The sequence below is a fragment of the Oreochromis aureus genome, linkage group 4, assembly GCF_013358895.1.
Source record: "Oreochromis aureus strain Israel breed Guangdong linkage group 4, ZZ_aureus, whole genome shotgun sequence".
In the NCBI taxonomy this organism is placed as follows: Eukaryota; Metazoa; Chordata; class Actinopteri; order Cichliformes; family Cichlidae; genus Oreochromis; species Oreochromis aureus.
The window spans coordinates 32,804,087-32,876,175 of record NC_052945.1 but is presented as its reverse complement, the minus strand read 5'-3'; the positions used below and the strand labels follow the sequence as shown (position 1 = coordinate 32,876,175).

The 72,089-nt window shown below is 39.8% G+C and overlaps 2 protein-coding genes across 2 annotated transcripts in view; both read right to left on the bottom strand.

The window, feature by feature from the left end:
* Nucleotides 1-6,213, bottom strand: part of pyya (peptide YYa) — a 9,435-nt gene extending 3,222 nt beyond the window's left edge. The window contains exons 1-2 of the mRNA XM_031739610.2: nt 5,950-6,213; nt 3,490-3,677 (exon numbers count right to left, since the gene is read on the bottom strand). Coding sequence (XP_031595470.1) covers nt 3,490-3,677 — 188 coding nt within the window. The 5' untranslated portion in view covers nt 5,950-6,213. The remainder of the gene's footprint in view (nt 1-3,489; nt 3,678-5,949) is intronic.
* A 33,153-nt stretch (nt 6,214-39,366) lies between these two features.
* hspb9 (heat shock protein, alpha-crystallin-related, 9) lies at nt 39,367-40,997 on the bottom strand. The gene is made up of 2 exons (XM_031739611.2): nt 40,626-40,997; nt 39,367-40,064 (listed from the first exon to the last, which is right to left on the bottom strand). The coding sequence occupies exons 1-2, from the start codon at nt 40,844-40,846 to the stop codon at nt 39,602-39,604; spliced, it is 684 nt and encodes a 227-aa protein (XP_031595471.1). The 5' UTR covers nt 40,847-40,997; the 3' UTR covers nt 39,367-39,601.
* Between the last annotated feature and the right edge of the window lie 31,092 nt (nt 40,998-72,089).

The window sequence follows — 72,089 nt, the reverse complement described above, 5'->3', positions numbered from 1 at the left end:
TCGACGCCATTGTCTTTATGATAACACGGTTTCAAATGTCTGTCTCTAAATTTTCTCTTCCACGGTGCTTTTGAAAGTTTGCTTTGTGATTTTCTGCACCGCTTACAGTTTAGAGTTTATTCTTGGTCAACCTTACAATTTCCTGTTTTATTTTGAAAGTTAATTCCTTTTTTTCCTGACCCTTGTTAGTGTTTGATTCATTTTGCTGGGGTTTCTTATCCTGTTCCCTGGTGTGTATTAAGTGTCTGTTCCCTAAGACTTTGTTAGGTTGTTTGTATCTTGTTTGCTTTTGTTGGCACTATATTTTATATATTATATTAGTTATGCTGCAATAGGTGTAGGCTGCCAGGAGATTCCCATGATGCATTGAGTTTTTCCTTTCCAGTCACCTTTCTCACTCACTATGTGTTAACAGACCTCTCTGCATTGAATCATATCTGTTATTAACCTCTGTCTCTCTTCCACAGCATGTCTTTATCCTGTCTTCCTTCTCTCACCCCAACCGGTCGCAGCAGATGGCCCCGCCCCTCCCTGAGCCTGGTTCTGCTGGAGGTTTCTTCCTGTTAAAAGGGAGTTTTTCCTTCCCACTGTTGCCAAAGTGCTTGCTCATAGGGGGTCATATGATTGTTGGGTTTTTCTCTGTATGTATTATTGTAGGATCTACTGTACAATATAAAGCGCCTTGAGGCGACTTTTGTTGTGATCTGGCGCTATATAAATAAAATTGAATTGAATTGAATTGAATTGAGATGTGCTTGTCATGCCGTTACTTTAAACACTTTGTGTTAATCAGTTTTTTGTTGTTATTTTTATAGTTTTTGTCTGTGATTATGTCCTTCCTTTCAAAATAATCAGCAGTGTGCAGCATCCTGATTCAAACCAGTGACCACATTTATTCCTCTCACAACAAACACGTCACTTTTGGGGTTTTGGTTCTGGTGCGTCACACTTGTCTGTCAGTCTGTCACCTGTCTTCTCTTACCTCTACCTTTCCAAGCTGTTCCCTTTTGTTTGCTGCTAATGCTTTAATGTCACAGTCAGATTCAAATTCAAGAGTGTGCGTTTGTTTTAATGTGTGTACGAGGCTGTCATTTCCAAGTCTGGCTGGGTTTTTATCATTCCCTTGATGAGAAACCAGGGTTCCAAGAGAGCCTGCAAATGTAAAATCACAGAGCCGTTTAACTGAAAATTTTCTTGGTAATGTGTGTGTGTGTTTTTGTGTGTGAAACAATCATCTCAGGTCCCGCAGAGCGGCCTGCAGTTCTTCTGTTTTCCCATCAAACATCTGTTCCACCTCCCCTATGACCTCAGCACCCAATCTTATGCTCCGTTACTTCCTCAGTGTGTGCTTCGCTGCAGGTAAGCAATCAAGAAGCGCACACATACTGTTTCAGCTGTCACACAGCTGGCGACATATCAGGATATAAAATTTTTCCCCGCTGATAATGGTGTGCCTGTGCACATATCTCTCACAGTCACCCTGGTTGATACCTCAATCTTCCTACCAATCTACCAATATTTTTTTCTTTAGCCTTATTGTGTCCTTTTGTGTCTTCTTCTCCCCAGTGGTGAAAGAAATGCTCGGATTTCTTACTTAAGAAAATGTAACAATATTATACTTTCAACACTTTCCGTTAGTGCTGCACTGAAATGATTAAGCGGGCTCACAGGGGACCGCCTGATCATTGATGTTCTATTCCTACAATTGTGGGACCTTAATTTAAATCTAAAGCACCTTTAGACAACTGCTGTTGTGAACTGATACTAGCCATATAAAGCTGAACTGAATTCAGATATGTTAAAATCAGAAACAGATGCTGAGAACTGGGCAATACAGAAACTGTTTTTGCATGACTGTCTCTTTATTTTACCGTTAGATTATTTGGAGGTTTGTTGAACTGCTCTGCATTGGCTATAATTTCTAATTGTCTAATGCTGTTTTTAAGGATTGAGTGTTCTTTTGAATTAATTTTTAATTGATCAGTTGTATGGATATTTGTAAAAAAAAAAGAAAAAAAAAGGAGAAAAAGACAAAAAAAGAAAAGACAACTGGGAGAAATTAAAAGTCATCAGAATTAAAATCCATCTTCTTTAACATCTTCACAGTCCTTCATGTGTTAAAACAGCTTTCTGTGAAATGTTTGAGCCAATTGGGGATGAATGTGTCTTTGTTATTTTGGTATTTTTGATGTATTTGTGCATAATTGTGCCTATAATTTGGAGTAGAAAGAAATGCTATTTACACTGACAAGGGTGCTACATGTGATGGTAACTGATAAGTGCAATATTTAAATATTAACATTGTCACAATATAGCTGATGATATAATAACTATGCAGATTTTACTTTTGTTTTCTTTTGTTCATTTGTGGTTACACCTCATAGATCTATCAGTTGTATCTAGTGTGTCTAAACCTGACAAACACCCACACCCACTGTGAAAACCATAATGTGCACCTCTCTAGTGAAATGCAAAAACTTTCTATAGCACTGGATGTATTTAAATACCAATGGCCTATTTGACTTTCATGAATAAGAACCAATAGCTCACGAGTGTGACTGTTTCAAATGATGAAACACCCTCTGACAATTCCATACTGGTGATCTTTATACCTGAGAGCAGCAGGCTTTAGCTCGGGCCCTGCTAACTGAATTTGGGCTTCTTTCTTGGGTCGGTCTGTGCCGATTTTATTGCTCTGGTCCCGTTCATTTGGAGGCCTGGAGGTTTCGGAGAGTGGACAGTAATCTAATCTAGGGAGCTGTCATTGTGTGAAGTGTTGGGGAGGAAGAGGGTGTACATCACACATTGACAGAGCTCCAGGCTTATGTATGAACCAGCTTGCTTTAATGACTCAACGAAGATAAAATGAAGTCTGGACTAAAGTAAGATCGGCAGGAAAGAAGCAAGAAAAGGCTCAAGTTCCACACTAACACATTTAGCTTAAGACCTACAGTTGGCTCAGGGTCATTAATTTTGAGGGGACTTTTCAAGGGCTGTTTATGAGTGATTTAACTCACATACTTTCTTCATGCCCAGCTTCATGTGTTTTTTACTGTTTTTAACAGTAAAAACAATACTTAAAGACTTAGGAAAGGTTATTAGTATGGGACCATTAAATTGTCATTTTGGTTCCCTGCCTTGCAGGAAAAGTGAACAAATGAATTAATTCAAGCTTTTTTGTTTTTTCGTTCCACATTTTCAAATATGGCACATGGCCACTATTTCATTGGCGATGAAGCAGATTGTCCTGTATCTTTTTTTTCTTGTTTTTTACCTTGTTAAATTTACCTTGATATCCTTATTGAAATTTAATGCAGGAGATGAAAAATGGTTTCTTTATTTGTCTGGAAATCACCATTTCCCCTCAAGTTCAGTCATTTTCTCATGGTCCCAAATCTAAATGTCATTTGAGGACCACATTCATTTCAAGGCTGTCCTGAAGATCGGTGCCTGTTGGGCACACACTCGTGTATGTGTGTGTGGTCATACCTCTGCCTGGTGATCAGATTGATGTAGTGTCTCAGGGCAGTGTAGTATTTGGCCAGCTCTTCAGGAGGAGCGTCCTCTCCTGGGTTCTCGGGTTTGGGGGGGTAGGCATCAGCCAGTGTTCCCAGACAGACCAGCACACACAGCACTAAGGCCACCAGCACTGTCCAAGGTTTCAGTATCACGACCATCTGTAACAAGGCACATAAATATTACGGAAATCTAACCACTGTTAAAGTTTAATTTCCCATTGATTCATAATGAAAAATGACAAAAAAGAAGGAAATAATAAATAAATCCTACATGAAATCTTACAAATAAATAAATACATTAAAAAAGATGCTTTGAGTCTAATAAAGGCTATTGCCCTTTCCTGTCTAATAACAAAACCTTCGACCCGTACCATAACTCTCCTGAGGGGTGCATTAGGAAGAAAATATCATCTGTTTTCATCTGTAATATCTGCTCAGGCTGATGAGTAAACAGAGGTGTGTGAAGCGGTTAAACAAGTCAATATATAGCTTTAATTTTTTTAGGGCTTTGGGCTGTGATTGATTTTTTGTCAGCCCTTCCCTGAAAGTTGTTGTCTTCTGAAAGAAGATGAAGAAAATGGATTTGTCTCTAGAGGAGGAAACTGATTTCACGCATCTTCAGGGAGGCTGTGGGTTTAATGGAGTTTACAGAAAGGTTTAATTTGCATTAATAATAATAACTAGCATGCTGTTTGAGGAACTGGATTTCCACTGAAGTGTATCAGCTTTATGACGATTATTTCATTATCACATCATACCATTACCAAATCTGCTCCTGCTGTTACAATTATTAATTAGAATCCTGGATTAAAGCCTTTCAACAAAGAGAGAAATCTTGCTGTAACTTCTTGTTGATAACTAAACAGACCTCAAAGTATTTTTTTTACAACAACATACTATAAATCTGCGTATGTCTGGATTAACAGCCAGATAAAGTAACTGCATGTCCATTTTCCCCAGAAGTCACTGGTTTGCTCCATATCAGGTGTGCACAGATTAAAAAACTGCAAACTCGTAAATTTGCACCACTAACATAAAGCATTAAAAAAAACAAAAACCTCTGTCCTCTGTCTGGCTGTGGAGTCTGTGGCGGAAATGTCCAGAGGCTGTTAAAAATGGCAGTAAGGAGCTTACTTATCACATGCATCAGTTTGGCCATTTCACAGTTTAATTTGTTTCACAGTTAATTGAATAAAACAAAAGATCTAAATTGTATATTTCTTTTTTTAGTTTTTCCATTCAGACTTACAGAAAACCATGAAACTAACAGACGCTCACGTCTGACAAGCTACACCAGCTGCTTCAGGATTTACCTTCTGGGTGTTTTGGTTTATATACTGTGTCACAGTCAGCAGGGGATCACACACTCACACTATATAATCAGGCCAGATAATACTAATGAACTAGCAGTCTACAATCTAATTGTCTAAACTTTAAAACTCTGTATCTAAATCTTGTCTAACCAACAACTAAAAAACAAAAAAAGGACGCCAATATTTTGTGAAATCATTAAAATAAAATATTATTGCAGCATTTCATTTGTATATTTATTTGCGTTTTGCGACGTTTTGCGCATTTTCCTTTTGCAGCAGTAAATCTCCACCAACACTCATGGTAGAATAACTGTATTATGTGAATGTGGCCTTCACCTACTATGAGTACTATGTTGCTGGAGTGTGAACCTCTCCAGAACGTTTCCTATTCTGGGTGCACAGTGGGAGCAGGTGAAGCTGTGCCAGAAACCTCTGCTCTCTACCCCTACTCGCACCCTGCAGCCCGGCTGTTTATTTATTTATTTGCTTATTTGCTGTATTTTCCCGTCGTTTTCTAAATAATTGCATGGGGTGAATTATAGATTCAAGTCGGAGTTGCTTCAATAAATAAATAAGAAAAACCTGTATCCTCCTTTTATGTATTTATTTATTTGAAATATATAAAATATTATTTTTCAAAATCAGCAACTGAGGCTACTACATTTTGTTCCAAGTCCTTTCCCTTCCTTCAGCAGGTCTTATAAAGCTGATCTTCAGAATTTAGAGCAGATCTGATCAAGTTCAGCTACAGTGACCTTTGCGCACCTTTCTGCTGTAATCGGTTATATTGAAATTCTGCTTTAAAAAAAATACTTTTTATACGAAACAGATGTGGATCCTGAGGCAAAGCGATGGCATGTGTTGTGCGGTAAAACTAGGCTGAGCTGTCCGTGGCACTGAACGCGCTCCAAACGTCACCTCAGCCAAGCTACTGGACACCAATTAACACTTAAAGGCAAGCCAGCAGAAGAAGCCTTTTATTTTAAGTACGTTTTGCTCAGTAAAGTTGCGATTATTTTGATTTATTTATTTGTTTACTGGTATCAACAAATCAACAAATTCCTATTGGAGTCAAAGAAAGTTAAAGCACGGGTTGTGTGAGAAGTGTGGAGACTTACTTTGAGAAGACTTTGGAGGTTACAGGTAGACGTGGCAGCCACAGGTGGTCTCTCGCAGCAGCAGAGGGTTTACTCTCTCTCCTCCTCGGTGTCTTGTTTTCACTCTGCAGGTCGCTGTACCTTGGTTCCAAACTCCGACAGAGGTTATTTATACAGTTTAGCAGCAGCGGAGAAGGGAGGGGTTACACCGCGTGTGTGTGTGAGGGAGACGGGTGGGTGTAGAGGCCGAATGAGTCAGATAGCGATGGTGATGATGATGATGAGACATTACTAAGGAGCCGGTCACGCAGTCAGTCTTGTGTTTCTGATGACATTTTGGGCCATGACACTCAAAAGCTGCATCAGTGCAAAAAAAAAAAAAAAAAAAAAAAAATGTTTAGTGAGTTTCCATCTGTTTACTCAAAGCTCTGCATAACCCAGACTGGGCTTATCTGGCCACCAGAAGTCCTAGCTCAACTATCCTGTAAAGCAAGCCTGTTACATTCGATAAGTATCTCACGAGAAATCAGTCAAATATGATCCAACATGTCCAAATGGAAACCAGTAGTTGTCCAAACAAAGTGATTCATTCTTGTTGGCTGAGGTTTCAGTGTGTTCGGGGCAGCAGTGAATCAATTCTGGGTTATGGAATACTTATTTACAGTCAAACTGAAATATTTGTGTTTTGGCTGATATGTGGAGATTAACAACGTGCACACCACTGTGTCTGAAGTTTAGCTAAAAGCGTTTATTGTGTTTCGTTGCATGTCAGTCTGTTCGGAATGCTTTCACTCTGTGAGCCAAACTGTTGCGATTTCTGCCACCAGGCGGAGCCACGTGAGCAACCGTGAGGCTGACAGACAGACAGACAAAAAGCCATTTCACCGTAAAGTAGTTGTGCCAGCGTCAATAAAGAAGCGTGATGACGCAGGTTCCCAGTAGTCCAAAGCTGTGACGTATGAGCACCTGAACAATATGGCTTTACGTGTCATGCATACCCACAGCCCTCTCCCCCATCTTATTCACTCCCCTGTGAATTTTTCCCGTTTTATTGATGAAATCCGTGTTTTGCTGCAGGCCTGAGTTGCTGCTTTGTTTTCTTTCCTGGTTGAAGACCTGCCGAGGCTTCATCTTTACATCTGACATGTTTACATATAGTTCATTAAACAGTTTATCATTGTCTCCTCACTGGTCAATCCATCATTTCTGTACCTTTTTAACATTTGAATTCATTTATTTGAGACCGTTGCAATAACCATTGAGAGGCAAAAACAAAAAGAAATATTCAAACATGGAATAAGCTGCACAGGCAGTAGTGAGGTTAGGCCTTCACCAGTGTAGTTTGAAGATTTAGATTAGAAAGAAATTCTCTGTAGCAGATTTTAGTAGAATGCTAGAATGCTTTTATTTCTGTGTAAAACAGGTGAAGTTCACAGTCACCTGTCTCATTTCACTGCACGTGTTGTGAAATATGCTTAAATATTCTTATAGATGTGTATTAAATCTCTTAATATCCAACAAGTGATAACAAGCATTCTGGCTTAGAGGTTTCTATTTCTAACAACAAAGCACAAAAACATTTAACAGAAAAACTGTAATGACAAACACAATGCATGAGCCTTCAGTTTGTTTTGTTACCTGTGGCTAATTCAGTGAAACCGTCTATTTAAAGAAAAAAAAAAAAGTACTTTTTCCCCAGACAATTAATTTGAGTGTTGAATCAACAGAGGTAAAATTATGGAACACGCTTTATATTTACACACATACATTCACAAAAGCCACATATGGAAAAATTCAGGGATCAGTATCTTGCCTGCACTTTAGCAGGCAGACCGAAGCAGCCAAGAATTGAACAACCAAACATCTAATGAGTAAATGACCTGCTCTACCTCCTGATCCACAGCCACCCAAGGTAACGGCTATAGGTGGTATTTCTGCCATTTGCAGAATGTGACACATAATAATCAGTTTAGTTGAGTTATCAATTTTTAGGCCAGATTTACTGACATTGGTGTCACTGATTCTGTGTTTCGTGGTAATACTTTCTCTGTACCATCTGGTTTGGATTGTGGAACTTTTACTGACCAAATGTCAGGATGTTTTGCCAGGTAAAAAAGAAAAAATAATGCCAGAGACTTCAAGGGTTAAATATGGACCTGAAAACTAGATTCAACGGATTTTTCAATAATAGATTTTAGTGAATATTAATAGTAATTTTATAAATTAATTCTCAGTTCTCAGTACAACTGATCAACTTAACTTTTAAGGTAGATACCCAAATAAAAACATTTATATATATATTTATATTTTTATAAAGATATTGCTTTGGTCACTCTTATTTCTTTCCTAATATCAGCACAAGCAAATAATGTGCCTTTACCCTCATAATTATTTTATTCTTAAATAAAATGATCTTCTAGTGGAAATGTGGACTAGACTTGCATTTACGTTCTTCCTAACCACTCAAAGTGCTTCAAAAAGGTTTCTATGAGCCTTGTTACTTGTCCAGAACAGAGTGGACTGGATTTACTGAAAGCAAGAGGGTTTAAATTTAATAGATAAGCTTGAGTGGAGAACTTCCTCATATGGATCTATAGCACATATTGATCGTCCTCTCTACAGAGCAGTTGGTTTGCAGTCATTATCTTACCAATTAAGAGGCCATGCACATGGGAGTGAAGAGAATTAAGTCAAAAATGTCATGGATGAGACATGGAGTCGGGCTCAAATGCTTGTAGCACTTTCACACGTTGTGGACCTACTGGGCTAAATGAGCTTTCTGACAAGAACATTACCAGCATGCTTAAGAGAGACTTTCAGGCCTGACTGATCCCGCTGGTTGCATCTGTAAAGACAAAGGGGAATATGAAGTAATGTTTAGGAGGGAAAAATGAGCTTTCTTGTCAAGGAAAAGAAAGAGGCAAGTGAAGAAGAAACACTCACTGCATCATGGGAAGCCCCCCAGCAACCTATTGCAGCTTTAGGATGGGTTAGTGTCACCTGATCCAGCCTGAACTATATGTTTTAGCAAAAAGCAAAGCTTTTTATCGTGAAAAGTAGAGAAGGTGTCTGTCTCTTAAAACCAAATTGGTACCACAGAAGAGGGGCCTGAAAGCTGAAGGCTCTGCCTCCCATTCTACTTAGAGGGATTTTAAATTTTATTCTTGATTTAACAGAGAACCAGTGAAGAGAAACCACTATGGGAGAAATATGCTCTCTCTTTCCAGTCTGTCAGCATTCTCACTGCAGCATTTTGGGTGTAATTTAAGGCTTTTCAGGGAGTTTTCAGGACATTTGCATAATAATGAATTACAGTGGTCCAACCTAGCATTAATAAATGCCTGAACTAGTTTTTCAGCGTCACTCTGTGACAGGCTAGGGGAGAAATCCAGTCCACAGATTTTTCAATTCAGCAGAGATGGAACTCAAAAGGATTTCCTCTTAAAGACGTTGTCCCACATAGGGAACTGCCAGTAGCTTGTGGTTCAGGATCTTTTGGTGACAATGAAGATTGGGTGGACTAAGATCTTCAAGTTTGTTCACTGATCAGAGCAACTTCATTGTGGAATTTCACTTTTATAAACACCTAATACTTTGAACTTGATTTGTAAAACAACAATGTGCCAAAAAGAGCCTAGATGTAGACTAGCATTGATGAAGGACTCTTGGCTTTGGGTAGAGTTTTTTTCTAATAAGGCTCATTGTGGATAATGTTCCACAGAAATAAAATAAACAACCCACATTTCACATTTTGATATTAAGGAGGATTTCGTGAAAGCAGAGAGATATTACATATTACTGAAATATGTAATATTTCAGTAATATAACTAAATATAACTTATTTGACAGATATCAGTTGTCAGACCCCACCACTTATTTACGCCGTGTGCCTTTTGCGTCTAGCTTGAATTACTCTGTTGAACTCACACTGAGGTAAGATAAATGTAACACAATGCCACTGAAACATAAGGAATGAAAAATGCAATCAAACATTAGTTGTCAGCGCAAAGTATGAATTCCATTAAATCAAATGTAATGAGTCTGCTGCATTATGACACAGCTTTGAAACAATATAATAAATAAATAAAGATGTAACACTTTATGCAGGTTTTTAATTAATTTTAATTTTTTCTTTGCTTGAAGTGAAACAAACGGCTACCTGGAAGGTAAGAAATTAATCTTAAAGTATGTTTGTTTTTTTCTAGGTGTAGGAATTGGAATGTAGTTGATTGTAATGTGCGCCAATTAATTTCTCAGTCACCTCTCAAATATGAATCTCTATATGTGTAAATAAACTTTACACATAAATCAAGCACATTTGTGTTTGGTTTGTAAAAAATCCTTAACAAAATCCTATCAATACTGTGCAGTGTGGAAAAATTGCAAAAAAAAAACAAGACAAGACGGTGCAACACTAGACAGAACAGGACGATACAGACACAAGACAGTGCAATGGAAATGTGCAAAACACTGAGTATTGTGCAAAAAGTAGCTTGGTGTCTGAAGGTGTGTGTGTGTGTGAGATACTACAGATAAGTTCTTGGTAGTGACGTATATGAAGGTGTGCGTGTGTGTGTGTCATTCCAGTCACTGAGTGACTGGAACTCATTTCTCCAGCTTACTCGCCCTGTCTCTCTGTTGTCTCTTTATCATTCACACAGAGTCAATGAAAGCTGTATAAACATCTTTGCACTCAACCCTTCTCTGTTCACTGAGCAAACACAGTAGCCAATAGCTTACTCTGTGTGTACTTGATGGAGAATGTAAGTTTGTTTGGGGAAGCTAACATACCTTAGTTCCTTCCACAAATATTACCTGTGATAATGCATTGCTAAAAGGACAAGGCAATTACTGACCACAGAGTGTGTGTGCGCGTGTGTGCAGGTGTCTATCCAGGAGGATATGTTTGCACTGCCAGTGACCCTCATCACTAAGTTCCAACTTAATCTAAGAAATGAGACATATGGGAAAAAAGGATAGAAGCTGATTTTATGACAGCATTAAAGACAAAGAATGAAACTGAAATGACCTGGAAAATTACATTGTCCTGAAAGAATGTACAGGCAGACTTCAAGATATTGACACAAACAGAAAGTGCCCATTGTATGGTGGGTGTGATATTGAGCTACCATATAATATCTTTGGCCAGTATTGATTAGCAAGTTAACATTAAAGGTGTGGGGTTAGCTAATCAATCCTAATTGAAGAGTCTATAATGAATATTTTATATTACTAGTGGATTAGAACGATATGTGTGGAGGGGCGTGGTTTGTGGCGCGGCTGCGGGGAAGATGGACACACCTGAGCTCAATCAGCTCATCACGCCTCCCCTATTAAATGTGCTGGGACCTGAGGAGTGTTGTTGTCGTTGTCGTTGTTGTTGTTGTCGTTGTCGTTGTCGTTGTCGTTGTCGTTGTTGTTGTTGTTGTAGTAGTAGTAGTAGTATATGTGTGGCTGGCAGCTGAAGTGCTTTGAGTACTCCGGGAGAGTAGAAAAGCGCTATATAAGAATCAGTCCATTTACCATTTACCAAAAGCTGCAGCTGAGAGTTGAAGGAGCAGCAACCGGGAATAAAAAGTGCTGAAAGAGTGCAAATATATGATTGTGTCCATCATTCTTGCCACAATATGTTAAAATTCATTCTCTTACAATAACAAGCAGAGTTTGTCACTACTTCTAGAAAACTCCACTTTTCTCTTTACAGTGCTGCAGATTTTTCTCAGCTTACTGCTGTTGTTTACATAGATGGTTGGATACATTTTTTGCCCAACTACACCAGAGCACGGAATAGCTTGTTAAAATTGTACAGGTCTCACTAAAATAAGAAATGTATCCCAGAGCAACAAGCATAAACATAAGGTCCAATAACACAGTCTATGGCAGTGATTAACTTAAAAAAGTGCCTCTAAGTTTAACAGCCAAAGAACATTGTGGGGAGTTTTGTGCTTTGTTGCTGATTATTTCTTCAGTAGACCCAAGTGTTGAGACAATGACGTATGGAAAAAGCAAGAAAGATGCTGAAAGGCAGGAAGCAGACTGACCAAGTTTATTGATAAAATACAAAGACAAGATCATTTAAAATGTCCAAAGAAAACAAGGACTAATGAAACAATTAAAAGATACAAAAAGACAATAAACAATTTTTTAACATAATAAACAATAAAGACTGGCTGGAGGGGAAATTTTTCTTTTCATAATATTAACTTTGCAAATTAAAAAAAAAATACACTTACGGAAAACCACAGAGTTTAAATATGTTGACACAGAGTTCTGAACAACTTGGAAATGAAAATAGTCTAACATTGGTGTGATCAGGTGCATCATCTTGAGCATAATCACATGATGTTTTCTCTTTTTAACCAGAAGACAAGAGACAGCAAAGACTTAGGGGAAAAACCTCAGCTTACCATCAATGTTAAAACAAATGACACCAGAGGAGTCGTGTGAGTCACAGCGCGTAGACTTAAGTTCCTGACCAACGTCACTGTGTGATCATTTGCGCTGATTCTCACAGCAGAAGATGAGGCAGTCCTTGTAAATCCCGACACAGTGTAGCAATACTTTAATGTGTCTGTCTAGTGAGGCAGCACCTGCTCTACATAAGTCAGTCACAATACCCTGACATGCAAGCACATACACACATGTTGCTTTCACAAACCTCTAATAGACCCCTGGTGACTAATAATTATAGATCTCTTTAGTCACTTGTAATGCATGTATACGCTTTCATTATTGTTTATTTTGACCTGTATTAACTTAAATTTAATAGTATGGCTCTGTCCTGGGACCATCCTGCCCTTCCATGGATATATGTTAACAAAAAGCATGTGAACTAAGGAAAACCTTTTTCAACAAAAATAATTCTTTGCAAAAAACATGATAGCAGCTTTGCCATCAGAAGACAGTATTGCCTTCTTTTGCAACTGTCTAGACATCATGACTTGGTGAAAGTTTGACCAATCATGAAGATTTAAGATTGCAGTTTTGTTCCTGTTTGTTTCAATTATAAATTATTAATGATTTAAAAATGCTAAAATATTCATTGGTTTCACGATGTTTGAAGGTCAACTAGGACATACTACCTATTTTACCTCAAGTACTTATGACCTTTTACATCTGGTATTCATATGTTTGAAAATGTGTAGTATTACTTTTTTCCAAACAATTTTGATTTTGATTCATCTATCAAGAGAATATCATTCCAAAAGGTCTGGTCTTCAGAATCAGAATCAGTTTTCTAGACCAAGTACATGTACACATATGAGGAATTGCGCTGTGTGGAGCTCCAGAAGCTCTTTCCTTGTATTTTCATTGGCAAACTGTTGTTTTGCTCTAATGTTCTTTTTAAACGATCTTTCCGACAAATAATATATTCACGCAGTCATTCTGAAATTAGATACATGCACTTCAATGACAGAATTACCTGTTGAAATTGATCAGATTTAGGTTTGTTAACTTCTTTTGACCCTTCGGGTGCTGGTAGCCTTTCGATTTAGAAAACACATTTTTTTGGTCCAATAAAATTTTGTATTTCACATCATTTGGAGCTTTGATTACATACTTCATCAGTTGTAAAACTTGGCAATACAGCTTCACACACTTCTATTCAAGAGGCTTTATTAGTAATTTTACAGGGACCTACTTATTTGTTACCATGACTGTAAGACGCCCTGCTAATCATGTGGGATAACCATATAATGGAAGCTAATGGAAGCATATAAAATCTATTCATAAGGAACAAAAAGCTGAACAAAGAGCATGTCAGTCTGTCTGCGTCAGTGTGCGCATCTGTGTATTTCTGTCTGATTGTATCAATAGCAGTCTTCTAAAGGTTAGAATCGCTATAAACGAGGGAGATGAGTGGCAGGAAACATTTAAACAGCACTGATAAAACACGCAGGGCTGTCCATGTTGATGCACATAACTCAGCCCCCCCACACACACACACACACACACACACACACACACACACACACACACACACACACACACACACAAATTAAGATTGAAATTTCCAAATATTTTTTTTCTTTTAAATTTACAGCCTTTTCTAGTGTATCAAGCTAATAGGTGCTACAAATACAGATGTTTTAGGATTGTTGTGAAGCACACACACACAGATAGACACATACAGACACACACAAAGAAACCTACACAGATACAGAATTGCATTTAAAGTGAGTCTGATTGATATTCAGGAGCCTTTCTGTCTTTATTTAAGCCTGTATCTCTGCTCTGTCGAGACGATGACAGGCAGACTTTACTGATAAGCAGCTGTATCAGCACCAGGAACAACACATCAGTCTAACGCAACTGCTGTGATGAGCTTGTATGTGTGTCTGTTTCACACTTAGGGACAGATTTACTAAGTGGGGCAAACAAGTATGAGGCTGTATTCCCAAAAACACTGATAGAAGTGATGGGAAGTTCTGAGTGTAATCTGCTAACAGTGCAGTAAAGTAAATACAGAAGCAGCCAGTTCACTTTAGATAATGGCCAACATGCTACCAAGAGCAGTGCAGATTAGCAGGTGAAAAATGAACCCACTTGATGACTTTTTCAGCATGACATGTGAGGCAGCAGTTATTCATGACAGTCAATAAATAAAAAATAATTTTTAGATTCAGGCATTAATTGCTTCACATGCGCTCTGTAAATTTCTACATTTTGACAGATATTTCAATGTGGTATATGTAACAGATCTGAAAATAGCAAGCTCTGCATGTGCTTCTGATAACAGGTGCAATTTGCAGTATGTATCATTTATTTAAATACTCTTCAGTGAAACCTTTGCATGTTGTGTTCTCCTAAAATATACAATGAGGCTAGCTGCAAAAACAACAATCTTTCATCTGCAAAATTGATGCTGCACCTCTTTATTAAAGCATGACAGTAGGTTTATGAATTTTCAGCTCAGTTCAGTTTTATTTATATTCCAAATAACAACAACAGCCGCCTCAAAGCACTTTAGATTGTACAGCAAAGATCCTACAATAGCACTAAAAGTCAAAAACAGGTTTGGGGCCAGCACAGTGTGGGCCTTAGCTGCTTGTCTAATTTTAAGTGAATGTGATTGTCTGACGTGTATATGTGCCTCGCACTGCTTCATCCTCTACAAAGCTGTTTCACGGCCATTAGAGTGTATTCAAATTATAAATCTTAATGCTGTGTTGGAAACACTTCTACCTCTTTATTTAATATAACTAAAGATAATATGATCATGGAGAGTAATGAGCTCAAGTTTCATAGCAATCTTATTATGGCCGTTTTGTTTTTCTTCTCACCATGCAGCAAATGTATTTCATTCCGCTGCTAACTTCATCATCTGTTGCTGTTCATTAAAAACATGATACGATCACTATCTCATACCAACTTTTAATATCAACGTCTGAACAATAAGCAACACATTGTCATGATGAAATGAACTATAAAGTATATATAATAAAACCAAAAGAAAGCATGAACTGTTTTTAATACAATACACATTCATTTCACTCAGTCAAGGTTTTCATTAGACGTTAAACTGAAAGAGGTTATTTGTGATTTATTCAAATAGTTGTTTCAAACTTGTGCTTGTTGAAATCTTTAGAAGGGGCCTGTATACATGTATTTTTCTTTTTTTGGCCAGTAATTACATTTCAAAGACCTAACAATTCATATCTTTAAAAAAATTCAAATTTCCTATGATTTATTTAAATCCTGTCTAATAAATGATTTTAGACAAGCTATATACTGCTTTTTTGAGAATGAATGCAGATATGTGATTAATATTCACGTTGGTTGTAATAAAAGATTATTTCACCTTTATTTATGCAGCAGACAGTGTTTGGCACACTAATGCCAGAGTTTCGCTCGCTTTCCAGTTTTTAGAACACCCACCAATTTTCCTCCCCAGTGGGTGGTAGGACCACAATGTGGCAATTGCATTTTATTTCTCCGGTCTAAGTCCAACATGTTGCCATGGATATGTGTCCCAGCCACTGGAGACGCATGTCGAAACTCATGGTTCATGGTTGATTCCAGCAGGTGGCTATGACTTGTGCTAATCTAGGCGAGACTGCTTCATCTGAGGCATATCTCACACTGGGTGAATTAACAAAAAAGGAAATGGTATTTTGAGATCAATCTAATAAACAATTATTATTTTTGCTTCTTTTGTTGTTGCATGAGATTTATTAACTTTGTGTTCTTTTTGAGCACTTAGTCCCTTCAGTCTCGGTCTTACAGGCCTAGCTGGTCACCCTCTGGTCACAAAGAACAAATATTCCTAGCCCCTAATTCATTGCAAAGAAAGTGCTGCAATAAAACCTCCAGAAATAATTATTTATTTGATTTGATTTGCAAATGTAAGGCCTTGTTTTTGTCATGGGTATTGGGTTTCACCCCAGTATAATGCAGGGTACTTTTTTATGATGTGCCAGAAACAGCTTGATGGACGATCTCATGTAACTCCTTACACTTAGTGCTGGATTGAAAAGTCCCAAGCGTCCTTACAGGTTGTGAGGGGGGATGTTGTCAGCGGGATGGTCAGAAGTATCTGTACATACAAAAATAGAAAGGAGAAAATAGGTTAAGAAAGGCATATGGATTAAAAAACAGAAAACACTGGAAAGAGAAAGAAACCAAACAAGAAAGAGAAGGTTAAAGAAGTGGTCCAAAGCCTCAGGGCTTTTGGTAGCCTTTCCTTCAATCAATAAAGCTCATTTGAGCCATTGATCCCCCTATTTCCTGCACACACACCTGTTACCCTCTATGAGAGAAGAGGCAGAAAAAAACAGATTTAGTAGAAGAAAGAAAAAGGGATATCTCTGTGCTGGGACAGAGATAGTGAGATGAAAATATTGGGCATTGGTCTTATTCTTAAATAAGTATGCTGATCCTTTTTACTCTCACAATTGGAACCAAGAAGAGTTGGTAATGGAATAGATTAATAGATTTTAGTTGTTGCGTGTTCTGTCTAGATTATTACATGGTTCCCTGATGAGGAGAATAGTACTTTTAAAGTGTTTAGATCAGGTTCACTCATTTTCATACGTGGCACTAAAATCAATGATTAAACCACACCAGAGCCACAGACGTACAGTTATAACTGTGGCCCAATGATCAGGTATAGGAGAAGATGCTTGCCTTCAACTTCAACTTAGCTAAGCACAATTAGAGTGCCAGCAACCCCAGCAGTTAGTGTGGGTCTTTCTCAATGACCAGGTTCACTTCGTATTGTATAATAAATAACTTCAGCCTCCCTTCATCCATCTGCTGAAATTAAATTCATCATTTCACTTAGTTACCATTATGAACCAACTATGTGTTACTAAAAATAATGACTATTATTCGTCTTTATTTAGCAAAAAACACAAGCATTTCACATCCTCATCCTAGTGCATCAAAAACTCCCATTCCCCCTTATGAGGTGTCCCTTGGAGGCAGGCATAGCAATATTGCACTCTTAGATATAACACCCCACTTAAGCTGCCAAGTCTGCTGTAGGAGGCTCGAGGCAAGGCAGTGATGTAAGTCACTGTAATTGTAATATCAGCCAAGAGACCTTTGTATTTTGCAGGCTCATTAGCTCTTTTTTACTCGCTAATTTGTTTCCCTTTTTATAATTTGTATATTTCAGTTTTACTTGTTGATGTAATCACAAAACTGACTTGGTCAGATTTAGGTGCTAAAATTAATTTGATTACATATAGTTAAAGAGATAAAACATGCTCCCTCAAACATTAAACATTTATGCTGTAACATGTCGAAAAATACAGCGTGCATTGAAACGCGATGCTAAAGGTCATCACATTTCATTGCTGAGCATTTCTTGCACCCTCTGTATGTTATTCTCAATCAGACATATTAATCTAGCAAAGTGTAACTTTGTGTATCAGGGAGACAGGATAATATATGTCATGTAAGTTTTTTCTATATAGATTGCAAACACCTGATGAGAGGGCATTTAACTGAGTTTAACAGAGAGAACAGTTTGGTCACTGTCACTGTTTCACAACCATTTTATGGGGATATGCAAATTTGTGTTCAGAACTAAAATGCTCTTCCTCTAAAAGAGGAAAAAGAAACTCTTCTCATAGATGCGTCATTAATCACATCACTGTAAGGTGCTGCACAGTAAAGCATGTCTGTCTGGTGTGAATAAATCATTTATATTAAAGCTATCTGAATGTGCTAATAAAAATAGTATAGTAAGAATAGTAAGCATTTGCTAGCATGTGCTAATACTAAAAAGTTTTTGTTGTTTTTGTTTTCTGCTTTTTTAGAAGACACTTCAACTTCTTCAACTTTATTTGTATTGCACAATTAAACCTACTATGGCTGACCGAAGTGCTTTATAGGTTACGTTAACAATAAAACAATGATAAAGTACAATAAAAACAATAAAATACACTAAAATAAAATAATATAAAATACAATAAAGCATGCTGAGACTTAGATGTCTGGGCACATATTAAAAGTCAGGGAAAGCAGGTGAGATTTGAGGCAGGACTTGAAGGTCTGTTAATTATTATAAAGATTTGATTAGCCCTTTCAGCATGAATTATGACAACCTATTTTTGAACTTCATTTTTTAAACATGTATTTTTCAAATAGTACATGTCCACTTATGTGGACAACATCACCTTTGGAGTGGGTGACAGGGTATGGAGTGACACATCAGTGTCCAATGTAATGGTTTATGTTCAAGTATACCGTCAACACTGAGACAAATACAAGAAAACAGCCTTTGAATAGCGGTCCACTGTAGTGACCACTATGCGTGAAAAGGGTTAGGCAGGTGTTTCCACAGGTCAGGGCCTAAAGCTGGAAAAAGACCAGTTCCATGTATGTTTTAGCCTCATCCTTAGAACATTCAGAATCATCTGAAGACCTCAGTGTCCTTGATGAGTTGTGGATACTTAAAAGCCCAGATAAATAAGGAGGGGCGAGTTCATCTAAAGCCTAAAAACAAGCAACACAATCTTAAAATGTGAAAGGAACAAGAAGGCAGTGGAAGAGGATGAAACATGGGTTGATGTGCTCTCGCAGTGACATTTCAGACTAACTGTAATATCTGGATAGCAGAGTGGTCCAGACTTACAGTACAAAAAAGATACATTTAAAAAGTTGTTTTTTCCTACTGAATAAAATGAACCCGATACTGAACACAACATATGAAATGCAGCTTTGTAGTCACCAGAGGTGTTTGTTTACATTCCTTCTACTACTGTGGAAAAAGTGTCAGTACATGATAATTCCACATTTGTCAAGTATGATGAATCAGTTGGCCACATGTCATAACAGTAATACCATTTGGTGCACATCTTGAGCCAACATGACTCACAATAGCTGATAAGAGTCCATCCACTTTTAGCATGGGAATCAAAAGCAAAACCAAAGCAGTATTTGGACATTTTAAAAGAGCCTAAGTAAGGGTCAGAAACATGAAATACTATGAAATGTAAACTAATTTAATTTTAAATTGTAATTATAATTGTTTAGGAAGAATAGCTTTGCTGCTTGTGTTTACAAAATTACAAACTTCAGGAAGTATTATGACAGAAAATCCCGAGCTCTATAATATAAAATGTAGCCAACATTATGCTTATAGCCTATTATGAGTGAGCAAGTCATGAAGTGTTTCCTCCAGGTTATGCACATCTAATTTTTATTTAAGACATCAATCACATTTTGGCAGTTTGTAGAGAAGCGCACTGATGCCAGAGCTGGCTTGAGTGCAAAATTGAGCCTGCAGGATAAAACTCTGGCTGGTGCTGCTTACACCAGTGCTAGTAGATTAATCAGAGAGGATCTACCTTTGAACAGTGCTGAGACATTAAAATGTAACAGCCCAAAGCTACACATTTTGTCACCCCACTTAGGATTTGATTTCAAATACAATTTTATTTATATTTTTTTTGTTTCAGAATCAGAAATAAGTCAATTATTTACCTCAGGATATTGAATGCCATGTTCTTCTCTCTTTGATGAGATTTTATCACCTGAGTCCACCAAGCTAATGTCTGAAAAAGCTACATACTGAAGCTATCTGTAGATGAGGTGGTGCTTGAGACTCCAGGTAAATGTTAAATGATAAATGACCTCTTACCTCTTTGCGTATTTAAATCCTCAGTTTCACTCTGTTCTTTGTCATGTAGTAGTCATATCCCTTCATGTTGGGTGCTTGCCCGTCTATCAGTCTGCTCCAGTTAATGCTGCTGGTTTTTAAGGTTGTTGTGTTCTTCAGAGTGGATGAAGGGTCTTACATAGACTAATGGATTACTGAGTATAAAAACAGCTTGTTCTCTGTTTTATCAAAGCTGACAGATATGCACCAGGTTATGCCAATAGTGAGATGGATCCATCCCTCCAGCTCTTCACATATTTGATACTTGTAAAAGACCACTTGACATCTAATTCAAACACAGTGTGCTTAGTGTATAACAAAATAAACAGAACAAACATTTATATTTGCTATAGTACAGTTATAAGTGTCAATGAAGAAAAACCTATAAATCTCTATTAAAAAAGAATTAAACAATATACTAGATATTTTGTTTATTTCATATTTACTTACAAACAGGCAACAACAGGTCAAACAGAGACGTGTAATGACAGAATGTCAGAAGACGTGAAATTTGACATTTGAATTTCCACAGTTCCAATTCTTTATTTCTTTTTTTAATCCTCTCCTCTCTGGCAGCTTTTGTAATCGGTATTAAGATCTGATTGTGCTTTTGTGCCAAACGCATTTTGCTTTTCCAAGATCAGCTCTATAAATTCTCTATAGGCAGACTGGACTTCCCAGCATGGGCCAAACCACGCTACACAGCGAGGTAGCCGAAAGGCGCAGATCAGCCCACTGTAAGGAGGCACCCAGCCAGAGACCAGGTGAACTCTGGCACCAGAGCCTTATGCCCCACTCGCAGATCCACCCAGAAGAGGGCTGAGTTCATGTTTGGGGATAGAGAATGATCGTTCTGAATTTGAGTCGCCATTCTGAAAAAAGTAGGCACTAGCATAGACCAAAACTCTTTGTAAAACCCATCTGGTCCTCAGTCTTTATTGTTTGTTTGCTGTAAGGCTTAATGGAATTCAGACATTGAATGAGGTGAAGCCATAGCCAGAATCTGTTCATCATTTAGTTTCAGTAGATTTATCTTGTTAAGAAATTCTGCAATGTCAGCATCAGAAGGATTAACTCCCCATCTGATGCTGACATGAAGTATAAAGCTTCATAAAAAATATTTGAAATATTTATTTATAAGCTTCACCTCATTTAATGTATTGTTGGTCAGGAGCAACAATCCCAGTGGAATCCTTTATGGAATAAATAGTTGTTTTCTTTATTTAGCTTAACTGGTTAGTAAGTTTTTTCAAACCCAGCGTTTGTCTTAATTATTTCATTTAGTTCCAGTTTTAGTTTTCTCGGGTTGGTAATTATATGTTCTTGTGGTGAGGCAGCATAGGCAGATTCTAATGATTTCATTTTTGGTTCTAGTTTTAATAAGTTTAGAAAGTGTTTTTTCCTTCTTTTTCTTATGTGAAAGGTAGTAGTGGTGTGACTCTTTTCTGTGTCAGACAGATAAATACCAGCGTATGATCACTGATAGAGATAGAATGAGTGTTTTTAATATCCCTCATAATGGAGCTGTGAACTGAAAAGTAGTCTGAGCGACAGTGTGAGTGGTGTACTGGTGAAAAGAAGGTGTAATACCTGAGAGTGGGGTGATGCCAAGCATCACAAAGACTAAAATCACTGCCACATCCTTTGACTCACTGCTGTACTGAGACAGGTGTAAGTTTCCTCCTATTAGAAGTTTTAGTGTTAGAGTGATCTGAAGGAAAAGCCCGCCCTTTGACACCTTGTGAGCTGTTGGGTTTTTTTTTTTAAAGATAATTGTATTTTTGTAGTTCATTGTATGCTGTTTTTATACTGTTTTTATTTTTTATTTTTTCTGTTTTGTTTTATCTGTTGTTCTTAACTTGTTTCCTGTGCTGACTGTTATAAAGTGCTTTATAAATAAAGTTGGATGGGATTGAGAGTGAAAAAAAGAAGATATAAAAAAAGGAGGGGTCATCAGCATTTGGTCCATTTATACTAGTGATACATAGATCCATATTTTGAACACATAGATAAAGTATTAGTAATCTGCCTTCTGGATCTGCAATAGTGTTGCTAACAGTGCAGTTCATTTTCCTGCTAAATAATATGGCTACACCTCTTTGTTTTGAGTTGTAGCAGGGTGAGAATGTGGGAAGGAAATGAGGAGAGGTGAGTGCCTGTAAAGATGCTTTGGACATATGAGTCTCTGTAGAAAGACAATGTCTGCCTAAGCCATTAAAGCGATTAGTCATTTTGAGCCTCTTTCCCCTGAAACCAATTCCACGTACATTCCATGTGACAAACCTCGGTGTGGTCATGGTAGAGTGTTGAATTTTCACCAAAACTGTGTGTTTATCTGTCTGTCTTGTATGGCTGTATGTTAGTGTGTGTGTGGTTGGTATGGCTGTGACTGTGCTGTATGTTTATGTGGTAAACAGCAGCATTGAGGCACAGCATAATGCTGAGTGCAGAAGGAAAAGAGAAAAGATGTGAAAGGTGACAAAGGGAATAAGTCACCCAATTCAGTTCCAATTCATACAAAGCCAATTTAACCAAAACTGAATAAGAAGAGTGGTCATCCTCATCAGTACTTTCCCCCATTTAGGCCATGTTGACAAAGATGAGGGGTCAAAATATATTTCCTTTTCTTTTCTTTTCTTTCTTGAAATTTTATTTTGCTAAAATCAGTTAACTGTAGCATTTTGTTGTTTTCAGCCAAAGACAAAAATATCAGCATTTCATGTTAGTGTGACTTGCACTCCGTACATTGAAAGGTTCATAACACTGTTTCTGTAATATGTTTACAGGTGTGGAAGAGGTACATAAAAACAGAAAAATAATACATATATGAGATTGCTCATGTCACAACTTCTGCATTCTTCTTGTATCAATGATTTCAAACAGTTGTGACAAACTTGTCTCTCTCCCTCTAATTTTTCATAACTGGCCTCCCAGAAATGTCTTCACAGGACCTGCAGGGGTTTATAGTGTGTAGGTGTGCGTGATTGTGACTATGCATAGATTTGTGTCTAAGTGTTTGTATGTGCGTAAGTTCTTGCCTTTCTAAAACTAAATGTGCTCACGCATGTAGAATGATGTCATCCAGAATGAGGGCTGTTCACTGCCATCGGAGTAATACAGATGTGTGTGTGTGTGTGTGTGTGTGTGTGTGTGTGTGTGTGTGTGTGTGTGTGTGTGTGTGTGTGTGTGTGTGTGTGTGTGTGTGTGTGTGTGTGTGTGTGTGTGCACACATGTTTAGACATCTTTGTGAGGACAGAAATTGGCATGCCACTATACTTGTGGGGACCAACAGTCCCTAATGGGGACAAAATGCCCATCCCCACTATTTTAACATTTTTGAGGCTCAAAATGTGGTTTTAGTGTCAGGGTTACAGTTAGGTTATGGTTAGGATTAGCGTTCTTTTTCATGCTAGGGTTAGGGTAAGTGACTGGGGAAACCATTATGTCAATAAGATGTCCTCACTACGATATAAAAAACATTTGTGTGTGTGTTTTTCTGTTGGGGGGGGGAGAAGAAAAGAATCAAAGGGTTGCAAATGACTGCAATGCAATGAGGGTTGCAATGAATCCCAAGACTTTGCCCTCCCATATATACTTTTGCAGGAAATGGCTGCACATTTTCCTTGCAGACAGTTATAAGGTCATAATAATGATGGATTTTCCAGTCCAATAAGGCGGCAAACTCAGTTTCTCCTGGAGAAGGACTCCCTCACTGGAGGATGCTGTTAAAACTAGCAGACACTTCTCTCTATGCACAAGTCATCTCAATAATCTGCTTTGTGCATGTGTGAATTTGCTTGCAGTTCTTCCCACAAAATGTAAAAACCCATCTCTGCTACAGCAACAAGTCGAATTAAAGCTGCAAGCAGCGATATGAGGGCCCTCGCACCCCCGGCGCGTCGAGCCAAGCCCAACACCTAAAACCAGCGCTTCCGATCTGATGTCACATTGATGGAATTCATGCATTTAACCACCAGCTAAAATTTCATCTCATTCAACCATTATTATAGTCGTCCCACTAGGTGGCGCTCTAACCATTACTGACAAATGGCATAACAAACATTTCCGAGCTCGAGTCTCATCACGCCTGCGACCTTTGGGAGAGATTGGACATTGTGTTTTTGAGCGACAGCAGGTTACTGCTTTTGGCGAGGATTGAAACTCCACGTGCCGCCATGACCACCCCGTTTCCCTGAACGTAAAAGCTTCGCAATTTAACATCACAAAGGTCTTTAGATTCCACACACAGGAGATCGCGTAAATCTAATGAAATCCCTTGGAGGAGTTCGTCAAAGTATGAGGCCTGAAAAGAGGGAAAATGTCGCCAAATTTACACATTGATTTTAAAATGGCTGACTTCCTGTTGGATTTGGGATATTGCTCCAAGAGACTTTTTGTACATCTTGATATCTCCAATAAGCTTGCCAGGTTTCAAACTCATACATAAAACACAGAGCAGGGGCTGTTGTTTTGAAATTTTGTAGGGGGCGCTGTGGAGCCATTTTGCGCTGTTCAAGGAAAATGAACATATAAAAAGAAATCCTCATCACATTAGAGGTGTGCGCCAAATTTCAAGACTTTTAAACTTTTCAAGCCCCTCAAAAGCCACTTCATCTTTCATGGTGAACTGCGCTGCCACCAGGGTGCGCCGTTCAGTTTATAGTCACAATTTTCTCACTGAAGCATCAAGAGGGACTGATGGTGATATTCACCGCTTTTGAGGTGGCCACGATGAACCTGTGAAAATCAGTACAACAAAATGAAAGACATGACATTTCCTGGTGCCACTAGGTGGCGCTCTACGTATTCCTGACAATGGGCATATCAATCTGTTCAGGGCGGGTCTGACATCATCCCTGTAAAATCTGGTACTGATCACATTGGATTTCATTGAGTTACACTAATTTGTTTCTTCATGGCGAGACCTCAATGTTCGCCATGCTGCTGGGGTCACACCCTTCAGCGAAAACTCACAGTTTTCTCTGTAACCCAAGACCAACTCCTTAAGGCTTTCCTGGAGAAATTTGAGGCTGCAGATGTCACCCATTACAATACTGTACCCCAAAGTGTAAAACATGACATTTCCTGTTCCCACTAGGTGGCGCTGTCCCTGGTGTCAAATATGGCAGTTGAAATATGTTCAGGGGTGGAGCCTTATCATATGTGTCCACTTTGGTCAAGGTCGGACAATGTATGACAGAACGAGAGGCAATAAGATTTTCATGGCGAGTCATCGAAATTCGCCGTGGCGCCACGGCCTCACAGTAACCCGAAAACTCAAAAGCTCCGCAATTTAACATGGCCCAGGTGTGTAGTTGACACTGACCAAATATGAAGCTTGTACGATGAAATTCCAATGAGGAGTTCGCAAAAGTTCGAGGCATGGAAATGGCAAAATTAGAGCCAAAATGTCACCTTCACTTCCAAATGGCGGACTTCCTGTTGGGTTTAGGACATGGCCATAATAGACTTTTATGTGCGTCTCCGAAAGTTAGATATGTGTTCCGAGTTTTATACATGTAGGTCATACCCATCTCGGGGCTCGCGTTTCTCATTTTTCTAGGTGGCGCTACTGAGCCAATTTTCCCTGGACATGTCTCACGGACATTAAAATACGTAAATTTTCACCAGACCTGACGCGCCTGCAAAATTTCATGAGTTTTCGAGCATGTTTAGGCCCTCAAAAGGCCGATTCATTTGCCGAATAATAATAATAATAATAATTAAAGCTGCAAGCAGCGTTATGAGGGCCCTCGCACTTCGGCACGTCGGGCCACGCCCAACACCTACAACCAGCACGTCCGATCTGATGTCACATTGATGGAATTCATGCCTAGAACCACCAGCTAACGATTCATCTCATTCAATCATTATTATAGTCGTCCCACTAGGTGGCGCTCTAACCATTACTGACAAATGGGATAACAAACATTTCCGACCTTGAGTCTCATCACGCCTGCGAACTTTGGGAGAGATTGGACATTGTGTTTTTGGTGACAGCAGATTACTGCTTTTGGCGAGGGATTGAAACTCCACGTGCCGCCATGGCCACCCCGTTTCCCTGAACGTAAAAAGCTTCGCAATTTAACATCACAAAGGTCTTTAGATTACACACACAGGAGATTGGGTTAATCTGATGAAATCCCTTGGAGGAGTTCGTCAAAGTATGAGGCCTGAAAAGAGGCAAAAAAGTGGCTAAAATTACACCTTAATTTTAAAATGGCTGACTTCCTGTTGGATTTGGGATATTGCTCCAAGAGACTTTTTTGTACATCTTGATATCTCCAATAAGCTTGCCAGGTTTCAAACTCATACATAAAACACAGAGCAGGGGCTGTTGTTTTGAAATTTTGTAGGGGGCGCTGTGGAGCCATTTTGCGCTGTTCAAGGAAAATGAACATATAAAAGAAATCCCTCATCACATTAGAGGTGTGCGCCAAATTTCAAGACTTTTAAACTTTTCAAGCCCCTCAAAAGCCACTTCATCTTTCATGGTGAACTGCGTTGCCACCAGGGTGCGCCGTTCAGTTTATAGTCACAATTTTCTCACTGAAGCATCAAGAGGGACTGATGGTGATATTCACCGCTTTTGAGGTGGCCACGATGAACCTGTGAAAATCAGTACAACAAAATGAAAGACATGACATTTCCTGTTGCCACTAGGTGGCGCTCTACGTATTCCTGACAATGGGCATATCAATCTGTTCAGGGTGGGTCTGACATCATCCCTGTAAAATCTGGTACTGATCACATTGGATTTCATTGAGTTACACTAATTTGTTTCTTCATGGCGAGACCTCAATGTTCGCCATGCTGCTGGGGTCACACCCTTCAGCGAAAACTCACAGTTTTCTCTGGAACCCAAGACCAACTCCTTAAGGCTTTCCTGGAGAAATTTGAGGCTGCAGATGTCACCCATTACAATACTGTACCCCAAAGTGTAAAACATGACATTTCCTGTTCCCACTAGGTGGCGCTGTCCCTGATGTCAAATATGGCAGTTGAAATATATTCAGGGTGGAGCCTTATCATATGTGTCCACTTTGGTCAAGGTCGGACAATGTATGACAGAACGAGAGGCAATAAGATTTTCATGGCGAGTCATTGAAATTCGCCGTGGCGCCACGGCCTCACCGTATCCCGAAAACTCAAAAGCTCCGCAATTTAACATGGCCCAGGTGTGTAGTTGACACTGACCAAATATGAAGCTTGTACGATGAAATTCCAATGAGGAGTTCGAAAAAGTTCGAGGCATGGAAATGGCAAAATTAGAGCCAAAATGTCACCTTCACTTCCAAATGGCGGACTTCCTGTTGGGTTTAGGACATGGCCATAATAGACTTTTTTTGTGCGTCTCCGAACGTTAGATATGTGTTCCGAGTTTTATACATGTCGGTCATACCCATCTCGGGGCTCGCGTTTCTCATTTTTCTAGGTGGCGCTACTGAGCCAATTTTCCCTGGACATGTCTACGGACATTAAAATACGTAAATTTTCACCAGACCTGACGCGTGTGCAAAATTTCATGAGTTTTCGAGCATGTTTAGGCCCTCAAAAGGCCAATTCATTTGCCGAAATAATAATAATAATAATAATAATAATAATAATAATAATAATAATAATAATAATAATAATAAGAAACAGAGCAGATACAATAGGGCCTTCGCACTTTTGTGCTCGGGCCCTAATTAAAGCTGCAAGCAGCGATATGAGGGCCCTCGCACCCCGGCGTCGAGCCAAGCCCAACACCTAAAACCAGCGCTTCCGATCTGATGTCACATTGATGGAATTCATGCATTTAACCACCAGCTAAAATTTCATCTCATTCAACCATTATTATAGTCGTCCCACTAGGTGGCGCTCTAACCATTGCTGACAAATGGCATAACAAACATTTCCGAGCTCGAGTCTCATCACGCCTGCGACCTTTGGGAGAGATTGGACATTGTGTTTTTGAGCGACAGCAGGTTACTGCTTTTGGCGGTGATTGAAACTCCACGTGCCGCCATGACCACCCCGTTTCCCTGAACGTAAAAGCTTCGCAATTTAACATCACAAAGGTCTTTAGATTCCACACACAGGAGATCACGTAAATCTAATGAAATCCCTTGGAGGAGTTCGTCAAAGTATGAGGCCTGAAAAGAGGGGAAAATGTCGCCAAATTTACACATTAATTTTAAAATGGCTGACTTCCTGTTGGATTTGGGATACTGCTCCAAGAGACTTTTTGTACATCTTGATATCTCCAATAAGCTTGCCAGGTTTCAAACTCATACATAAAACACAGAGCAGGGGCTGTTGTTTTGAAATTTTGTAGGGGGCGCTGTGGAGCCATTTTGCGCTGTTCAAGGAAAATGAACATATAAAACAAATCCCTCATCACATTAGAGGTGTGCGCCAAATTTCAAGACTTTTAAACTTTTCAAGCCCCTCAAAAGCCACTTCATCTTTCATGGTGAACTGCGTTGCCACCAGGGTGCGCCGTTCAGTTTATAGTCACAATTTTCTCACTGAAGCATCAAGAGGGACTGATGGTGATATTCACCGCTTTTGAGGTGGCCACGATGAACCTGTGAAAATCAGTACAACAAAATGAAAGACATGACATTTCCTGGTGCCACTAGGTGGCGCTCTACGTATTCCTGACAATGGGCATATCAATCTGTTCAGGGCGGGTCTGACATCATCCCTGTAAAATCTGGTACTGATCAGATTGGATTTCATTGAGTTACACTAATTTGTTTCTTCATGGCGAGACCTCAATGTTCGCCATGCTGCTGGGGTCACACCCTTCAGCGAAAACTCACAGTTTTCTCTGTAACCCAAGACCAACTCCTTAAGGCTTTCCTGGAGAAATTTGAGGCTGCAGATGTCACCCATTACAATACTGTACCCCAAAGTGTAAAACATGACATTTCCTGTTCCCACTAGGTGGCGCTGTCCCTGATGTCAAATATGGCAGTTGAAATATGTTCAGGGGTGGAGCCTTATCATATGTGTCAACTTTGGTCAAGGTCGGACAATGTATGACAGAACGAGAGGCAATAAGATTTTCATGGCGAGTCATCGAAATTCGCCGTGGCGCCACGGCCTCACAGTAACCCGAAAACTCAAAAGCTCCGCAATTTAACATGGCCCAGGTGTGTAGTTGAGACTGACCAAATATGAAGCTTGTACGATGAAATTCCAATGAGGAGTTCGCAAAAGTTCGAGGCATGGAAATGGCAAAATTAGAGCCAAAATGTCACCTTCACTTCCAAATGGCGGACTTCCTGTTGGGTTTAGGACATGGCCATAATAGACTTTTATGTGCGTCTCCGAACGTTAGATATGTGTTCGAGTTTTATACATGTAGGTCATACCCATCTCGGGGGCTCGCGTTTCTCATTTTTCTAGGTGGCGCTACTGAGCCAATTTTCCCTGGACATGTCTACGGACATTAAAATACGTAAATTTTCACCAGACCTGACGAGTCTGCAAAATTTCATGAGTTTTCGAGCATGTTTAGGCCCTCAAAAGGCCGATTCATTTGCCGAAATAATAATAATAATAATAATTAAAGCTGCAAGCAGCGATATGAGGGCCCTCGCACCCCCGGCGCGTCGAGCCAAGCCCAACACCTAAAACCAGCGCTTCCGATCTGATGTCACATTGATGGAATTCATGCATTTAACCACCAGCTAAAATTTCATCTCATTCAACCATTATTATAGTCGTCCCACTAGGTGGCGCTCTAACCATTGCTGACAAATGGCATAACAAACATTTCCGAGCTCGAGTCTCATCACGCCTGCGAACTTTGGGAGAGATTGGACATTGTGTTTTTGAGCGACAGCAGGTTACTGCTTTTTGGCGAGTGAGTGAAACTCCACGTGCCGCCATGACCACCCCGTTTCCCTGAACGTAAAAAGCTTCGCAATTTAACATCACAAAGGTCTTTAGATTCCACACACAGGAGATCGCGTAAATCTAATGAAATCCCTTGGAGGAGTTCGTCAAAGTATGAGGCCTGAAAAGAGGGGAAAATGTCGCCAAATTTACACCTTAATTTTAAAATGGCTGACTTCCTGTTGGATTTGGGATATTGCTCCAAGAGACTTTTTTGTACATCTTGATATCTCCAATAAGCTTGCCAGGTTTCAAACTCATACATAAAACACAGAGCAGGGGCTGTTGTTTTGAAATTTTGTAGGGGGCGCTGTGGAGCCATTTTGCGCTGTTCAAGGAAAATGAACATATAAAAAGAAATCCCTCATCACATTAGAGGTGTGCGCCAAATTTCAAGACTTTTTAAACTTTTCAAGTCCCTCAAAAGCCACTTCATCTTTCATGGTGAACTGCGCTGCCACCAGGGTGCGCCGTTCAGTTTATAGTCACAATTTTCTCACTGAAGCATCAAGAGGGACTGATGGTGATATTCACCGCTTTTGAGGTGGCCACGATGAACCTGTGAAAATCAGTACAACAAAATGAAAGACATGACATTTCCTGGTGCCACTAGGTGGCGCTCTACGTATTCCTGACAATGGGCATATCAATCTGTTCAGGGCGGGTCTGACATCATCCCTGTAAAATCTGGTACTGATCAGATTGGATTTCATTGAGTTACACTAATTTGTTTCTTCATGGCGAGACCTCAATGTTCGCCATGCTGCTGGGGTCACACCCTTCAGCGAAAACTCACAGTTTTCTCTGTAACCCAAGACCAACTCCTTAAGGCTTTCCTGGAGAAATTTGAGGCTGCAGATGTCACCCATTACAATACTGTACCCCAAAGTGTAAAACATGACATTTCCTGTTCCCACTAGGTGGCGCTGTCCCTGGTGTCAAATATGGCAGTTGAAATATGTTCAGGGGTGGAGCCTTATCATATGTGTCCACTTTGGTCAAGGTCGGACAATGTATGACAGAACGAGAGGCAATAAGATTTTCATGGCGAGTCATCGAAATTCGCCGTGGCGCCACGACCTCACAGTAACCCGAAAACTCAAAACCTCCGCAATTTAACATGGCCCAGGTGTGTAGTTGACACTGACCAAATATGAAGCTTGGACGATGAAATTCCAATGAGGAGTTCGCAAAAGTTCGAGGCATGGAAATGGCAAAATTAGAGCCAAAATGTCAACTTCACTTCCAAATGGCGGACTTCCTGTTGGGTTTAGGACATGGCCATAATAGACTTTTATGTGCGTCTCCGAACGCTAGATATGTGTTCCGAGTTTTATACATGTAGGTCATACCCATCTCGGGGCTCGCGTTTCTCATTTTTCTAGGTGGCGCTACTGAGCCAATTTTCCCTGGACATGTCTCACGGACATTAAAATACGTAAATTTTCACCAGACCTGACGCGTCTGCAAAATTTCATGAGTTTTCGAGCATGTTTAGGCCCTCAAAAGGCCGATTCATTTGCCGAAATAATAATAATAATAATAATAATAATAATAATAATAATAATAATAATAATAATAAGAAACAGAGCAGATACAATAGGGCCTTCGCACTTTTGTGCTCGGGCCCTAATAATAATAATAATAATAATTAAAGCTGCAAGCAGCGATATGAGGCCCCTCACCCTTGGTAGCGTCGAGCCAAGCCCAACACCTAAAACCAGCGCTTCCGATCTGATGTCACATTGATGGAATTCATGCATTTAACCACCAGCTAACATTTCATCTCATTCAACCATTATTATAGTCGTCCCACTAGGTGGCGCTCTAACCATTACTGACAAATGGCATAACAAACATTTCCGAGCTCGAGTCTCATCATGCCTGCTACCTTTGGGAGAGATTGGACATTGTGTTTTTGAGTGACAGCAGATTACTGCTTTTGGCAAGTGATTGAAACTCCACGTGCCGACACGACCACCCCGCTTCCCTGAACGTAAAAGCTTCGCAATTTAACATCACAAAGGTCTTTAGATTCCACACACAGGAGATCGCGTAAATCTAATGAAATCCCTTGGAGGAGTTCGTCAAAGTATGAGGCCTGAAAAGAGGGAAAATGTCGCCAAATTTACACATTAATTTTAAAATGGCTGACTTCCTGTTGGATTTGGGATATTGCGCCAAGAGACTTTTTTGTACATTTGATATCTCCAATAAGCTTGCCAGGTTTCAAACGCATACATAAAACACAGAGCAGGGGCTGTTGTTTTGAAATTTTGTAGGGGGCGCTGTGGAGACATTTTGCGCTGTTCAAGGAAAATGAATATATAAAAAGAAATCCTCATCACATTAGAGGTGTGCGCCAAATTTCAAGACTTTTAAACTTTTCAAGCCCCTCAAAAGCCACTTCATCTTTCATGGTGAACCACTGCGTTGCCACCAGGGTGCGCCGTTCAGTTTAAAGTTACAATTTTCTCACTGAAGCATCAAGAGGGACTGATGGTGATATTCACCGCTTTTCAGGTGGCCACGATTAACCTGTGAAAATCAGTACAACAAAATGAAAGACATGACATTTCCTGGTGCCACTAGGTGGCGCTCTACGTATTCCTGACAATGGGCATATCAATCTGTTCAGGGCGGGTCTGACATCATCCCTGTAAAATCTGGTACTGATCAGATTGGATTTCATTGAGTTACACTAATTTGTTTCTTCATGGCGAGACCTCAATGTTCGCCATGCTGCTGGGGTCACACCCTTCAGCGAAAACTCACAGTTTTCTCTGTAACCCAAGACCAACTCCTTAAGGCTTTCCTGGAGAAATTTGAGGCTGCAGATGTCACCCATTACAATACTGTACCCCAAAGTGTAAAACATGACATTTCCTGTTCCCACTAGGTGGCGCTGTCCCTGATGTCAAATATGGCAGTTGAAATATGTTCAGGGGTGGAGCCTTATCATATGTGTCCACTTTGGTCAAGGTCGGACAATGTATGACAGAACGAGAGGCAATAAGATTTTCATGGCGAGTCATCGAAATTCGCCGTGGCGCCACGGCCTCACCGTATCCCGAAAACTCAAAAGCTCCGCAATTTAACATGGCCCAGGTGTGTAGTTGACACTGACCAAATATGAAGCTTGTACGATGAAATTCCAATGAGGAGTTCGCAAAAGTTCGAGGCATGGAAATGGCAAAATTAGAGCCAAAATGTCACCTTCACTTCCAAATGGCGGACTTCCTGTTGGGTTTGCGTCAATGGTCCCACAGACTTTTTTGTTCGTCTTGGTATGATTCACATGTGTGCCAAATTTCATACATGTAGCTAAAACGATGTGTTCGTAGGGCTGCATTTAACAAGGCATAGGTGGCGCTACAGAGCCATTTCCCAGTGCTCATATGTAAAACCATTAAAATACAAAATTTTTCACCAGACCTGGCATGTGTGCAAAATTCCAAGAGTTTTCGAGCATGTTAAAGCCCTCAAAAAGGCCCTTCTTTTGCCTGAATAATAATAATAATAATAATAATAATTAAAGCTGCAAGCAGCGATATGAGGGCCCTCGCACTTTTGGTCGTCGAGCCAAGCCCAACACCTAAAACCAGCGCTTCCGATCTGATGTCACATTGATGGAATTCATGCATTTAACCACCAGCTAAAAAATTTCATCTCATTCAACCATTATTATAGTCGTCCCACTAGGTGGCGCTCTAACCATTACTGACAAATGGCATAACAAACATTTCCGAGCTCGAGTCTCATCACGCCTGCGACCTTTGGGAGAGATTGGACATTGTGTTTTTGAGCGACAGCAGGTTACTGCTTTTTGGCGAGGGATTGAAACTCCACGTGCCGCCATGACCACCCCGTTTCCCTGAACGTAAAAAGCTTCGCAATTTAACATCACAAAGGTCTTTAGATTCCACACACAGGAGATCGCGTAAATCTAATGAAATCCCTTGGAGGAGTTCGTCAAAGTATGAGGCCTGAAAAGAGGGAAAATGTCGCCAAATTTACACATTGATTTTAAAATGGCTGACTTCCTGTTGGATTTGGGATATTGCTCCAAGAGACTTTTTGTACATCTTGATATCTCCAATAAGCTTGCCAGGTTTCAAACTCATACATAAAACACAGAGCAGGGGCTGTTGTTTTGAAATTTTGTAGGGGGCGCTGTGGAGCCATTTTGCGCTGTTCAAGGAAAATGAACATATAAAAGAAATCCTCATCACATTAGAGGTGTGCGCCAAATTTCAAGACTTTTAAACTTTTCAAGCCCCTCAAAAGCCACTTCATCTTTCATGGTGAACTGCGCTGCCACCAGGGTGCGCCGTTCAGTTTATAGTCACAATTTTCTCACTGAAGCATCAAGAGGGACTGATGGTGATATTCACCGCTTTTGAGGTGGCCACGATGAACCTGTGAAAATCAGTACAACAAAATGAAAGACATGACATTTCCTGGTGCCACTAGGTGGCGCTCTACGTATTCCTGACAATGGGCATATCAATCTGTTCAGGGCGGGTCTGACATCATCCCTGTAAAATCTGGTACTGATCACATTGGATTTCATTGAGTTACACTAATTTGTTTCTTCATGGCGAGACCTCAATGTTCGCCATGCTGCTGGGGTCACACCCTTCAGCGAAAACTCACAGTTTTCTCTGGAACCCAAGACCAACTCCTTAAGGCTTTCCTGGACAAATTTGAGGCTGCAGATGTCACCCATTACAATACTGTACCCCAAAGTGTAAAACATGACATTTCCTGTTCCCACTAGGTGGCGCTGTCCCTGGTGTCAAATATGGCAGTTGAAATATGTTCAGGGTGGAGCCTTATCATATGTGTCCACTTTGGTCAAGGTCGGACAATGTATGACAGAACGAGAGGCAATAAGATTTTCATGGCGAGTCATTGAAATTCGCCGTGGCGCCACGGCCTCACAGTAACCCGAAAACTCAAAAGCTCCGCAATTTAACATGGCCCAGGTGTGTAGTTGACACTGACCAAATATGAAGCTTGTACGATGAAATTCCAATGAGGAGTTCGCAAAAGTTCGAGGCATGGAAATGGCAAAATTAGAGCCAAAATGTCACCTTCACTTCCAAATGGCGGACTTCCTGTTGGGTTTAGGACATGGCCATAATAGACTTTTATGTGCGTCTCCGAATGTTAGATATGTGTTCCGAGTTTTATACATGTAGGTCATACCCATCTCGGGGCTCGCGTTTCTCATTTTTCTAGGTGGCGCTACTGAGCCAATTTTCCCTGGACATGTCTCACGGACATTAAAATACGTAAATTTTCACCAGACCTGACGCGCGCCTGCAAAATTTCATGAGTTTTCGAGCATGTTTAGGCCCTCAAAAGGCCGATTCATTTGCCGAAATAATAATAATAATAATAATAATAATAATAATAATAATAATTAAAGCTGCAAGCAGCGATATGAGGGCCCTCGCACCCCGGCGTCGAGCCAAGCCCAACACCTAAAACCAGCGCTTCCGATCTGATGTCACATTGATGGAATTCATGCATTTAACCACCAGCTAAAATTTCATCTCATTCAACCATTATTATAGTCGTCCCACTAGGTGGCGCTCTAACCATTACTGACAAATGGCATAACAAACATTTCCGAGCTCGAGTCTCATCACGCCTGCGACCTTTGGGAGAGATTGGACATTGTGTTTTTGAGCGACAGCAGGTTACTGCTTTTGGCGAGGGATTGAAACTCCACGTGCCGCCATGACCACCCCGTTTCCCTGAACGTAAAAGCTTCGCAATTTAACATCACAAAGGTCTTTAGATTCCACACACAGGAGATCGCGTAAATCTAATGAAATCCCTTGGAGGAGTTCGTCAAAGTATGAGGCCTGAAAAGAGGGAAAATGTCGCCAAATTTACACATTGATTTTAAAATGGCTGACTTCCTGTTGGATTTGGGATATTGCTCCAAGAGACTTTTTGTACATCTTGATATCTCCAATAAGCTTGCCAGGTTTCAAACTCATACATAAAACACAGAGCAGGGGCTGTTGTTTTGAAATTTTGTAGGGGGCGCTGTGGAGCCATTTTGCGCTGTTCAAGGAAAATGAACATATAAAAAGAAATCCTCATCACATTAGAGGTGTGCACCAAATTTCAAGACTTTTTAAACTTTTCAAGCCCCTCAAAAGCCACTTCATCTTTCATGGTGAACTGCGCTGCCACCAGGGTGCGCCGTTCAGTTTATAGTCACAATTTTCTCACTGAAGCATCAAGAGGGACTGATGGTGATATTCACCGCTTTTGAGGTGGCCACGATGAACCTGTGAAAATCAGTACAACAAAATGAAAGACATGACATTTCCTGGTGCCACTAGGTGGCGCTCTACGTATTCCTGACAATGGGCATATCAATCTGTTCAGGGCGGGTCTGACATCATCCCTGTAAAATCTGGTACTGATCAGATTGGATTTCATTGAGTTACACTAATTTGTTTCTTCATGGCGAGACCTCAATGTTCGCCATGCTGCTGGGGTCACACCCTTCAGCGAAAACTCACAGTTTTCTCTGTAACCCAAGACCAACTCCTTAAGGCTTTCCTGGAGAAATTTGAGGCTGCAGATGTCACCCATTACAATACTGTACCCCAAAGTGTAAAACATGACATTTCCTGTTCCCACTAGGTGGCGCTGTCCCTGGTGTCAAATATGGCAGTTGAAATATGTTCAGGGGTGGAGCCTTATCATATGTGTCCACTTTGGTCAAGGTCGGACAATGTATGACAGAACGAGAGGCAATAAGATTTTCATGGCGAGTCATCGAAATTCGCCGTGGCGCCACGGCCTCACAGTAACCCGAAAACTCAAAAGCTCCGCAATTTAACATGGCCCAGGTGTGTAGTTGACACTGACCAAATATGAAGCTTGTACGATGAAATTCCAATGAGGAGTTCGCAAAAGTTCGAGGCATGGAAATGGCAAAATTAGAGCCAAAATGTCACCTTCACTTCCAAATGGCGGACTTCCTGTTGGGTTTAGGACATGGCCATAATAGACTTTTATGTGCGTCTCCGAAAGTTAGATATGTGTTCCGAGTTTTATACATGTAGGTCATACCCATCTCGGGGCTCGCGTTTCTCATTTTCTAGGTGGCGCTACTGAGCCAATTTTCCCTGGACATGTCTCACGGACATTAAAATACGTAAATTTTCACCAGACCTGACGCGCGTCTGCAAAATTTCATGAGTTTTCGAGCATGTTTAGGCCCTCAAAAGGCCGATTCATTTGCGAAATAATAATAATAATAATAATAATAATAATAATAATAATAATAATAATAATAATAATAATAATAATAATAAAAACAGAGCAGATACAATAGGGCCTTCGCACTTTTGTGCTCGGGCCCCAATAATAATAAGAAACAGAGCAGATACAATAGGGCCTTCGCACTTTTGTGCTCGGGCCCTAATAATAATAATAATAATAAGAAACAGAGCAGATACAATAGGGCCTTCGCACTTTTGTGCTCGGGCCCTAAATATGTACGAACAAAAAAGCAGATACCTGTTAATTTTACACAAAGGACGTTACAATTATCACATGATCTGCTCAGTTATTTCCTCCTGTGAATGTTATTGTCCTGTGCAATGAAATGTTTCACAGAACTTCCTAACTGCAAAAAATTAATAAACAAAAAAATAAACATCAAAATACAGATCAGAAAGACTTCTTAAACCAGTTTTATGTTATCTTGTGGGAGTGGGCTGCCCACTGGACCATATGGGTATGTCCATAGTAACCCCAAATGAGACCTAAGGGGGGATATTTGCTAGGTCTGCTGTCAGAGGTTAGTGGAAGAGACACAGTTATTTACGATGTGCTGTGCGGGTGGTGGAGAGCAGACCCAGAATGCAGGACTCCTCAGAAAAACATAAATTTAAAATGTAGCTTTACTAGCTAGCATCAGCAAGCTTTTAAATATGTTGGGTTGGTCTCTACAGCCTCTTTCTGCCAAGATTTGAACAGTTTTCCCCATTTTGTGACCTTATATATTACTCATGTATACTCCATTTTTACAGCATGGAGTATAACTACTTGATGCTCTTAAACTTTGTTTTATTATTGTGTTCATTTCCTGTTTTTATGCTTGTCTTATTTGTTCTGTAAAGTGTCCTTGAGTGTTTTAAATAAAATGTATTTCTATTTATTATTATTATATCAGAGTAAAAAGGCACCATTTGTGAATCGTCATTTGCAGCTCTTTTCACAGAATTCCATATGGTTTGGTAAAGGACATAGTAAATTCTGAATTCTGTTTTTCTGCCAAGTCCTATAAAGGCTTGATTTACTCCTCATAGTCATCCATCTGGTCACTTTTTCTGTCTCCTCAATGGACTTCTAAAGCTTTGCTAAGGTGACCATTGAGTTCTTGGTTATTTCTTCTATCAAGGTTAAACGTAGCTCTACAGACCACTAATATTTTTTATTTTACAATTATCAGGAGCGCCGTGCTTCAAGAAACACTTAAGGGTGTAGAAATAGATCTTAACCCTCGTCCTGATCTATTCCTCACTACAGATAATTGCAGAAGTCTTCAGGGAGTGCCTTGGACTTTGTGGATTGATTTTCATCCTGGCATGCAGTGCAATTGTTTGACTTTCCATACACAAGTGTGTGTCTTTGTTGACAATGTCAACAACTACAAGAATAATTAAACCAAAGAAGACTGAGCAGTTGACCAAATTTTAGAATAGCAGATCGAAGCATAAAGAAACTTTTCTTAAAGATTTCCTGATTTTTTTTTTTAATAAATTAGCAACATTTCTGATAAAATCTCATTGATTTGTGTGCTACAATTGTTAATAACAGTAATCTAATAATGTTATCTTCTTATTTTGGTTATGTTCGGTAGGGTCTTGGCTAAGATATGACCTTTTATGCAGTTTTTCTAAAGCCCAACTTAGTATCATAAAGTAAATTTAGCTACCTTATTTGCATTGGCAGCAGATCTTATAAAAAATCAAATTAAAGGTATTGTCATAGAAAAGAAAAAGTATGGTTAGGATTTGGTTGAACTAATCCCTCAGAAACTGCCAGTGTTTCTGTTCCCTTTCATTCTATTCTGTTCGCCTTTTCTAATAATGCCTTTATTTCTTCTCTTCTCTATCATGACACCCTCAGGGTAGGACTCATAAAATGTTAAACTGCTCCTTTTGTTTGTCACCAGCTCCAGCACGCCGGCAAATAACTTCGCCCCAGGAAACCAAATGTCACTTGAACCTTTTAAGGGTACTAATTCAGCCACCTTAGGGGAGTTAATGCCAGCTTGATTCTTCTTGTTCTCTTCCTCCATCTGTGTCTCTCTCCTGACTTCTTTTTACTCCTTCATTCTCCTCATGTGAGTAGGCTGTTGGCACCATCATGTGGTCACATGAGTCCTCAGCAAAAGCAAATTTTATATGAAATTATTTTCCATTTGACACTTTATTTCATTTTTACAGTTGATACAAATTGCACATTGTTATAAAATAAAAAGTTGTCTTTATCTAATAATTGTAAACATTACTCATCGTAGAGTCTTTTTGTTGTGGAAGGGTGTATATAAATACATTCATTAAAAATGTGCGTGTGTGTGCGTGTGCGTGTGTGTGTGTGTGTGTGTGTGTGTTGGGGGGCACATATGCACTAGTCTCTTTGCTCTTCCTCTGTGTTGTCCTTTTTGATGGGAAACTCCAGCGATGTCCTGAAACGAATGGGTACCTGGCGTTCCTCTCCAGCTGCCTCCTTAGCCACAGGGGCATGGATACGCAGCTGTCCGTTATCCATCAGGGAACAGGAGAGGCCGGACAGATCCAGGTGAGGAGGCAGGTCGATCTTCTGGGCGAACCCTGCCTGAGAAGATGCAGAGGAGCAGAAGGAGGCACAGGAGGATGAGGAGGAGCAGGACTGGCTCTCTTCTGCTCCGGCCTCCTTCATGGCAACGACCGCCAGACGCCGGCCTTCCAGCTTGACAGTGATGTCACTGGGGGCATAACCGCGAGCATCTAGTGTCACCAGGAGGTCACCGTTGTTTTCATTAGCTGGCTGTACTTCCTTGTGGGTCTCTGTAGTGGAAAGCTCTCTCTGCTGCTCTTCATCATCACTCAGCCTGAAAGTGAATCAGTATTAGAAATCATTTCTCCATCATTGCTCCTGACCCACAAAGGCTGTTAACCTCTTAATAGTTGTGTTTGGGGTAGGGTTTGGGTTCTGTTAACACTTGCCTTATTTATTATTATTATCATCATCATCATCATCATCATCATCATCATCATCATCATGTCTTTGTTTTTCTTTTTTCTTTTAACAGAAATTTCCATTTTTTTTGAACACATAAAATGTTTGAATGTCTAAACTGATCATTGACAATCCAACTAAGCTTAAGCCTAGGATAGGAGTAGATCTTAGGTAGCATTCTACCCTTTTAATAGATTCTTTACCTGTTTAGAAAAGTCAAATAAAATATATTTTAGTAGAAAATCTGATGCTAAAAACATGAGACTTCATTACCACTTCAAGCATTTTAGCATTTAGCATGTGGCTAAAACAAACCATAACTCTAGGCAGATCAGTGGTGATCTTATGGATGCTAAGTTAAAATCAAATCTGTAGGTTTGAACAAACACCAAATCAGGTATATCCTCTAGTAAAATTGGGCTACTGCACATACCGCTTCAGTGTGTTAGACATTAGGGGCATCTGGCTGAAGTTGAGCAGCTGGGGCCCATCATAGAGCTGGCTCAGGAGGCTGTTGGCTATTTTGGCTCTCCGGTTGAAGAAGTCTCGCTGGAGAGAAGACAGGGCTTCAATATTGAGCGGCCACAGCAGCTGCTCATGACTGAAGAAAGGGTCATCGCCAAACAAGCTGGTCAAGGCTGCGTGCTGGGACATGATGTCAATGTTGTTCTGATTGCAGGTTCCTGCCTCTGACTTGATCTTCAGGGTCCAGTGAGAACTGAAAGTTTCCTCAGTTTTTCTGTATTGACTCTTCTCTTAGTTTGGGAATCTACACGGCAGTCCTTTATATACCCCAGCTGCTCTGTCCCGGCCCTCCCACCGTGCTATTTAAGCTCTATGAGCTCAGTGCTGCTTGCTAACATGTGCCAGTGAAGTCAGGAATGCTCTGTCATTAATCAAAAAGCTAAAGACAACACATGGTCATAGCCTGTTTGGGTTTGTATGCACAAGGCCATGATACTGCTGGGGAAAATATGCTGATTTGTCATTCCTCATAAGTGACCCAGACTGAGACTTTGAAAGTGTGCTGTCTCTCTGAGAGTATGTGGGCTGAAGTAAATAATGACACCACACTTTTTAAAAGACTTTATTCAACTCTATGTTGAAAGCAAACACAAAATTCTAATATTTCTTTTTTACTATGACCAAAATAAATTTCTGCCTAGTAACTAAATTAACTTAAAGTTACTATTTTCTAAAAGCACTACAGTGTGCTGAATTTAACACTTGTTAAGGACTTCAGAGTAAACTGAATAGCATGTGTCATCAGCTGCGTTTAACTGACTTAGCTTGTAAATTACAGTTACTCTTAGATAAAAAAGTATATTTATTTGTAGAATAACTCCACAGTCTGTCAAGGCTCAATGGCCCGAGAATAGGGATTGGGCTCAAGCGCAGAACCAAAACCGGAAGCTGAACGACTTTTAACAGAGTTTTATTTTACAGGAGTCTTAAACAGAGAGGACTGAACAAAAGCTAAATGTAACAGTGAGCAATGACAAGGCTTTGTGAGAAGGGCCTGAGCACAAGCTTAATCTGGTCACAGAAATAGCAGGGACAGGAACAGGGCAATGAAAGCTATGGCGAACAGGAACAATGGTTGCAGGTGGAGATTAGCTGGAGGAGGAGGTGAACTGGATCGGGTGAGTACAGAGTGCGATGTGGGTGCGCAGGGAGGCAGGCAGGTATGGATGGCGGTTTGCGTGAGTGAGCTTTACCAGCAGCAGTAGACCAGAATCCTGATGCGTGATTATGGGGAGAGTTGGCAAGATGTATCCAGGCACCGACTAGAGAACAGGAAAAGATAGTTAGGCAAAACATGCTGAGGAACACAAGACAAACATGAGAGGCAGTGAACTGATATGGTAGGCAGACAATCTGGCCAAGGTTTATTGTGAGCGTTGGTCATAAATACTGCTGGAGGAATTGCTAACAGGTGAGGAGCAGGGAGATGCGAGGAAGGCTCCACCCAGGTGAGGAGTGTTAGGATGCCTGGGTCGACCCAGAGGTTTTGAGTTTATTATATTATTTATCATTTCTAGTCTTTAGTTTCTTTCTTAGAGTTCCGTCTTATGGTTTATGTCTCTGTGTTCTATAGTTGCTCTGTCTCCCCTGTCGGCTGTATCCTCTTGTTAAGTTCGCGTCTCTGTGTTATGTTTCCTGTTTTACTTTGAAAGTCTGTGTTTCATGTTAGTGTATCTGGTTTTGCTTTCCTTGTCTCGTTAGTCCTGATTTGCCCCAGCTGTGTTTCCCTCCTGTTGCCCATTCCCTGATTGCTCCCTCTATGTATTTAAGCCCTGTGTTTCAGTTTGTCATGGTCGCGATTTTCTGTTAGGTGTAGGCTGTGTGCAGACAGGAATCGTGGACCCAAAAGTGCAGACACTCGGAGGCATAAAGTAAACTAAAAAAAAAAAAAAAAAAAACAGCTTTAATGCTGAACTAAAAAGGTACTAGAACTAAGACTTCAAACATAAACTCAGACAAGCAGACAAAACACACAGCATAATAAACGGTAGATCGCGACAATGACAAACTGAAACACAGGGCTTAAATACATAGAGGGAGCAATCAGGGAATGGGCAACAGGAGGGAAACACAGCTGGGGCAAATCAGGACTGACGAGACAAGGAAAGCAAAACCAGATACACTAACATGAAACACGGACTTTCAAAGTAAAACAGGAAACATAACACAGAGACGCGAACTTAACAAGAGGATACAGCCGACAGGGGAGACAGAGCAACTATAGAACACAGAGACATAAACCATAAGACGGAACTCTAAGAAAGAAACTAAAGACTAGAAATGATAAATAATATAATAAACTCAAAACCTCTGGGTCGACCCAGGCATCCTAACAAGGAGAACCGATGCTGTGGAAAATTACTCAGACTCACCCAGATCATAACACAGTCACACATTCAAACAATTAATGTTTGACTGTAGCCGATGACACAAACAAAGACCTTCACGTGGCTTGGCTGGCAGAGGTGATCAGTGAACAGACACCATAGGAACCTTTTTTTGGATTCATGTATTGTGGCTGACAGAAACTATTCCAGCATAAACATTTTCTAAATTGTTCCTGAATATCAAAAAAGCAAAACTTTAACTCCATTCTCTGTACCCAATGTTCACCTAAATCTAAAGCTGTGTTGACAACAAAAGTTCGTTATGGATAAGAAGTATTGTGTAAGCTAGGTCTGTGAAGCTGTGGGATTTGGTTTCTCAACTGCAAAACATAACACCCACCAGTTAGAGTAATCCTCTGTCCACGGTCACAGCAGACTGAGGCAGCCTTGTTACATTTTGTTTAAGAGAGTTCTCACCTTCCACATAGATTTATTCTTCTCCCACCTAGAGATCATTTGTTACTTCGATGGACTGCCTAATCTTGAAGAATTTGTCTTGATTGATCAAACTGACCATAACTAGAATGCGGACTTGAGGTTATCTGAACATATCCTGAAGAGTATTTTCATCTCCAGAATATTTTCAGTTTTAATGCCAACTTTTAATGAGCTGTTTCAGTGGTTGTCCTGTTTTCTTATTTCATGCTGAAAAAACAATTTTAATCCTTCCAACCCAATTTCATTGTGGTTGAAATTGAACTGATAAAGAAATGAAAGATTTTTAGTGATATATATTTTGGTAATATGGTTCTCTCCTGATCACTAAAGAAAGGTTTGTGGGACATGGAAGTGAAACTGCATGTCTGCTTCACAGCACAGCCACTGTGAAAAGTGGTTAAACCTGGCAACACAGTAAGAGCTTAAAGCTTTTAGCTTTTTGGCATTAAAATGTTCTCTAAATAAGGAGAGGTCACATTTCCCACAGTGTCACTTCTCATGTGGGTGATGCACTTTACAGGAAGGTTAATTACCACTGTAATGACTTAAACAAACAAAACCAAAACATGCCAAACAAGTCATGCAAAGTATATCTATACATACTTTTCCTATGAAATAGTCTTGCTGAAATATTTTAGCAAAAATGTAAATATTTAAAAATCTGCAATATTCTTGTAGCAGTCTGTGGACTTCTGTGCACAGAAGGCCCACCCACCTGCTGTTTGGGAGAAGTAGCTCATCAGAAGAAAGCTGGTTTAACAGGACAGGAGCTAAAGTGGTTTGTTTCAGAATGAAGGGCTGCACCCAGTCCCAGTATGACTCAAAAGAGGTTTAGCCTAATGTTTCCCTTTTAACACATTATACAATCTCTTCTTTTTAGTTTAAAATAAATTCCTTTAATATAAGTAATAGAATATTAAATAACATAGAATCAGTCTGATGTGTGCTCCGCCAGCTGAGCTGACCGAGCTTTAATCACCTCGTTTGCTGTCCTGCTAGTTTTCTTCTTCTTCTTCCTCTCTGGGAAAATAGCAGCTTGTTAGCAATTTCTCATTTCCTCTTTATTTACTGTAAATAAAAAATGAAGGTCATGATTTACTTAATTAATACCATGTAAAATAATGAGAAAAAATCCTGTTATTTTTATTTTGTACATAGTCAGTCTAATATAAGATCACATGTTTTTATTTGCTTCTTCATTTGATCTTTATGAATCTTTGACGATTTTTTAGGAGTTTATAGTGTTCATCTCATTTTACAACACATGGTGAAGAAGAACCCTACACTCTGTGCTCAGTGCTCTTTTAAATTGAATAGGGATAAGAAGACGTGAACAATTTACTGTGACAAAAGAATGATTAGTATGATCCTGGTCAGGTTGCAGGGTTCAACGCAGAGAGACAGATAACCATTCACATACACACCTATGGGTAATTTAGAATCACCAGTTAACCTAATCTCACTAACTGCGTGTCTTTGGACTGTGGGAGGAAGCTAGAGTACCCACGTAGATACAAGGAGAACATGCAAACTCCAGATAGATGGTGGAATTGAACCCAGGACCTACTTGCTGTGAGGCAACAGTGACAGTCACCGCACCATCGTGCTGCAACTGGAATGCTAAATCATCTAAACACAGACAGATGGCCTGCATGCAGCCAAATTCTATTCAATGATTTATCAGTAGAATTCAGTTGCAAAAGGAAGCCACAAATCTTCTAGTACAAAAATGTAAACTCCTTTTAGCAGCGTTCAACTTCTTTCTATTAGATACAAAATGAAACTTGACTGGAATGAAAAGGCCAGTATTAACTAGTGAGGAAATAAATGATCACTAAAGCAAATAAAACATTATCTTATTGAGTTAAGTTGTTTTACTTGACAAAGGTTGGATCAGGTTTAAGCCAAAAAGGCTTCTCTTTAATTAAAGCATTTATGTGCTCAAAATCTGTAACTTCTTTAAATAATGCAAGTAAATGTCAAAAAACTAAAACTGCACAAATGTGTTTTGCGCAACATTTTGCTTCCATTACTAAGAAGTGACTAATGGAAATAGTGCTCTTTATTTGGTAAGCTCCACAAATAGCTGAAGCAGTAAGCTGAAAAGTTATGACTTGTTGACTCCATATAACTGATTTAAATTATGGCAAATTCATCACATTTTACTAAATTAAGTACCACAGCAGCATGCAAGAAAAAAAGAGGCAATAACAAGCTCAGATTTAAGCCCCTAGAGATTTTTATTTTGACTGTTTTCTTGACATCTCTCTAAATGTAGGTAAAGACAGCAAACGTCATGCTCCAAAATGTTGTTTTTTTTGTTTTTTTTGGGGGGTTTTTTTGTCTGTCCCATTTGGTTCTTTAGCCGTCAGAATTGTTGTCTGAAGACCAACAAGGATACCAAATGGATTTATTTTGCCAAATGGATCATCATGGCATTGCCGTATTGGTCCATTTGATCAAACTTTGTTGTTATTATTTACTTTATTTTCAGTTGTTACAGATGGGACAGACATGACTGGGGGATAGGAAAGGGAGAAAGAAAGAGAGGAAGGAAAAAGAAAAACAGAAGGAAAAGGGACAGTGAGAAAGGGCACTTACAAAGACAAAGAGAAAAAAAATCTCCTGGATCACCTGTTGAGAGAAAAAGGAGAGAAAACAAGCAAAAAAACCAAAAAACAAAGAAAAACATACTAAACACAACACCATCACGTTAATCTAGCTAAGTGTGAACAGCAGTAAATACTAAATATTGAATGTTGTTGTGCAGCACGCAGGACAGACAGTGCACAATGTGCTTTGAAGTAGCAGCTAAGAAAGGTGTAGTTTATGTCTCACGAACAGTGAACACCCATGTGCACACCTGTGTGGATCAGCGCTTGTATACAAAAGGTTTCCCATGTAACGGTCTGCTAGAGGGTGTGGAGGGCCATAGCCCCGTCCCCAGGGCATGAAGCAGGCATGGAGGAGATCCAGGCTCCAGACATCCAGAGGCCCCAGAGTGCGAGAGCCCAAGGAGTACCACCGGAGGGGCATCCGTGCCACCCTCCTGGGAAGGGCTGAGGAGATCCCCAGACGAGGGGTCACCCAGTAGCCATGGAGCAGAAGCCAGAGGGGGCTGCACCGGCGTGCCCGCCGGCTCTGCCGGCAGCCAGCTGTGCCAGAGTGAATCGAGTTGCAGGCCCCGAGGCCGGAGGCCCGAGGGCCCCCTTTGCCCCGGAAGAGGCCTGACCGAGCGACAGGCATCGGGCCCCGCCAAGTAGCCACCGGGAGTGAGCTGGTGCATACCTGAGCGCCCAGCCCCGGACACCAAGAACCACCAATGCACCAACCCCTGAGGGCATCAGTTACCGGCAGGGAGTGTGATGAGGGGAGATAGGCCTCCACACTTTGGAGGGCCTGGGAGTACCCAGGGAGGTGGAGTCTAAGACCCGACCTGACATATAGACACAGACAAACAGGCACACACAGACACAAACATGCTTTCCCACCGTCATGCACACATATACAAACACTCAGCACTCACTCAACGTAGGGATAGACATACATGGACATGTACACACAATCATACTCCCCAAACATACTCTATGCCCTGGGTCCAGGTACCCTCGCCCCCAGAGGGGGAAACGGCACCCAGACCCAAGAGATGTGACCCTTTCCCCCGGGGTGGAGGCAAGCAGACCGCCCCAGGCTCCGCAGCAGAAGGGAGGCCAATCGGACAGCCAACACCTCCTCCCAGTCCCCGCCCGATGGCTAGTAGAGAACGGGGTGTGTGAAGACCCCATACCTCCCTCCTCCCACTCATGTGTAGTGTTGCTGCGTGTTGTTCTAAAGTGCATTTAAAACAAGGGAGGGCATGGTGCTGCTGCCAGAGAGCAGCAGGTGTTAGCACGGCCCTCCCGAGAACCCTCAATGTCTACATAGATTTAAAATTGACAGGTGGGCACCGCGCCAGAGGTAGGGTTGAAAACACAGACCGTCCACTGGACGCCGTTAACGTGGTCACCCTCAAGGCCCTATATGTATATGTGTGTGTTATGAGAGTGTGAATAATATGGATGTCTAAGTTGTGGAATAAAATTGAGGCACAGGTGGCCAGAAGGGGGGGGAATGCCTCCCCTGCACCCTGGTGACACACCCGCACCCCAAGGCCCTACCTGTGTGGGTGGGTGTGGTGGAGCGGGAAGAGGAGGCAGCCAGGGATGGGAGGAAAAGAAGGAGGGGCAAGATGCCCCTCCTTAGGGCCAGCTCCCCCGCTGACCCCAGTAGGCACCCCCGTCCTCTGGTACCCACCAAGGCAATGGAGCCCATGCCCATCCAGACTGGGGCCTACGGCAGCAGCACCACCAAGCTTATTCTCCACCTCTCCTATGTCTCTCCCCCACCTGCAGAGTGGACTTCTGCAAGGATGGAACAACCTCCTGCCAGTTGAAGAGCCCCCAGTTAGGCCGATGCACCAGAGGCCCCTGCGCCAGGGCTGAGCCCTGTGCACCCATCCGCCCACAACCTCGGTGACACACCGACGAGGACCGAAGCCCCAAGACCCAGCCAGAGCCCCATCACGGAGACGGCACCCCCGATCCCCAAGCCCCCACGCCTGCCCCGGATCCACTCAGGGCAGCCAGGCTACCAGGCCAGTAACCTCGTCCGCCAGTACAGACCATCCCCAGCCCCGCTGCATGCAGCCACGAGGAGAACACCCTCTAAGAGCGACCAGAGCCACTAACCAGGTTATGACCACAACCCCGGGTTGAGCCCTCCAGGATAACGTCTCTAGGGGTTCTCCTGGCGCCCTAAGCCCATCCCAACCTCCACATCAACCACAATAGCGAAGGCAGGACCAAACCATGACCCCCACCCCCACTAGGTGATGAAGCCGATCAAAGGAGCCCAAAGGGATTGATCAAATGTGGTGGCAGAGGCTGTATCAAGACTAATGTGATCTATTAGATGGTTTTATATTGATTAGAATTAAGATTCTTTTTATTTTTCCAGTTAAGGAGGACCATTTTCTTGGCAATGCATAGGGCTGTAAAAACAATGTGGGCTGTGTTTATTTCTGCAGTGACCTCATCCAAGTTGCTCAGCAAGCACACTAAAGGGAGGCTGGAATGTTACATTTCAGACACTTTGATAAGTCTTCACATATCTCACGCCAAAACTTCTGCACTGGTGGACAGAACCACAGAGCGTGGATGTAATTGTCTGGTGTATTGCCTTGACAGTGTGAGCAGTTGTTGGAAGATGTAAAGCCCATCTTGAACATCCGATGACCAGTATAGTGCACTCTATGTAGTAATTTGTATTGTATTAATTGCAGACTGGGATTTTAATCAATTTAAAGGTTTTTAAGCATACCTGAGACCAGAAGTTTTGGTCTAAGCTTACTGATAAATCTGCTTCCCACTTTGCAATAGGAAGGATATTGATTCATCTATTTTAGAAAGTGTTCTGTATATTTTAGATAATAATTTGGGGATTTAAGAGTAAGAAAGTGTACCGCAGTTGGTGGTGTTTGTAATTCAGCTTGACTGAGGTAAAATTTCTTTTTACTATGGATTTAATTTGTTGATATTCTAAAATCTTTTCTTGTTGATCTCATATTGTGTAACTAGTCTGTCAAATGGAATAAATTCTGTTCCCTCTAATATATGTTCTAAGTATTTAATTCCTTTACAACTCCATTCTGGAAAATTAATCATATTATTGTGTCAGGGTTATTCCAGATAGGTGTACGTTTGCATGGGATTAATGAAGACTCTGTCATTTTTAGAAACTCCCACCATGCTGTCAGAGAAGAGCTGATGTTGATGCTTTTAAAGCATTCATGTCTTTTGATGTTTGAGCTGATAAATAGTAGGTCTGAAATTTCTAGATTATTACATAGTGCCTGTTCTACATCTAGCCAGGGCTCATCTAAGAAGGTGTGTTTAAACCATCTAGAGATGAACTGAAGCCTGTTGGCTAAAAAATAGTGATTAAAGTTTGGCAGATCTAGTCCTCCTTTATCCTTGGTCCTTTGTAATGTTTTTAAGCTGATACGTGGGGGTTTGTCTTTCCAAAGGAATTTAGAAATACATGAGTCTAGAGATCTGAACCAATCTTGTGATGGCTTATTTGGGATCATTGAAAACAAATAGTTTATTTTTGGCAAGACCATCATTTTTATAGCGGCGACCCTTCCCATGAGTGATATGGGTAAAGATTTCCATCTAGCCAGATCGCTTTCTACTGTCTTTAAAAGCAGGATGTGGTTTAATTTAGTTAATTCTGAAAGCTTAGGAGAGACATTAATACCTATAATATATTTCCAGATTGCAGTGGTGTAGGAGAAGAATTATGGAAGGAGCAATTAATCGGAAGAACTGTAGATTTTGACCAGTTAATTGAATAATCTGAGACTCTTGAGAAAGAATTTATCAATGCAATCACCCCAGAGATATTGGTTTGTGAGTTTTGGAGAAAAAGTAACACATCATCCGCATAAAGGCTGATTTTATGTTCTACATTCTTACATTTTATGCCCTTAATTGTTGTAGCCTGTCTAATTGCTGCTGCTAGTGGCTCAATAAAAATTGCAAACAGTGAAGGGGAGAGTGGGCATTCCTGCCTGGTGCCCCTCAGGAGACAGAAGCTGGAAGATGTTTGGTCATTTGTTCTGACACAAGCTGTTGGGGAATTATATAATATTTTTAACCTATTAAATCTATTCTTTTTTTTTTTTTACAGGTGGCTGGTGCATAAATAAACTCTAAAATACAAAAAATATGCAAATATGCATGCAAACAAGTAGTATGAAAATGCATATAAACGCTTTAATTTTAAGATATGTTATAACACACTGAAAGACACTGTTAATAATATTTCATAATTTCAGATGAACATGTTACATTATTAGGTAAAGTCTGAACATTGATTCATTAGAGTTAGTCACGAAGCTCATGTGTGACAAGGGATCAGTAATGCATTATTTTGTGCCTACAGACAGTAGATGAAGTCTTAGTTGCATGTTAATATAAAAGTAATGCTTACTGCATCTCAATGCACCTTCAATGTGAAGTCAGTGTTTAAATGTTTAACAATATCGTTTAATAAAGCTTCATCCCCTCGACTGTGGGTGGAAGCTGGAGTACCCAGAGAGAGATATTTAATAATAATAGTATAGTGGTAGAATAGTTACATTTATTTTTTGCATATTTCCACAACCCTCTATTCATAATAACATACTGTGTGTGCTGCCGTTGTATATAGTGTATTATCTTATTTATTTTGTATTTGTTTGTGTCTGTGAAGGTTCTCAGTCATCCAGGTCATCGTAGTCAAAGGAGTTTGCAAAGAAAAGCGTCTGGACTTTTCTTTGCCAGAAACAAGAAACACCAGAAACAAGCTTGAATTTCAAGCAACTTAAAGATGTATTTGTTTGTATTTCTTTGTTTATTTTTCTTCTGCTATCTGTCCCTGAGCTGAGGTAACGCACAAATTTACCCGCCGTGGGATCAATAAAGTCTTATCTTATCTTAACCCATACAAGCACACCATGCAGAGTCCACACACAAAGACCGCAGCCTGCTGGTGGATTCAAACCTTCCTGATATGAGACAGCAGTGCTAATCAATGTACCAGTGTGCTGCCATTTTAAACTGTTATAGTTTAATATATTGAATCCTATTTTTTTTAAATCATCTTTCTCTGTAGTAACTGGTGGGTAAAGTTTGACTACTTTTCAGTAGATCCAGCGTAACTGTTTCCTTTATGCTATGCTAAGCTAACTAGCATATACTACATGAGTATCTTGGAATTTTTCTTCCTAAATATCTTTTATGTGTCAGGCTGTATGCTCTGTGTACATTTTCATTTATCAGACATTAAATGACAACCAACAAGTGACCTCAGCAGTTGCTCAGAGCTGAGCTTGTATTATAAACAGAGTCTGTCTTGTCTCAGGTTACAGGGCCTCATCACTGAGGATGAGCTCAGAGTCCTAACATTTCCACACTGTGTGTATGTGAGCGCTGCTTGTGAACATTACAAGGAGCCTGTGTCATATGTATTCGTGGTATCAGACTGTCAGATCATTGGTTCAAACCAGAAACAAGCTTGAACGTGATTGGTTGGTACTCTTGGTACAGTCTGCTGATACAAAATGCCAACTGATTATCTTGATGTCTGTAATGGCTGTGAAAGGTTTTTATGGAGTTTAGTATTTTGTCATTAAAAAAAAAGTTATTTAAATTCAGCTCTCTGGTAACTTTAGCCGTTATGCCTTGGATGTGTTGGATTGGAATGCCTGTTTATAGTGAAGCCAAAAGATCTGTTCACAAGAACAAAGATATACAGACGAACACATATGGAATAATGTTCAAGTCAGCTTTGAATCATCGGGGCTGCTGCATAGATAAAGAAGTGTGTCAGTAAACCAAACGATGCCAATGCCTTAAATAGAAGCTGAGACTCTAGATAGCTGCTGTATCTGCATCTCGAAATGACTAAGATATTATTACACTACCCAGCTCAGCCTGGTTATTATTCATGGCTCTACAAGACCAGTCAAGGTTATATTTATGTGAGTGTGTGCAGTAACATCCTAATAAAACAAAATATTTTTTAAGAAATTTATTCAAAGTATTTGCAGGGTGTTTATAACTTTACCAAAATAAAGTTTGCCTTGGAAAAGTATTTGAGTATCATGCACAGAGTATAATGTAATGTTGACATGTACAGTAGCATGCAACATAAAAAGTTTTTTAGATATAATACAAGAAAATATAATCATATATGAAGATAAAAACAAAAAGCATTGAAAAACAATTCAGACTCAGACTTGTAACATTTTAAAATAGAGCCAACCCAGATTCATGTCCAAGATCAAATATAAAATACAGTATGAATCAATAAAATGAAAAAAAAAAATGCAAAGGTTCAAAGAAAAGGTTGTTTAAAAGAATGTTTCCATCCATTACGGATGCACTCTTTGTAAGATTATCAAGGGGGGAAAAAAAGTCAAACAGTGTTTTGAAGTTAAATTGTTCAGTGGTGTTTGAAAAGTTTGTCAAAGAAAATGTTTAACTTGTTGAAATTCTGATGATGTTTTAAAGTTAGAGGAAAGGATAACCTTAGAACGGTTGACATCACCCATTGGTTTTAGTCCCACTGTGAAACTTCAGGATGAGCAATTTTGCCAATTTTCTCCTGATATTTTGAAACTAGGCATCATGAACAAGGAGCAGATCTGACGACAACCTCAGGACACAAAGCCCCATTTTAAGTATACACTTCCATAAACAGGACATTGTTTTGTAATCATTAGAGCCACCCCGCACACCCTTCACATTTACCTTTGACATGCAGCCTGCAGAGATCCAGAAGGGGAACCTTTAAATAAGAACCAATATCAAACTCACAGATCAGGATATTGTGAAGTCAGGTGACCACGAAAGGCATTAGGCCGAAGAGGATTCCTTTAACTTGAAGGTATGCCACAAGGAATCGAAAATAACTGTAATTTTAAAGTACTTAATGTACTTCAGTTTTGACCACATAATACAAGATAATTGCTAAATGACTTCATTATATCAGGTAAATATTGTATTATGTTACAAAGAATGGTATATTGAGGAAATAGAACCCATACGACACTGGTGAAAATTTATCGGCCTGCAGTTTTTTTCAGTGTGGCTGTATTTTGGATGTTTATGCAATTCGGGTCATTTTGAATGTTAATAAACTGGTGATAGAGGGGATACATTCTCAAAGATGTCTTCTGCATCACTAGTTTTCTCTTCATCATCATCTTCCCTGTGATTGTCTACAAACATACAGGCCTCTTTTGGGCATCTGTAATAGTCACCGGGATCTGTTTCCTTAAAATCACGGTCGTCATCGTTCACTGGCTCCTCATAGTCATCACTCCAGTCTCCATCCACTCCTGCAGCTTCACCTTTTATTTTTTGATGTAGATCAACATTCACATAGACGTCCTCATCGCCTTCATTGTCTCCCCACGTGTAATCATTCCCAACTTGGACAACCACTGAAACACACGTAAAGGAAAACAATGTGAATATGTCGTCAAACTTGTAATCATTTAAAATTGTGTCTCTTGGTGAGTACACACTTTGAGTTTGGATGAGAGCTGCAGGCTGCTTGTGTTGTTGTCTTCTTCTGAGGATCAGCCACACCGCTAAGAGCAGCAGCAGGAGCAGCAGCAGGATTACAACAGATACAGAGGACACCAGCGGCATCAAAGACACTAGGAGGACAGCATTTGTCTATTAGAACACATTCTGTCCCACTGAAATGAACTGCTTCTCATTTAGGTTGTCAATGCAGAGGGATGTCAAACCCATTTTACAGCGGGGGCCAAATACAGCACACACTTATCTTAAGTGGGTCGAAACAATGAAACTCTGTCAGTGTACAAAAGTTATAGGACATTTAATACCTGCAATATTTCAATATAATAAAAGGAAAAGCAAGTTCAACAATATGTCTCAGTTTTTCTGTAGTATACGATGACAAAACACAAACTTTTAATTAATTGCTTATCTGTTACTTAATTACTTTGTAATGAATGACTGTGGATGAGATCTTTATCAGTTGAACAAGCTGCAAATGCCAGATTGGAGTCTTTCCCAGGTCGATTTGTTTGACACCTCTGGTCCAGAGCATGTATGAGCAAATACAAATATATCCTAGCAAAGGATTGCTTTGCTAGGATATATTTTCAGTTCTGTTTGTTCCTGTTTCTGTTCAGTTTTGTTTCTATATCGGAACAGCCTTCTCACTTATGTCTGCTTCTTCTTCTCTTTTTTTTTTAAATGTATACACATTTAGAAATGAACAGAATGAGAGACGTCTGAGGGGAATTAGAAAATACTGCCCAGTAGAATTGCCAGTGATATTTCTTCTTCTTCTTTCTTAGTAAAACATAAAATACATAAATTTAACACTGTACTTACATTTAATGATGACAGTAATTGGTGCAGTTTCAGCAGATCTGAATGTCCGTGTGGACACTGTGACCTCATACACACAGCTGTAGTTGCCCTGATGTTCATACTCAGCTACAGGGAAACTAAAGGAGGCTGAGTTGTTGACTGCTGGCTCTGTGAGGTTGGAGCCAGAGAAGCTCAGAATAAAATGTCCACTGGAAAATGTGGAGTTAATGGAACAGGTGATGACGAAGCTGTAACCCCTGGTGATCTGTGCACCTTCAGGACCCCAGACAAGTCCTGCATTAGGGGATGTCAGAGAAATGCTGGGCCTCTGCAGTCTCACTGTGTGAAAGCAGATTGAGATTAAGAACATATCATTTTCTTTAGTTTGTAATGTTTTAGACATTTAAGTGCAGCATTAGTAACATATTACTCAGTGCTTTTAAATATGAACTGAATTGTTTGTGAGTCTGCTAACAGATACTTTATTATCATACTGTAATTCATGGTTAATTCAGACAGTTACTATTTGTTAAGTATTTTTGTGACCTTATCTGAAAGGATGACTTGACTTATGAAGCATTAAAAAAAAAATGAAAGTACCCAAAGACTCAAACAAGTCTCAGCTATCGTCACAACAGAAAAATGACACAGACAAAGCACAAAGAGATACAGGATATGCACATATTTATTGCCAGTTACAAACATAATCCCCCTGAGGTTTGCAAAATACTGACATGTAGATAGGACCAGAGTCTGAACCATAGTTTATAAGGTGGGTTTAGGAATAAGAGATACACAGGGCAGCTGGAGCCACAGGGTAGCTTTGCCTCGTTATACTAAGACTAGTAAGTGAGGTGATCACAAGGCAATAGTGAATATTTCAAAGAGCTTCACAAATAAGTATGAACACCATAAACAAAGTATCCATCATAATACACTGATACTGCAGGAGAACATCTCTGAGATGTTTAAGAGTTCTTTAGTAAATTAGAAATGAATTAGAAACTTATTCAGTTAAAACAAGTTGTTTTAACTGAATAATAGTTAAAACAACTTGTGGGGATAATGGTAGTGTGAGACAACACTTGTGCAGATTAAAAGAGGAGATTCAGGAACATGTATATCAGGAGTAAATGTCTTGGGACTATTTCTTGGTCATTTTAGCTAAGCTGAGCTAGTGTAGCTAACTGGCCTTTTAGCAATGTTAATTGTTGATATATCAGCATCACAGTCTCTATTTTCATATGCTGCAGGGCGAACTTGATTTTATGTTAGATTTCCTGTTGTTATGGTTGTTTTAAACTTTTAAGTAATGTAGTTTATTTCTCCCTTTGTTTGTTTTTGATGCCAGATTCCTTCGTTCGTGTGTCAGTGTTACGCCATGTACAGCTACAGGGGCTGCCTTACGATGGACTATCGCTGCTGATAATATCTATCCATCTATTCCTATAACCATTCACACTCACCCCCACTTAACCTAACTCCATTCATTGCATACCTTTGGACTGTAGGAGAAAACCAGAAAACCAGGAGAAACCACAAATAAACACTGGGAGAACATGCAAACTCCACAAAGAAAGGTGTGCTAGATGTTGGGGTCAAACTCAGAACCTTCCCACTGTGAGGCAACAGTGCTAGCCACTGCACCACTATACTTGCTTTAGAGAAGACCACACAAAATACTTAAAATACACACAAAACTAACAACTAGTAACTACCTGAATTTACCAAAAAAATAAAATAATCTCACAAATAATCTTAATCATATGTGTGTGTGTGTGTGTGTGTGTGTGTGTGTGTGTGTGTGTGTGTGTGTGTTTCTAAATAATAATAATACTTACAATTTATGAATGATGCCATGAACAGATCATATATGAGCTTATTAATCATGAATAAAAATGTAGATCTGTATTTATAAATTATATACTGAGGAGTAGTGCTTTATAAATGATGAATTAAACACTTATTACTATATACTTACTTATTACTACATAGTAAGGTATTACACTTAATACCTTACTATGCTTAATAGTGTAACATTATATTCAAGTGTTACTGTTCATGTTTTTTGTGACCTGGTGAATGAAAGTGCAGCATTCACTCTTTTAGGCCTCACCTTAACATTTAGCTCTTTAGCTGCTAAATGCTCCACAGTGTGTAATAGTTTGTTTTCAGTAGTCTGTGTTTACTCCTCCGTACTGTGGGTTTTGAGAGCATTTTGTCAGGCAGTCGAAAACGTTATAAAACAGCAGCTGCTGTTATAAACACTAGAAAGAACTACTGCAGTATCCTTTTATATTTTCATTTCATTTTCATTCATTCATTCATTCACTTCCGCTTATCCTTTCCAGGGTCGCGGGGGGCGCTGGAGCCTATCCCAGCTGTCATAGGGCGAGAGGCGGGGTACACCCTGGACAGGTCGCCAGTCTGTCGCAGGGCCAACACACAGGGACAGACAACCATTCACGCTCACATTCACACCTAGTGACAATTTGGATTATCCAATTAACCTATCCCCTCAAACTGCATGTCTTTGGACGGTGGGAGGAAGCCGGAGTACCCGGAGGGAACCCACGCAAACACGGGGAGAACATGCAAACTCCACACAGAAAGACCCCGGCCTGATAGTGGAATTGAACTCAGGACCTTCTTGCTGTGCGGCAACAGTGCTAACCACCGTGCCACCGTGCTGCCCATTGCGATAAATTATTAATGTTCATACTTGTATTTGTTTTCTTACCTGTAACAGAGAGCCTAACAGAGTCACTTAGCGTGGAGTTAAACTCATGACTGGGTCCGCTTTCCTGATACTGACACTGGTACGATCCCTCATCATCAAAGTCTACTTCAGGAATGTTAAAGTAAGCAGAGTTTGTGTTTGAGTTTTGGGTCCTGTTGAATGAATCTGATGTTTTCATCAGAATGAACGTTCCACCTAAAGTCTGACTTGAGATTGAACAAGTGATTCCAATGTTCTGACCCCAGGTCACCTCACCAGCAGGACTGATGGAGATATTGGGTTTGCTTACTGAAAAGAAAAAACAAACAAACAAACAAACAATATTAAATGTATTGGTAGTTGACTGACTATAATTTGATTATTTATATAAAACAAATGAAACATGATGTTCAGGAAAGTGTATTTCTTGTTACCAGTAACAGAGATTCTGACAGAGTCACTGAGGGGGGAGCTGAATGTGTTACTTGAAATGTGTTTCTCATACTGACACTGGTACAGTCCATCATGACTGAAGTCCACTCTGTGGATATTGAAGGTAGCAGATCTGGATCCTGTTTCAGTCTGACTGAAATTGCTTGAGGTTTTCTTGAGGGTGAAAGTTCCATCTAAGAACTCAGATGAGATGGAACAAGTGATGCTGATGTTCTGACCCCAGCTAACCTGACCTTCATTTACAGAGATGCTGGGTTTTGGGAGACTCACTGAAAAATCAAAACAAAAAGAATAGTGCGAGTTTTAACAGATCACAAAGTCAAGCTACACTGACATCCTCCGCTAACCACCAGTCAACATTACCTCATGGCTCAACTGATACCAGTTTACATATCCAACTGGCAATTCTCTTTAGTGACATTCTCACTGCAACTTTGGAACCCACTATCACCTCCACTTTCCTTTCTCAAGGGAACCTGAATCAATACCATGTCTGTTGGCAATGTGGGCTGTTCTGTTTTGTTCTACAATGGGCTGATATTGCTGGTTTTCCCACATCTAGTTTTTAAAGTGTGCAGGGAAGGTGTCCATTGCTGGAAATGAGCCAAATTAACAAATCATTGCAGGATTAAATAACAGTTATTCTTTTGAGTGTCCCTGACAGAAATATGGTCTAGATGCTGGGTTTACAGTTGACGCTTTGACCTAACTTGAACATCTTGTTTTCAAACTTCACAAACTTCAGTGAATGAAGTGAGAAATTCACCACCATCAATGACAGAATTTGCACCAGCAATCAAATAAATAAAAGCTGTTTGTGCTTCATCAAAACCTATATGTAATTGTACTTGACTATTTACTTTATACTTTGGACCTTATGTTTTGTTATGTTATATGTATATATAAAAAAACAGTTTAATGCAAAAAAAAACTATGTCACTAATGATTACACAGTCTTTAAAATGATTTCGAGATGGTGTTTTTTTTCTACTAGAGCAGCAGGAGGATTCCAGTGTAACTGAGGAGAACAGCAGCAGCAAGGACATTAAAAGAGAATGAACACATTCCATTTTTCCTTAAAAATGTCTGACCATCAGTGTGATGTATTGCTACTTGTTTAATTTGTAAGTCTATAACATGTAGTTCACCCAAATCAACTTTAGTTCCTCTTTTGCAGTATGTCAAAACCCTTCGGTCTCTCTTATCACCAAAAATTTGCAGCAATGATGAACTTGGGCAATATTGGGCAATGTTGCTATATGGAATCCTGTTTAGGAAAATATTATATATATTACAATAAAAGTCTGAATGTATGGAATGAAACTTGATTCAAGTTTTTTTTATTTTTTGATTCAAGCCTTAGCTAATTCATAAATGAAAACGGAAGGAGTGAGGCTGTACTACGCTGATCTATCAAATAAAATTAATTTTGAGTTTATCATCTACAAGAAGCATCTGCTGATGCAAATCCTGCCTCAAAAAGAGATCTCAGCCATACCATCGTGAGTTAGTATAAAGCTGGAAAAGTAATCTGATAGATGTTAGACATTCGTCTGCTATAATAACTGTCTTTAAATAAAGGGATGTCAACATTATACTAGTTAGAGGAAAGTTAAAAGACTAGAAATAAAGCACAAGTAAGGGACAACTGCATGTCAGTTCATGTGTAATAATGGAATTAATTAAAGGAGTTTGTCGAGTGGAAGATCTGCACAAGTGAACAGCAACCCATGAACATCAACACAAATCTATAGAAGGAATTGAAACCAAGTGTGCAAAAATCAGGGCCAAGACTTTAAGTTAACAAACTCCTGGTGGATAAAATGAAAATTACCACTTGTGCAAATGACATTCTACCTGCTGGGCTGTTTAAAAATGCTCTCTCTGTCATTGGCCCCTCTATTGTAGAGATATGCAATGCCTCTCTTTTAACAGGTGTGGTTCCAAGGTTCTGTAAGCATGCTGTTGTTGAGCCAATATTAAAAAAGAGCAGTCTGGACCCAACTCAGCTTAAGAATTATAGGCCTATCTCTAAGCTTCCATTATTATCAAAAATTCTGGAAAAAGTAGTTGCAGATCAACTTACCACTTTTTTAGAAAAACATGAAATTTATGACAAATTTCAGTCAGGTTTCCGTAAAAGTCACTCAACAGAAACCGCATTACTTAAAGTCTCCAGTGACATTATGATGTCAGCTGACTCTGGAGCATCCTCAGTCATGGTTTTGTTGGACTTGACATCTGCCTTTGACACTATTGACCATACCATCCTGATTAACAGGCTCCGGGACATAGTCGGTGTGTCCGGTCTTGCTCTGGAGTGGTTTCGGTCGTACCTCTCCAACAGATCTTTTAGTGTTTTTATGAATCGGTTTATGTCACATTCTAAGGATCTGACATGTGGGGTACCGCAGGGGTTCAGTTCTGGGTCCTATTCTTTTCTTTTGTACATGTTACCTCTAGGACTTATAATTAGGCAGTTCCCTGAGGTGTCTTATCACTTCTATGCGGATGATATCCAGCTCTATTGCTCTTTTAAGCCGATGGAAGTCCATAAACTGTCCTCTTTAATTAATTGTTTAGCTTCCATTGAACAGTGGCTTGGTGACAACTACTTACAGTTGAACTCTGAGAAGTCAGAAACATTAATTATTGCCCCCGACAACCAGATATCTCTAATCAAACAGCATCTTGGTTCTCTTGGCTCATCTGTTCACTTGAACCTCAGGTACCTTGGTGTGATCTTTGATTCTGCCATGTCCCTAGAACAACACTCTCGACAGTTAATTAGGAATTGCCTTTTTCAGCTAAGAAACATCTCCAAACTGCGAACTTTGCTGTCTAAATCTGAGTTAGAAATGGTTATTCATGCTTTTATTTCATCACGCTTAGATTATTGTAACAGCCTTTTTCTTTGTTTGAGCAAAAGGAATCTTGAGCGTCTCCAGTTAGTCCAAAATGCTGCTGCAAGGCTTTTAACCAAGACACGAAAAAGAGAGCACATTACACCAGTGCTACGTTCATTACACTGGCTTCCAGTACATTTTAGAATTCATTTTAAAATCTTGGTACTGACTTTTAAAGCTTTGAATTGTGATGCCCCTGCCTACATTTCCGATCTTTTAGAATCCCACACCCCTCTCGCAGCCTGAGATCTTCTAATCAAAGGCTGTTGGTCGTCCCACGAACTCGCTTTTAAGACTAGAGGTGATAGATCTTTTAGAGCTGTGGCCCCAGGTTGTGGAATGCCCTCCTCCATCTTTACGTTGTCTTGATTGTATTTATTCTTTTAAAAAGCAGCTTAAGACTCATTTATTTAGATTGGCTTTTAATTAGATTTGTGCTGTATGTTTGATTATTAATGTATTTTAATGTATTTTATGTATTTCTGTCTTATATTACTGTGAAGCACTTTGTGGTTTTTATCCTGTGAAAAGTGCTATATAAATAAATTGAATTGAATTGAATTGAATTGAACATGGTGATGGATGAGCTGATGAGATCTGATGCTGACCACTTGACTGGTCCAGCTCCACCAGATTATGGTGAAGCTGTGAAGAAGACTTGTGTAAAAGCTGTTGCTATGTGAACATAGTTGCTTTAAAGCTTTACTCTGTATAGAATCCAAGAGTTCATTTTTTTAATCAACACTGAGAATGTTTAATGAGTAATAACAAAGAAACCAAATATTATAATTTCTTAAGTGTTTCTGCTTACCTGAACAGATGACACCAGCATCTTCACCATGGTTACAGTTGTGTTTCCCAAATCCATTGTGTCCACACTCAATTAGAGAACTTTCATTCCCTGAACAGGCCACATCATCAAGCCAGATCTGTCCACTTCCTTCACCAAAAACAGCAGATGTAGCCCTCAGGGCTGTTCCACAGTCTAAGTATCTGCAGACCACTTCAGCATCATTTAAGTCCCAGCCATCATCACAGATTGTTCCCCAGTCACTACTGTGGTAGATTTCTACTCTTCCAGAGCACTGAGTGGACCCAGATAATCTGATCAAACCTATCAGGCACAAGACATCATTATATTTTAATTTTCCTTGAAACTGAAACCAGACTAAATGTATCTTATATAAGAACACAATGCCCTGTGATACCTTTTCTTACCTGAACAGACAACACCAGCATCTTCACCATGGTTACAGTTGTGTTTCCCAAATCCATTGTGTCCACACTCAGGTAGAGAACTTTCACTTCCTGAACAGGCCACATTATCAAGCCAGATTTGTCCAGTCCCTTGACCAAAGCGAGCAGATGAAGTGGCCTCCACTGCTGTCCCACAGCCCAGCTGTCGACAGACCACTTTTGCATCATTTAAGTCCCAGTCATCATCACAGACTGTTCCCCACGCACTGCTGTGGTAGATTTCTACTCTTCCAGAGCACCGAGTGGACCCAGGCCCAGATAATCTGATATGAGCACCTAGTCACAGGTACATTTGTTTAAAGAGTGTTAGTGTTTTATTTTTTATTATTTGGCCATGGAAACATAAAACACATTTACGAACAATAATGATTATGAAAGATAACATACTTTGCCTCATTTAATTTCTGAAGAAACCAAAAGAAACCCAATCAGCATAACCCAGCCAAACTTTCCTTCTTGTCATTCAGTTTGGCTCAGTTATAGTGACTGGGTCACAGAGTTGTTCATCTAAACAGAGAAGGATACATTTATTCAAAACAATTCATCAGAACATTATCTTACCTAAACAGACAACACCAGCGTCCTCGCCATGTCCACAGTTGTGTGTCCCAAATCCATTGTGTCCACACTCAGTTATAGAACTTTCACTTCCTGAACAGGCCACATTATCAAGCCAGATTTCTCCACTGCCTTGACCAAAGTGAGCAGATGCAGTGGCACTCACTGGTGTCCCACAGCCAAGTCTTCTACAGACCACGTTGGCATCGTTTAAGTCCCAGTCATCATCACAGACTGTTCCCCAGGAGCCACTGTGATAGATTTCAACCCTTCCAGAGCACCAAGTGGACCCAGACCCAGCTAGTCTGATCTGACCTATCAGGCACATAATGTAAACTATATTTAATATTTTCCTTTAAAAATATAAAAACTATATATTTAAGTATGTATGTATAACACATAAGAAGACACTGACCTGCAGCAGGTGTGAGGAAGGCAAAGATACAAGAAACTACTGAAGAAGAAAACGTGAGATTACAAAGACAAAGGTTGGCAAAAAAATACTAAAACAAATGTAATGATTAATGTTTGCATTGAAAACTGAGACTTAAAGACTGTCTCATGCTATCTCCGTACAACATAAAGAAAAGCATTATACATTATAGAAATTACTGCTTACCAAGCATCAAAAAGTGAAGGACATTCTGCTGTGTGCCCCCCATGACTGACCACAAAAAGCTGCTTCATGTCATTTATGAGAGCCAGGCGACAGTAAAACGAACTTCCCCTTCAGATTTCCTGTGTTTTTCTTGTGTATTGCTGAATACCAATAGCAAACATAATCCTAATTTCTAATTTAGTGTCTCTTAGGTGTTTCAACTCATCACAGTTTGAATAGGACTGGGAACAAATTTGCAACAGGTCTTCAACCCATTATCCATGAGAACAGACACTGTCTCCATCTAGTGGTCACACGCTAGTGTTAACCCTAGATTACAAGTTTCCTCGATCGCTTTGATTTTCCTCACACCAGACTGTGTTTTCTGAAGTGTGTAATGTAAAGTTCAGCAGGGGTAGCGCTTTTGTTTATTGCGAGCGTCGTGCCAAGGTTGGTATACGCGACAGAATTTGTTTCCCCTGCGTCGCAAGCACTGGGCTTTCAAAATCACTGACAAACAGTATCACTCATTCTTAATTTTTAGTTCAAAAACACTTCTTATAATGACTTATTACTCCTGAACTTTTGGCGTTTTAGCTCTGTGAAGTTACAGGAGGATAAAAATAATTATCGGGCAAAATTTCGTTGATTTGTTAAAAATAATCCCGTCCGATAAGTGAGAACAATAAATGTATCATTTTCTGATTGTATCTCAAAGTGAACGGTAATGTATCGACACTCATCTTTCACTAAAGTAAACATCACTACTTCGTCTAGTTGGTTGTAATGCAGGCAGGATCAACCAGACGTGCTCCCGACGCAGGGGAAACAAATTCTGTGGCTGATACCTACCTTGCCACGACACACTCAAACTGCTGTTGTGGGAAAAAGTGAATTCCGGGAATTTAAACTGTTATGAATGACGTGTTGGCCTATAATCTGTCAAAAGCCTGCCAAACATAAATCTAATGAATCATATGACGTCATTCTGAGCCAGAAAGAATATTCTGAAGATACTCAGCACCACACCCCAGGGCGGGTCCGGTCCGGAGTCATTTTGTTCTATCAATAATGTGAAAGAAAACTGTTAGCTGGTTTCAGTTAAAGTTATAGGAAAGTTATAGGAAATAGGAAATTTCTCTGTGTGCTAAGGGCTGATTAATACAGGGCCATTACACGTAATGCTACAGAAGTAAGGCAGGCCAGTTATTGCAATGGAAGCCGTCAGTAACACTGAACTGTTTTGCTGTGTTTCAGCGCAATAAACCTTCATGTGCACCTGGATGAACCTTGTACATAACCCTTTTATATCTGTATCTGCTTGCGGGTAAAAAGCGTCACGGACATTAAAAAATGTCTGTTTCAAGAGACAAATCAAATTTGTAACAAATCAAAACATCATAGTTGTCTAAAAATACCATAATTGACCAAAATGTGATTAGAATGTACGGAGTCATAAAGATACTCACAGAACAGGTCGTTTCTTTATTTTATATAATCCCTTCATACATTCATTTCACTAAAGTTTATTTATTAATGTAAGTGAAGATTTTGGACATAAAAAAACAAAAAAAAACAAAAAGCAGTGGGTCATTTTTGGCACAACATTGTTTTTGTTTTTTTTTTTACGTTAACTGACTAGATTTGTTTACATGTTCCACGTTACATCCGCATATTTGTAGTTTTCTGGGAGTCGTGTCCTCTGCCTGTCAGTGCATCATAAGAAGCTGAGGCACAAAATAATGCAACCATGTTTTGTTGTTGATACTAAGTTAAGCAGGCAGCTCATGTTAAACTGTGACTGTCACCAGTTAGTGCGTGTGATAACAACCTTCTTTTTCTATAACTCTGGCCAAATCGTGTGATATACTGACAGGCGGAGCGACTCGTCGCAGACAACAGTTAACTTGGAACACCGGTCCACGCGTCTACCAGTCAGCATACATCACCTGCTCCCAGCCAATAATTTGGATTTTGGAAGCCTGCAAGCTGTGGAGGAAGACCTGTGGAGAGGGATTTGCCTCAAAAGTGTTACTGACCTACAGGCGTGAACTAAGATTTACAAATGTGTACAGTTATGGGTGTGTTACCTTTGAGGACTCACAAATGTGTGCTCCAATCCACAAATACAAAACAATTTCCACATGTAAAAGCATTTTACAAATGCGAAATCTGATCATGAACTCTTTCAAAAGGCTTCCTGTTCACACCAATGACTAAAAATATTTGTGACTTTGGCTCATTTACAGAACCATGTGCAAACTCAACTGATAAACACAGATCACGTCGCATGCCCACGTGGGGTTTCCAGACAAATTTCATGCTTAGCCCAAATTCACAAATATTAGATTCGTTCAAGTCCCAAATGGAAAACTGGGACATCTGGGCTTCCTTTGTATTCTTTGTATTTTTTTTTTTCAAATTAAACGATAGTTTCTTCTTCTAAATAAACAGAAAAGCTCACCATCCCTATAAAACATAGATTTACCAGTTACAGTCACTATACAGTAGTTTATAATACAGCAGGTAAAATAAGTATTGCAGGCGCCACCAGTTTTCTAAGTAAATATATTTCTACAGGTGCTACTGACATGAAAATTCTCATCAGATGTCGGTAACAAGCCATCCAATCCGCACATGCAAAGAAATCAAACCATAGATGTCCATAAACTATGTGTGGGTGTGTGTTTTTGTGTTACGCAGTAGGTGCATTCCAGTTATCAATTTTGCTCAGGAAGGTTTGACACTGAGACATGAGATCTGGAATTATCTGTGTGGCATTTCTCCAAACTAATGCTTCCTTTAGCATTGGACACACTGGGCCATCCTCTCTGCTGTATTTTCTGTTTTGTGCCATAACCTGCTGATATATTTAGAGTTTGTTAAATGCAAAGCTGAACTCTAAACGTAACACTAGTGGAACAAAAATGACTTCTCGTTGAGTTGCTGCTGCATGCAGAATGCGGAACTATATAAGCTCAAGATTCTGTATAGTCAGTGTTCATTAGTTATGTCTTTTTTGCATTGCAGTTTGAGAAGTATCAAAAATTACTTTTTGGTACACATCAGCTGGGATAAGTGATGGATGGGGAAATTTTGTACTGCAGACAGGAATTACACCGCAGGTAAATCTAAGAATTTTTATATGTTATGGGACAGATTTAAGTGAGGGAAATTATTGTGATGTAGCAATCACACAGTGATCTACTAACAATGCACTTTTGAAATTTTTGTAAATAAATTAGAGTTCACTCAGTAAAATGCAACATTTTGCAAAGAGCAGTGCAAATAAATGGCTCAATAATCCAGAAGAGGGAGCGTGAGCGAGAGTACTGCAGGCCTACTAACCAGCTCAGTGTAAGCGCAGCTTTCACACAAGTGATCTCTCTGAAAACAGCAAGACAATTCAGATAAAAGAGGAGGATGAATGAAAATTAATATGCTTTTGACATAAGAAATAACTCTTCTGATAGAAATCGCTGCGCTCTGTGCAAAGGGTTTTGAGGATTAGGATTTAGGTGCAGTGCAGGACTGATCCAGGGGAGAGCTGCATCAATTGTTCCACCATAAACCTGAGATCTGTGTGGAATAGCTGATCTGTATGATGATCAGAAGAACACAAACATTATTTACCGTCAGATCAGCCATCCCAGTTATTATGTTACTGTGCTATGTGCATATATGTGCACATCGCTTTTTATTTTTAATAGCACAGTGCAACATTCAGGCAACACACACAGTAGAACCTTTTTTATCTTACAGATTCAGCAGAGAGGTCACTTGCTGTGTGCACTGAGAAAAAGCTCATTTCAGTTCATTTCTGCATTATTTCATGAAAAATGTGTTATTACACACTCGATTAAACACTCTTCCTGATAACATCTCCCCTTCCTTTCATTCTAAATTCAGCTGGTCTGCGCCTGAATCCGTTCCAACCCTGTGACATTATCATCATCATCATCATCATCAATCATTTTCTGTGTCACACTGTGAGACTTATAGGGGACTAATGGGGGACATTGGTGTGTTAGTCAAGTTCCCCAAAAGTTCAATTCAATTCAATTCAATTTTATTTATATAGCGCCAAATCACAACAAAAGTCGCCTCAAGGCGCTTTATATTGTACAGTAGATCGCACAATAATAAATACAGAGAAAACCCAACAATCATATGACCCCTATGAGCAAGCACTTTGGCGACAGTGGGAAGGAAAAACTCCCTTTTAACAGGAAGAAACCTCCAGCAGAACCAGGCTCAGGGAGGGGCGGCCATCTGCTGCGACCGGTTGGGGTGAAAGAAGGAAAACAGGATAAAGACATGCTGTGGAAGAGAGACAGAGATTAATAACAGATATGATTCGATGCAGAGGGTCTATTAACACATAGTGAGTGAGAAAGGTGACTGGAAGGAAAAACTCAATGCATCATGGGAATCCCCGCAGCCTCGCCTATTGCAGCATAACTAAGGGAGGATTCAGGGTCACCTGGTCCAGCCCTAACTATATGCTTTAGCAAAAGGAAAGTTTTAAGCCTAATCTTGAAAGTAGAGATAGTGTCTGTCTCCCGAATCCAAACTGGAAGCTGGTTCCACAGAAGAGGGGCCTGAAAACTGAAGGCTCTGCCTCCCATTCTACTTTTAAATACTCTAGGAACAACAAGTAGGCCTGCAGAGCGAGAGCGAAGGGCTCTAATAGGGTGATATGGTACTACAAGGTCATTAAGATAAGATGGGGCCTGATTATTTAAGACCTTGTATGTGAGGAGCAGGATTTTGAATTCAATTCTGGATTTAACAGGAAGCCAATGAAGGGAAGCCACAACAGGAGAAATCTGCTCTTTCTTTCTAGTCCCTGTCAGTACCCTTGCTGCAGCATTTTGGATCAGCTGAAGGCTTTTCAGTGAGTTTTTAGGACATCCTGATAATAAAGAATTACAGTAGTCCAGCCTGGAAGTAATGAATGCATGAACTAGTTTTTCAGCGTCACTCTGAGACAGGATATTTCTAATTTTAGAGATGTTGCGCAAATGGAAGAAAGCAGTCTTACATATTTGTTTAATATGTGCGTTGAAGGACATGTCCTGGTCAAAAATGACTCCAAGGTTCCTCACAGCGTTACTGGAGGCCAAGGTAATGCCATCCAGAGTAAGAATCTGGTTAGATACCATATTTCTAAGATTTTCAGGGCCAAGTACAATAACCTCAGTTTTATCTGAGTTAGGAAGCAGAAAGTTAGCGGCCATCCAGGTCTTTATGTCTTTAAGACATTCCTGGAGTTTAACTAATTGGTCTGTGATACCTGGCTTCATGGATAGATAGAGCTGCGTGTCATCTGCATAGCAGTGAAAATTTATGCTATGTCTTCTAATGATGCTGCCTAAGGGAAGCATGTATAATGTAAACAGAATTGGTCCTAGCACTGAACCCTGTGGAACTCCATAATTGACCTTAGTGGGTGAAGAGGACTCTCCATTTACTTGTACAAATTGGAGTCTATTAGATAGATATGATACAAACCACTGCAGTGCAGTACCTGTAATACCTACAGCATGTTCTAATCGCTCTAATAGGATATTATGGTCAACAGTATCGAACGCAGCACTGAGGTCTAGCAGGACAAGCACAGAGATGAGTCCACTGTCAGAGGCCATAAGAAGATCATTTGTAACCTTCACTAAAGCTGTTTCTGTGCCTGTGCTGAGCTCTGAAACCTGACTGAAACGCTTCAAATAAGCCATTCCTCTGCAGATGATCTGTTAGCTGTTTGACAACTACTCTTTCAAGGATTTTTGATATGAAAGGAAGGTTGGAGATTGGCCTATAATTAGCTAAGACAGCTGGGTCTAGAGATGGCTTTTTAAGTAAAGGTTTAACTACAGCCACCTTGAAGGCCTGTGGTACATAGCCGATTATTAGAGATAGGTTGATCATATTTAAGATTGAAGAATTAATTAATGGCAGGACTTCTTTGAGCAGTTTTGTAGGAATGGGGTCTAAAAGACACGTTGATGGTTTGGAGGAATTAATTATTGAAGTTAACTCAGAAAGATCAATTGGAGAAAAAGAGTCTAACTTAACATCGATGGTACTAAGAGTAGCTGTAGATAATATTACATCTGTGGGATGATTATTGGTAATTTTTTCTCTAATGATAAAAATTTTATTTGTGAAGAAGTTCATGAAGTCATTACTAGTTAACGTTAAAGGGATGGTTGGCTCAGTAGAGCTCTGACTTTTGTCAGCCTGGCTACAGTGCTGAAGAGAAACCTGGGGTTGTTCTTATTTTCTTCAATCAGTGACGAATAGTAAGATGTTCTGGCTTTGCGGAGGGCTTTCTTATAAAGCAGCAAACTATTTCTCCAGGCTAAATGATGATCCTCTAAATTTGTGACACGCCATTTCCTCTCCAGCTTACGAGTTATCTGCTTTAGGCTACGTGTTTGAGAATTATACCACGGAGTCAGGTACTTCGGATTTGAGGCCTTAGTTTTCACAGGAGCTACAGTATCCAGAGTCGTATGCGTAGTGAGGAGGTAAAATTATTAACAAGATAATCGACCTCTGTTGGAGTAGCGTTCAGATAGCTGCTCTGCTCTATGTTGGTACAGGGCATTGAAGATGATAACAGTGGGTGGATTATATTCTTAAACTTAGTTACAGCACTTTCAGAAAGACATCTACTTTGATAAAGTCTACTCTCCACTGCTGTGTAATCAATTATTGTAAATGTAAATGTTATCAGGAAATGATCAGACAGCAGAGGGTTTTCAGGAAACACTGTTAAATGTTCAGGTTCTATGCCATATGTTAAAACAAGATCTAGAGTGTGATTAAAGTGGTGGGTGGGTTCTTTTACATTTTGAGAGAAGCCAATTGAGTCTAATAACAGATTAAATGCGATGTTGAGGCTGTCATTTTAGCATCTACATGGATGTTAAAATCACCCACAATAATTATTTTATCTGAGCTGAGCACTAAATCAGATAAAAGTCTGAGAAATCAGAGAGAAACTCTGTGTAAGGCCCAGGTGGACGATAGATGATAACAAGTAAGACTGGTTTCTGAGTTTTACAGCTGGGGTGGATGAGGCTAAGCATCAGGCTTTCAAATGAATTAAAAGTCTGTCTTGGTCTTTCGTTAATTAATAGGCTGGTGTGAAAAATTGCTGCCACACCGCCCCCTCGGCCTGTACTTCGAGGTTTCTGGTAGTTAGAATGACTCGGGGTGTTGATTCATTTAAACTAACATAATCATCCTGCTGCAACCAGGTTTCTGTAAGGCAGAGTAAATCGATTTGTTGATCAATTATTAAGTCATGTACTAACAGAGACTTGGAGGAGAGAGACCTAATATTTAATAATCCACATTTCACTGTTTTACTCTTTGGTTCAGATGTGGATACTGTATTGTTCTTTCTTTGTGATTTTTTATGTTTAAGTTGTTTATTGCTGGTTTTTGGTTTGTTTTTTGTCTTTTTGGGAGCTGACACAAAAGTAGCATACTTATTTATGCAGGTTAGGTTCACAGTCTGTTACCATGGTAACTGATTCAATGTTCAAAGTAAATCCTTTTGAAACTGAAAACACGAGTTTTCTATCATTTTAGGGTTAGCAAACTCAGAGTTGTTAGCTACACCTGCTTTCTGGAGTGGGACCTTGGAGCAGTTGGTCTACTTGGGCCCCTGAATGGGCTTCATGTGCTGCCTTATGCTTAGTGTAATAAGAACACTAGCAAAAAACAAAACTAAAGAAGAGTTAAGGGTAAGGAGAATGCAGTGGTCTTTGGCCGCCTTTGTTCTGTTTTCATGGCTCCTAAAAAGCTTATTCAACTTCAGTGTCAGAATTGAACCTTTTTTTTTTTATTTGTGCAGACTATCCTTCAGTTGTGATGGCAACCAGTCATCAACCTGACCTGTTAAGCCAACTGAATCATGAAGCCTTTGAACTTAAATGTTGAGATCAACTCTGTCAAAGGCAGCAGTGAGTTCTAGTAGAGCAAAAACTCTCTGTGAATCATCTTTAAGTCACTCATAACTTTATTATCAACTTGTTCTGTGCTATGATTGGTACCTGATAAGAAATACTGAGAGTTACAAGATATTTATTCAGTTGTTCATAAATCATTTTTAAGTTATTTAGCTGAGAAAAGCTAGATTAGAAATAGCTTTATGTTTATTAATTACCAATAGATCTGATTTATTTATTTATTTAGTTATTTATCTCCTAGTGACTTGAGGTATACAATTCATTCCAGTGATAATCCCTGTTACTCTGATCAATGCTGTTGCTGTATCTTCAGGTCACCTCATTTTATGAATCAGCAGCAAAATGTAAAACTTTTATTCAATAAGGTTTCAACTGCAGAAAATGTTATGAGAGGTGGGGGACACCCTGGACCTCTCACCAGTCTATCACAGAGACACAGAAAACTATCCACATCTGCACCTGATATAGAATCATCAGTTTCCCAAACCCCATGTATGTTTTTAGACAGTGGGGATGATGGAGCACTCAGTGAGCACACATGCGAACTCCACCAGATAGCTGAAGGATTCAAACCCAGGACCTTCTTCATGTGAGACAACAGTGCTGACCACGGCACTACTGTGCTGTTAAATGTTGTTGTTTTAACAAATAAGGTTCAATATGTTAATTATTGTAGACTGTAATTACTAGTGGGCAAGGCTTTATTACTTTTCAATAGATAGAGGTTAACTGTTTTCTCATACTGGCAGTAGTATATATATGTGCTATATAAATAAAACTGAATTGAATTGAATAGTAATGCAAGCTAAGCAGCATATGCATGAGTATCCTGGATATGTTTTTTCATATTGTTTATGCACCCAGCTATATGCTCTGTGCACATTTTCATTCATCAGACATTAATCAACAACCAACAAGTGAACTGAGCACATATTAAAGTCTGTCTTGTCTCAGGTTAGAGGGCCTCACCACTGCAATCTGAGCTCATTGCTAACATTTACACACTGTGTGTATGTGAGAACTGTTTGCGAACATTACAAGGAACTTGTGTCAAGAATCAGATTGTGAAACGGCATTCATGCCATTGGTTCAAACAGGGAGCCAGCTTGAATGTGAGTGGTTGAAAACAGCTGGCTC

Excerpts from the sequence above, each read along its gene's own strand:
- hspb9 (XM_031739611.2), bottom strand. The coding sequence starts at position 40,846 with ATGTCCCAGCACGCAGCCTTGACCAGCTTGTTTGGCGATGACCCTTTC. Across the intron at positions 40,065-40,625 it reads ATGTCTAACACACTGAAGCG|GCTGAGTGATGATGAAGAGC; the intron begins GTATGTGCAGTA and ends ATTCACTTTCAG.